Source organism: Monodon monoceros, unplaced genomic scaffold (assembly GCF_005190385.1).
Source record: "Monodon monoceros isolate NGI ecotype Baffin Bay Population unplaced genomic scaffold, NGI_Narwhal_1 Super_Scaffold_5, whole genome shotgun sequence".
NCBI classification, from domain to species: domain Eukaryota; kingdom Metazoa; phylum Chordata; class Mammalia; order Artiodactyla; family Monodontidae; genus Monodon; species Monodon monoceros.
Genome location: NW_021703782.1, coordinates 105,660,997 through 105,730,207, shown reverse-complemented (window position 1 = coordinate 105,730,207; position 69,211 = coordinate 105,660,997). Strand labels below are relative to the sequence as shown.

Sequence of the window (69,211 nt, the reverse complement as noted above, 5' to 3'; positions counted from 1 at the left end):
AAACGGGGCCTGTCGCCCACAGTTCTCGAAGGCTGCGGTTTCCAGGGACCCGCTCGCAGGTGCTCGTCCCAAACCCCCGGAGGGCGCTTGCTGCTCCGGAACCACCCTGGGGCGGGGGAATGGGAGGGCTCTGCGGTTCCTTCCCGGTCCCTATCCCGGCCCCGATTCCCCTTCTCAGGAGGGCACCCCAGAGAAAGCAAAGTCGTTTCAGCAGCCCCCCTGGGTCACCTGCTTCCTCGAAGCCGTCGTCCTCGCCTTCCGCGCCCGCCTCCACCGGCATGCCCAGGTCCCCGTTGGGGCCCGACATTGTGGGCTCGGGAGCCGCAAGGGCAGCGCGAAGATGAGACACAGCGATTGTAGCACAGAAAGCCGGCACAGGGCGGAAGGTGGAGGTGATCGTTGGAACTCGGGACCAGCTGGGCTGAATGCCACAACTGAATGCGCCCGGGCCCCGCCCCCACCCGCTCTGAGACTCCGCCCCACGTCCCGCCCCACTCAGAGCCTGGTCCCTGTCGCAGCCCAGCTCTTGCGCCTCATCCCGGGAGAGGAGCTTTGTGCCCGCCTGGCCTTCAGACTCCGCCTCGCCCCGCCCACAATCTGTCCAGCCTTCAGATCCCCATCCACTCCTCGAGCCCCACCCATCTCCCGGCCGCCGGGAAGGGCCATCCCGGGGCTGCCCGCCGAGAAGCCTAGGTAGTTGAGCCTCGGGCCCTCAGTTTGGGCCAAGGCCGACAGAGGGGTGGGAGGGCTTGGAATCCCCACTCCGCCCTATCCTGCCGCTGGGGACCTGCGGGTCGGCGACTCGGCGCCTTCGGGTGGGCGAAATAAATATGAGACACGTGGTTTCTAAGGCCCCCTGTGTGTATGGAAAATTTTATGGTTCGGGCCACAGAAGAAACGGTGCAGTGGTGCGGGAGGGCAGAAAAAGCCCGATTCGAGGATTCCCACCCATTGTGGGTCGGGCTGGGCGGCTTCTGCGACTCTCCTGGACCCGATGCCGTGACGCTTTCCCTGATAGTCTGAAGGGTTCACTCTCTTTCGATTGGGTGCGTATTACGGATGACGCTGACGGCCACATGGCGAGCTACGTGGCCGATGTCCTGCGTTCGTCTCCGGGTCACCACCGAGACCAGTTACATCTACACTTTAGAAGCCGGGGCATTTAGCAGACATCCCTAGATGTGTTTCTTCGGCTCTGACGGATGTGTGGAACTGGGCTTCGAGGACTCACGCCCAGTCCCACCAGAGCTGGCCCTCCCCCCTCGGCCTCACTGTCACTCCGGCAACCTGCAGGGCGCCGGAGACCTGCTCCTTTAAGAGGAGCCTGAGCCTGGGCCATCTTTGTTTCTCGCGCCCTCCCGCTGCGCCGGCGGAGCAAACATGGCCCACGCTGTGCGGGCGCTGTGGCCCGGCGGGCTCGCTCTGACCTGGAGGCTGGGCGGTCGTCCCGCGCTGGGACTCCCCGCGCAGAGCCGGGTCGGCTTAACCGGGGCGGCGGGAGGCCCGGGCCCCGCAGCCACCACCCGCAAGGGGGGCCCACGGCTCCTGGGGGCGGCGGCGCTGGCCCTGGGAGGAGCCCTGGGGCTGTACCACACTGCACGGTGGCACCTGCGCGCCCAGAACCTCCGTGCCGACCGCTCAGCCGCGCAGGTAAGCCCGGGTCGGACCAAGCCTTGGGTAGGGGCGTTCGGGCCAGCGCCGAACTTCGGGACTTCTGGGAACCATTGGTGTCAGGAATCGCCTCCTCCGTCCGCTCTTAACCTTGGACCAGTGACTTGGTTTTAAGCCCTCGAGCCCTCAGCGTCCTCATCTGTGAAATGGGGCGCTACTGATGCCTACTGACTAGAATTCTCGTTGTTTCAAAGTCGTTTTTCTACGTGTTTTAAAACTTTTTGATGGAAAGATTTGGAGATCACTGAAAAGGGAAAGCCTCTTGTACAGTGGATGGCTTTACAAACATTTTATCGTGTCTCTCCCACTGTCTCCAAATCCTGAGGTTGTGTATTTATTAGTACTGTTATTAGTATTTTTACGGAACTGATGACCCTTAGACTCCAGGCCCTGAGACACGGAGGAACAAGGGTATGTCCCCCAAGCCGGGTGGTGGCCCAGCTGCCCTTGCGATGCTTTGTACACAGCACCAGCACCCCCCCACACACCCCCACAGGCGCCTCTTTCCTGAACCCATGGGAACAGGAACGGTAGATGGGGAGTGGAATTCTGTGTCTCCCTGCCCACTCACCTCCATGGCCCAGCCTCAGTGTCTCATCTCTGAACAATGGGGGAGCGGTACTGCAGCTGTGGCTTTCAAACATGACTATGCTGCAAGCTCACATGAGACTCTCCTGCCCTGTGCAGGCCAGTGGCCCTGATATAGCGCTCCCCTCTTGTAGATTTGAGGTAGACCCCGCTCGGAAACGCTGGGCTCTGCCTCCACACCCCTTGAAGGGGTCGGGGTGGGCACTCCCAAGTTGAAACAGTTGCATCTGGGGGGGCACACCTGGCAGTGTCTGAAGTTCCCTTGGGACAGGAAGGAGAGGAGAGATGTCTGTCTAGCGTTGGACAGAGATGAGAAGATTCCTCCTTCACAGAACAGACTTTCTACCTGGGGAGCCCACTGGATGGGCGCTTGGCTGTCCACTGCAGGAGCCTGCTGCCCACCTCCCTTCACCTTCCTTTCTCCCTGTCACCCATCCCCCATTTCTCCTGAAGTCCTCAGGTCATCCTAGAAAACTCTCCTGGGAAACTTTTGCTTGGGGGTGGGGCCTGGACCTGGGGGCGGGGCCTGGGCACCAGGCCTCAGAAGCGCCCTCCTCTGCTCCTCATCCAGCTCTCCCTGTCCAGCCGCCTGCAGCTGACTCTGTACCAGTACAAAACGTGTCCCTTCTGCAGCAAGGTCCGCGCCTTCCTCGACTTCCACGCCCTGCCCTACCAGGTGGTGGAGGTGAACCCTGTGCGCAGGGCCGAGATCAAGTTCTCCTCCTACAGGAAGGTGCCCATCCTGTTGGCCCAGGAAGGAGACAGCTTGGTGAGCCTTGGGGAGCTCCCCCCGCCCCATTGTCCAGGCTTGTCCTGAGTTGGGCCCTGCTCTGCAGCCCTGGAAGGAGCTTGGGCTCTTCGGGCCTCGGCTGAGGACTATGAACCCGTGAGTCTAAGGGAGACAGAGGACCACAGAGCTTAACAACGTGGCTTCTGAAGTCAGGGTGGTCTGGGTTCAAGGTGGGGCTCTGTCACTCACTGGCTGTGTGACTTGGGGCCAGTCACTTAGCCCCTCTGGGTTTGCTTCATTAATCAACAGAGAACCATACTCTCCAGGGTGTAGGGCTTGGCTCCTAGTACGTAGCTTCTGAGTCTTCCCGGCCCCTCAGTGCCCAGGAGGCCAAGCGGGTGAGTGGGCAGGGCTCAGATCCTGGGTCCTCCCCACATTCTCCTCCCCATTAGCCACACTTGGGTCTCCCTTACTCGGGACAGGCTTCCCTGAGGGCGGGGAGTGGGTCCTGGGGGAAGGGAAAGCTCAGTGGGCATCGATTTTAGGGGTGAAGCTCCAGGGACAGACAAACAATGCCCAGGTTCCACCCGACCAGCTTCTGCAGAGTGCTTGGGTGTCAGGATTAAGAGCCCCTGGTGATCCTGCCAGTGGCCAGTCAGCCAGTACCCCCGCTCCCCACAGTCTTGATCTAAACCATCCTTTTCTCCAGCAACAACTGAACGACTCCTCTGTCATCATCAGTGCCCTCAAGACCTACCTGGTGTCGGGGTAAGGAGCCCCTGAGGCCCAGGCTGGCACTGCGTCTCATCCTGTCTCCTATCTCAGGGAGGCCTCCCCTAGGTTCCTGCATGGGAGTGGGGTGGAGCTGCTGCTTAGATTTCCAGGATGGGCCACGGGCATCACTCTGAGACTCCCCCTTCTTCCGTGCATCTCCCCCTGTTGGGGAAGTGCTTCTGGTATCTGCCCCAAGTCCCTCTTGCTGCAGGGCCTCCTGTGTCACCCACAGGAGGGTGGGAAAGCTTTTGTGGGTCAGTCCTGGGGCTGGATCAGGCTGGGGTAGATATTCATCCCGAGGAGGTGAGGGCTTAGTCTCCTGGAGGAAGAGGGAGTCAGGGTGAGGCTCTGGATATCTCCCAAAGGCAGCCCCTTGAAGACATCATCACCTACTACCCACCCATGAAGGCTGTGAACGACCAGGGCAAGGAGGTGACCGAATTCTGCAACAAGTACTGGCTCATGCTGGATGAAAAGGAGGCCCAGCGGATGTATGGTGGGAAGGAGGCCAGGACGTGAGTGGGGCCGGGGCCGGCCCTGGGGATGTGGGGAGGGGCTAGTCTTCCCCAGAGGGGACCAGGCTGCGCGAGATGCTGTGAGCGGGGAGCAGCATGGGAGACCACGAGGGCTGGGGCTGAGCCATGGGCGTGACTGACTCTGCTGCGGACCTCCTGCTTCCGTCCGTACACTGGGCTGTCGAGATAGTACGTCTGCTCCCCCAGCTCCCAGGCCCTGGCTCAGGGAGCCTACCTGGCCCACCTTCTGTCCCCCCTTGCCCGCAGGGAGGAGATGAAGTGGCGGCAGTGGGCAGACGACTGGCTGGTGCACCTCATCTCCCCCAATGTGTACCGCACGCCGACCGAAGCCTTGGCCTCCTTTGACTACATTGTCAAGGAGGGCAATTTCGGGACCGTGGAGGGCGCCATGGCCAAGTACATGGGCGCAGCTGCCATGTACTTCATCAGCAAGCGGCTCAAGAGCAGGTGACGGTGCACACGTGTGTGCGCTCGTGTGTGCGCGTGCGCTCATGCGCGTGTGCACCTGGGGGCCTGCCCTCCCCAAGTCCCCAGCGTTAGCCAAGCTGAGACTCAAACCCAGAACCCCTGATTGCCTCCCCCAGCCCAGGGCAAGCAGGGCTGGCCTGGGAGTCCAGAGCTGGGTCCCTGCCTTGTACCTTCCTCTGTTTCCCTCTCCATGGTTGGGTCTCTTGTCCTGCTCCACCCCCCAAAGTAGCCTTGGCCCCCGGGCCTTCTCGCTCCCCCCACCTGGGCCAGGTTTCGGAGTTCCCCTGATGGACTTCCCCCACTCCTACCCAGGCACCACCTCCAGGACGACGTGCGTGAGGATCTCTACGAGGCTGCCAACAAGTGGGTGGCAGCTGTGGGCAAAGACCGGCCCTTCATGGGGGGCCAGAGGCCGAACCTGGCTGATCTGGTGAGTGTGGGGTGTCAGAGGGTGCACAGACCAAAGGGTCTGTCCTTGGGGTGGGGGAGGCCCAGGCAGGCAATACCTACGTCTCACAGCTCCTCCATCCCAGAGGCATCTGCCTCCACCGGTTGTCAAGGGCTTAAGGAAAACCAGTACTCCAGGCTTCTGCCCAGCAAAATTCCTGGGACAGTGTCTTGTTGGCCTGACTTCAACGCCAATCCTTGAAGCAATCCTACAGCCAGGGTAGAATATATTGATTGCAAGGCTCTGGTGTTGGAGCGAGTGGTGGGGTCCGCTCTTCCCGAATCCTACAGCCAACCCACACACTTCATTCAAAGCCCTGCGTGCAAAATTGGCCCGTCAGTGGGTCACGGGGCTCCCAGAAAGGGGAGGTGATGGGCCCAGGGCACACACCGGGCAGAGGGCAGGGCAGGCATGGACACCCCCTCTGTACCCCCCCCCCCCCCAGGCAGTGTACGGTGTGCTGCGTGTGATGGAGGGTCTGGAGGCCTTCGACGACCTGATGCGTCACACTCACATCCAGCCCTGGTACCTGCGGGTGGAGAAGGCCATCGCTGAGGCCCCCCAGTGAACTGAGCATCCCTGCCGGGAGGAGGGAGGGAACAGTGGAAGACACCGGCTGTGGGGGACCAGGGCCGCTGGGCCAGCACCTGCTGATGCTGTGATACAGTGCAGCAGGGGACAGGATCATTCGACCTCTTGCCCACCCACCCTAACTGCCCCCTCGCTTCTAACACTGGACGTCTGCTGGAGCCCTGGGGCGCTGGGGGACAAAGCCCAGGCTCAGTTTCCATTCACAAATGTACCCCCGCCCCCTGGGGCATGGAAGGCTACCTCCCTCACCAGCTGGACCCCCTCCTGGGCCTCCCTGCTCTTTGGCCTTCTCTGGGGCTCTCAAGGCTGCCGTGTTTACACCCCGTGGGTGGGAATCAGGTTGGGCTCCTGCCCTGGGCAAGGGAAGTAGGGACCGTCCGGTTTGGGGAGGCCCCATCCCTGGCTCCCCCTGGTTCCTGCTCTTCCCAGGTGTCCCCAGGACTGTGTGTCATGTTCACAATAAAGAAAAGGTTTGCTGCTCCCCGCGTGGCGGCACCATAGTGGAGGTCCGCAGCCAGTAAATACTGTTTGTCCAGTGCTTACTAAGTGTCAGGCCTGGGTGAAAGGCTCAGTGGGCTTTGTGTCCCATAACCCCTGGGACACGGCCATGGGATGTGCAGCAGGGAGGTGCAGAGATGGCCCAGGGTGCAGGTCCAGTTCTGCTCCGCACTGACCGTGGGGCTCTGGGCAGGGGCACCCCTCTTGGCCCGAGTCTCCTCATCTGTCAGGTGGGCACAATGGTGGTCCCCACCTCAAGGGGAAGTTGTGAGGGCTTGATGACAGGATACAGGTCACGTGTGCAGAAGGGTGCCTGGTGCAGCAGGGGCCGGGGTTGTTCCAGTCTTGCTCTGGAGACCAGGAGACAAGGGTGCAGAGGACACAGTGCCTTCCAGGGGCCCCGCTGGCAGCACACAGCCACCCAGGGCTTCAAATCCCAGGCCTGGCACTTCACGGTGGTGGGGGGGTGGGGGGGACGCTGGGACAGGGGGCTATAGAGAGAAGCGGTTCTGGGAACGAGGCAGGGCTGTGGGGTCCCTGTTCCCCTAGTTTCAGCAGATGAGGGGCACACTGGTCTGCTGAGGTGGCCCTGCAGAGGCCCGACAGGCAGCCAGTGAGCTGAATTCTACCTCCCGGGCCCTCCCTACTGTGCAGTGACTGGGCAACCCTCTCAGGAGAGTTTAAATTTTTTCTTTGTTTATTTTTTTTAAAAAAAATTATTTTATCTATTTGTTTTTGGCTGCGTTGGGTCTTCGTTGCTGCGCGCGGGCTTTTCTCTAGTTGCGGCAAGCGGGGACCACTCTTCGTTGTGATGCACAGGCTTCTCATTGCGGTGGCTTCTCTTGTTGCAGAGCATGGACTCTAGGCCCGCGGGGTTCAGTAGTTGTGGCACGCGGGCTCAGTAGTTGTGGCTCGCGGGCTCTAGAGCGCAGGCTCAGTAGTTGTGGTGCACGGGCTTAGTTATTCCGTGGCATGTGGGATCTTCCCGGACCAGGGCTCAAACCCGTGTCCCCTGCATTGGCAGGCGGATTCTTAACCACTGTGCCACCAGGGAAGCCCTGTTAATTTTTTTAAAACATAAAAACAATTCATGGTCTTTGGGGACTTCCCTGGCAGTCCAGTGGTTAAGACTCCGTGCTCCTAATGCAGGGGGCACGGGTTCGATTCCTGGTCGGGGAACTAAGATCTCACAAGTTGCACGGCGTGGCCAAAAAAAAAAAAATTCATGGTTTTTGTATTAGCAAACATTCAAATAAGGTAGAAGCAACAAGCACTCTGGAGGCAGACAGTGTCATTTTGGGAGCAGTGGCCTCAGCTTCTGCAGGGCTGTCTGCCACCTGCTTGTTTTTGTTCCCATGGCGAGCATCTGTCCTTGTCATCGTGTCACACTGGCTGGGTCTTCATGGCTGCAGAGTGCTCCTTCCTCTGGGAGGAAGGAGAGAAGCTGAGGCCTGAGGCCACACCAGTCTGTGGGTTGAGGAGCCGTGGAAGCTGCCTCCATGGGGCCAACAGGTGTTGAGGTCTCCCGAGTCACCGCTGTGTCCAGGATGCAGTTCCCCCTTCATTGATCGGCCTTTAAGTCCCAAGGCGCCTTTGCTCCAAGGACCTGCGTTGGCCTGTGGACCCCAGAGCCTCCCTCAGCGGGGCAGGAACTAGGCCAGGAGCACCTCGGGGCTGCATCCCTGCCCCCCTCCCCACTTTGCCTGCTCTTCACAGACAGCCTGTTCCTTGTCACCCCCCAGGGTTACTTGGTGCTTTTCCAGCTGCTCAAGGAGGCCGACTCGCCTTTCTCTGTCTCAATCCCAAATTCCCCAAAGGGAGCATTTGATGTGACCTGCTTGGATGAGGCGTCCACCTTCAGTCCATGGCACCGTGGCCTGGGGAGGGTCTCACGTCCCACAGCCCCACCCTGTGCTCCCTGCCCTTTCTGCTCCCTGCTAAATCCAGTGATCATGTCTTCCTCTTGAGGCCTGGTCTGGCTAAGGAGGTGCCAGGGGCAGGCCAGACCCCAGCTACTCATCACCACCCCTCTCCTTGTTTTCACAGAGATGTTTTCTTCTGTCTTTGCATTTCTCAGAGGAGGATATGGTTAATGGCAGAGGCATGCCGGGGATAGGGGCCTCACTCCTGACTGGGGCTTTATCCCTGGGGCTGCAGCAGGCAGAGAGGAGCCTGCCCACACCCTCCTCACCCACCTCCACTAAATGGTCACCTTGATGAAAAGTCACCTTGATGAAAAGGACTGTGCTAACTAGACCCATTCCCTGTGATGGGCTGGAGAATGGCCAGTCAATGCAAGGCCACCACGGGGCACTGAGTCCTGCTTCTGTCATGGAGTATTTCCCCCAGAGGTGACAACCTTGCCTCAGTTACCTTTTCCCATAACCAGCAGAGGGCGGTAGAGGATGCAAAAGCCCTGTAGGGGATGGCCACAAGACCTGGTGCTGCCACCTTGTGGCCAACTCTGGGATCGCACCTTTGGGCCATCTTCATTTTCCAGGGACTCTATCTGCTCATCTGTAAAATGGGTTTAGCATGCAAAGTGCTGAAGATGGGTAGGTAGGAAAAGTCACACCTTTCAGGGGGAAAGGCCGCAAGCTAGGAACCCTTGCCCCATCTTGGTAATGCTTAGGTCATGGCTTGTGCCTGTGGGCATTGGTAGCAGCAGAAGGCCTGAAGTGGGAACTCTGCAATTGTTTGCTGTGACCTTGGGCAAGCCCCATCCTTTCCCATCCATGGGCAAGTTCTCGGAGGTCAGTTACCCTTCATGGGGTTGTCGAAATCAGGGATGGGAAGGTTGCACAAAGTTGATGTGCATTGTTGATGTGTGAGGGGTGTTTTTCTGCAGCCGGTGGGGTCTACTGTCTCTTCTCAGAACACACTCCCTGCTGTTTCCTGCTGGGCTCCTGGAGTTCACGGCCAAGTGCTCCAGGAAGTAAGAAGGGAAGAGAGCCGTGAGAATGGCTCCTCCTCCCTGGGAGTCAGGGAGGGCTCCCTCAGGAGAGCAAGCCACAGCAGGGGCTTTAAGGATTAGGATTCTGGTTCACTATTTTCGTTAGATTATTAAATTTAAAATTTTCATTTTGATTATGCAAGTAATTGTTCATTGTGCATAAATAGAGCTTGTGGATAAGCAAAAAGATACCAATTATTCACAGACCCATCACTGAGATTTAAAAATTTAAATATCAAAAATTTAAAAAGTTTTGAGACTTCCCTGGCTGTCCAGTGGTTAAGACTCCGTGCTCTCAGTGCAGGGGGCACAGGTTCGATCCCTGGTCGGGGAACTAAGATCCCACAAGGTGCGCGGTGTAGCCAAAAAAAAAAAAAAATTTTTTTTTTTTGGAGAATAGCTTTCTAGTTATTTTTTATGTATCTGCATATAGTGTGTATGTGTGTGTGTGTATATATATATATGTATATATACACACATAAAAAATATATATATAATTTATATTTTATGTACAATATTTATGTCTAACAGTTAAATGGGGCCTATTTTGTGGCAAGCACCATTTTAAGCACTTTACACATATTACCTCATTTAATCCTTTCAACATCCCTATGAAGTAAGTACAAATATTCCCATTTTACAGATGAGGAAGCTGAGGCATCAGAAAGGTTAAGTGAATTGCCTGGTGTCACACAGTAAATGGCACAGGCAGGATTTGAACCCAGATCTCCTGGCTCCAGAGTCGATGATCTTAATCACAATGTCACATTACTTCTCTCTCTCTCTAGATACATATTTTTTGAAATAAAAATTCAGATCACACAGTAGCTCCTGAATCACATTCCAGATCAGTAACTGTTCTCCCTCACCATTTCTAATGACTGTTCCACAGTATGCCATGCTCCACTGGATGACTCTTCCCTAATTTTTTTAACCAGTCCAATGGGAAGGATGTGGACGGGCAGAAGTGTCTAATGGGGAACAGACGTGGTAGTGGGGGGATGGTGTGGTGTGGGCTGAATAATGGTCCCCAAATATATCCAGGTCCTAATCCCTGGAACCTGGGAACGTTACCTTATGTGGTAAAGACACTCTGTAGGTGTGATTAAATTAATGATTTTGAGATTGAGAGATTTTCCTGGATTATCCAGATGAGCCCTAAATGTAATCACAGTCTCTTTATAAGAGGGAGGCTGAGGGAGGTTTGACTAAAGAAGAGGAGATGTGAGGACAGAAGTGAGAGGTTGGAATGACGCCAGGAAGAGGTCGAGAGCCAAGGAAAGCAGCCAGCCTCCAGAAGCCAGAAGAGGCAAGGAAATGAATTCTCCTTGAGAGCTTCTGAAAGGAACCAGCCCTGTGGGACACCTTGATTTCGGCTCAGGTGAGATTGATTTTGGATTTCTGGCCTCTAGAACTGTAAAGGAATAAATGTGTGTGTGTGTGTCTGTGTGTGTTTTTCGCTGTGCCACGCAGCATGCGGAATCTTAGTTCCCTGACCAGGGATCGAAACTGTTTCCCCTGCAATGGAAGCACGGAGTCTTAACCACTGGACTACCAGGGAAGTCCTGCTTTTGTGTTGTTTTAAGATGCCACGTTTGTGATGATTTGTAGCAGCAGCCGTAGGACACTAATACAAATGGTACAGACCAGTGTAGTCAGGGAAGAGAAGCGGCTACAGGGAGCCAGGTGACCTGGGGGCAAGTCCCTTGCCCTGTGTCAGTTTCCTCCTCCCTAAAATGAGGGGCAGGGGTTGGGCTCTTTGGTGCAGCAGGGGACCCCCAACCCTGGCAGGTGTGGGTGGAGCCAGCTCATGGGGCTTTCACAACTGCCGTGGGGAGATAATGTTTGGTCCTCGGCCACAGGGACCGTGCTGAGCGGAGATAGCAAATGGCCCGAAGAGACTGTTCCTTTGTGCCGCTCCCCCGCCAGCTTCTGTGTTATGGGATGCTGACAGCAGGAGAGGCCTAGGCTTGCCTGGCCCCTGGGGGCTGGGGTGGGCCTCTGGCCTTCTTGTTTCCTCCCTGCACTCCTGCATCACTCCCCTCCTGCTGGCCTTCCCACCCAGCACTGGCCAGCCTCTCCAGCCACTGTAACTGGGACTCGCTGGTCTGCTCTTGCTTCTTGGCCCTGGAGGGCAGGGACCAAGGTCCACGCCTGGGCAGAGGGGCCCGGCAGGCAGGCTGTTCCTCTTCTCACCCTTCCCCTACATTCCAACCTGCCCAGACCAGCAAGATGCGGACTGGGGACAGCCTGGCCAGATCTGAGGCTGAGAACAGGGCTTCAGAGTCAGCAAAAGTGGTTTGAATCCCGGCTCAACATGTGCCCTTTTCTGGGGGGTGGGGGGACGCTATGGCTTGTGGGATCTTAGTTCCTTGAACAGGGATCGAACCCGGGCCCTCAGCATTGAGAGTGAGAAGTCCTAACCACTGGACCGCCAGGGAATTCCCAACATTTGCCCTTTGTATGAACCGGAGGAGTCCCTCCAGCTCTGAGCTGTAAGGCAAATATTGTGCCCATCTTGCTCGTGAGGAAACTGAGGCTCAGAGAGGCATGAGATTTGCCCAGGATCACGCCGCCAGGTGCCAGGATTCAAGCACAGGCCTGCCCCACTTTTCTCCAGCTCTCTGTGGCCTCCTGGCCAGGAGAGCAGCCAGACGCCAGGTGTCACCTACCTGAGGTGAGGCAAGGAGCACCTGCCCCTCAGTGAAGGTCCCTGCAGGTGGGTCGTGGCGTGGTTCCAGGCCGCCGGGCCTGCTCTGGGGGCAGGGGCCCCAGCAGAGCCCATGGCATCTTCACCCCCCAAGCATGCAGCGGGAGTGGGGTCCTCTGACCTGCCTTCGAGGCCGCGTCACCTGCTCACGGTGGGGCCCTGGGCAAGTCCCTTCCCCTCCTGGAGTCTTAGTTTCTGCCTCTGTAAAATGGGGACATGGCGGCAGCAGCACTTGTGCCCTGTGTTTGCAGAGCCCCAGCTGGCGCGCAGCGATGGCGCTCCCATGACTGAGAGATGAGAAGGTCTGGCTTCAGAAAGGAAGCACGAAGAGGATGGGCCAGATCCCACGGTGGGAGCTGCCCCCACCCCCATCCCATGCCAGTAATCCCCGGCCTCCTCACCCCGGGAAGGAGGGAGGGGGGACTGGAATGAAAAGCATTTAGGGGAAATCACTCTGTGAGTTTGGAATCCAGGATGGGGCAGGGGAGCTGCGAGATAAAACTCTTTATTAAGGACCAGCCATTTCCGTTTCCTGTCTCATTTCAACTTTCCAGCAGCCCTCCCAGGCTCGTCTGGAGGTAGGACAGAGGTCTGAAATGCGTCTCGCTGGGCTAAAATCAGGGTTGTCAGCAGGGGAGCGTTCCTTCCGCAGGCTCTCCAGGACTTGGTCCTTGCCTCTTCCAGTTTCTAGAAGCCGCAGCATTCCTTGACTCGGGCCTCCTTCCTCCATCTTCAAAGCCAGCGACCTCGGGCTGAGTCCTCGCCCGCCTCCCCGCCTCTCTCCCTGCCTCTGTCTCCCACGTGGCAGGATCTTGTGACTCCATTGGATCCCCCTGGATAATCCAGGCTGCTCTCCCTATTTTAAGGTCAGCACCTTAATTCCATCTGTGACCTTAGTTAGCCTTTGCCATGCCACCTAATTCACAGGTGGTGGGGGTTACGACGTGGCTGTCTTTGGGAGGGGGTATAGTTGTGCTTCCCACACCATAGAACATTTGGATGGGTTTTATCCGATTAGTAACTATTCATTAAGCATGTAGTGGGTGCCGGGCACCTACTGGGAACAGCAGTGAGAAAGCCAGCCGGTACGCCCACCCTCTAGTTAGCGGGGAGAAGTGCAAGGGAGAAGAACAAACGGCGTGGAACAGGGCTTTCATAGGAAGCAGGGTGGCCAGCGACAGCCTCTGTAAGAAAGTGACATTCAATTAAAGACTGGAAGGAGGGATGAAGGAACAAAGGAGGGAGGTTGGCTTGGTGACACATCAAGTGTCACCCACCTCAGAGCACCTCCCCAAATTAACTTCTGTGCTGGAGAAGCCCCACTCCCAGCTGGAAAGAACTGAGGACCTGGGAACCTGGGACCCGGCCACCGTCCCAAGGAGAAGCCTGGATGGGGGCGGGGGCGGGCGGGGGTGGGGCAGGGACGACCAACTTGACAAGACCCAACCAATGGTTGGGAAATGGTTTATGCCCGTTACCCTGGTAACAAGCTGACGCAAGTGGCATATTTGTTTCCTATGGCTGCCATAACAAATCACCATGAACTTGGATAGCCGAAAACAATAGAAATGAATTCTCTCACAGTTCAGGAGGCCAGAAGCCAGAAATCCAGGTGCCAGCAGGGTTGGTTCCTTCTGGAGGGTCTGAGGGAGAAATCGTTCCTGCCTCTCCCCTCGCTTCAGGTGGCTGCCTGCAACCCTATTTTTTTTGGCCACACCCGAGGCTTGCGGGGTCTTAGTTCCCTGACCAGGGCTCGAACCCGCACCCCCTGCAGTGGAAGCATGGAGTCTTAACCACTGGACCACCAGGGAAGTCCCAATCCTTGGCATTTTCTGACATGTCGGTGCATCACTCCAACTTCTGCCTCTGTCCTCACGTGGCCTTCTCCCTGCGTGGCGCTCTCTTGCCTGTCCAGATTTCCCTCTTTTATAAAGACACCAGTCATTGGACTTAGGGCCCACCCTCACCCAGGATGACCCCATCTTGACTTGATTACATCTGCAAAAACCCTGCTTCCAAATCAAGCAACGTCTGAGCTTCCCAGTGGACAAGAATTTTGGGGAGACACTGTTCAACCCAGCACAAGTGGTATATGCGTTTCACGCAAGGGCACACTTCTGTGTCTCCCTACAGCCTCTGAATGCCAGAGCCCCCTGGCACGTTCCCCAGGCTGCTTCCTACAGCGCCCCACCAGCCAGTGGCACCAAGGGCTGTCAGTGGGGGGATGGGGACGGGGGTGTCGAGTTATTTAATGAACACTCCATTGAGCTCTCTGTGCACTGGGCACTGCTAGAGGTACAACTGCAGACACATTCCCTGTTCCCAGAAAGCGAATAAAGAACGTCCGGGGGGGGCCCTCCGGCATCTCTACGTCAGAAGGATGGGCAGGAACCAAATCTGAGGCTGGGGAGGGGCAGCCAGTGAAGTGAAGAGAGGCACAGTGGTGTCTGGAGGTGCTTCAAGCAGGAGACAAGGGATCAGCTCGGCTGGACATGGGCTGAATCAGGTGAGGGCTGAGGAAGGACCAGACCCACTATCTCCTGGGGCACTGGAGACGTGTCAGAGCGCCCCAAATACAATGAACATCCATTCTAAAGAGGGGCTGCCTCCAGAAGCCCAGAGCGGGTAGCTACTCTGAGGGGTAGCTTTCTCATGTTCTCTCATGAGAAAAAGGGATTTGTATTCTAACACGTAAACAGCCCCATGCCACCCAAGCCCAGGTCAGGAAGACCATGGCTCCATCATCAGCTCTGAAACAACTTTATTAGAAGGCTGTTTTAAATGACAAATTCCAATTCTTTCTTAATTTGCTTTGTCACCAATTCCAGTTATAACTCTATTTATATATAACAATAAATCTTGCATTGATCTTTGCATCCTATTTAAATTGTCCTCATCAGGCCGTTCTGGTGAATGGAAGTGTGGCTGTGCAGTTGCACGCTGACCAGCATTACTGAGCAGGGGTAGCGGGGGGCCCAGGACAGAGGGAGCCCGCTTCACAGGTACGGGTGGGGAGCCGGCCGCCCTCTCCTCTGGCCCCCACCCCAAACTCACAGTGATAGGCACCTCACTGCCTTGTCTTTCAAAAAGGGTGAATAAAGAAATCCCTCCCAGTCTAAGAAATGATTTGGACTTCCATCCTGAACAGGGTTGAGATTTCCCCCACTCTTCCTGGCCCCTGATCAAACCCTCAGATCCTAAGGCTTCCTAGGTGCTGGCCCTGCCCTGACCCGCCGAAGGACCGTCTCTCCGTGATCAGGGCCCTTCTGCCTTCTTGCCTTTCTTCTGTCGCCAGTTCCGAAAGAAATTTCTTTGGACAGACATGGTGCAGCAGTGAGAAGGGTCACTGCCACGGCCCCCTCCTTCCTCTTCCCACCCCACCTCACAGGTGTTGGGAAGGTGCAGTCAACCAGGGACATAAATATGAATAAAAAATGAACTTGAAAATGACGGGCTATTAATTAAACACATCTATAAAAATAGTTAGGACATAACTCTGTTCAAATAAATACAAAATAAATAGGCTCCAAGCAGTGTGATACGTTGCATCAGTGGAATGTGAGGCTGGTCCCACTTTGCCCCAGTTGGGATTGGACACGAATCCCCGGGGCGTCAGAAACAGACTTTAACGCGGTCGGCTGAGCCACTGGCTCTCTTTGTCTTCTCCCTGGAAGAGCAGAACTTGTACATTTGTCCGGCTTGTCTTTCTGAACAAAGCCCTTTTTCCAACAATACATAATGAAGGCCTTGAACACCTTTTCCTTCTCTCACCAGGGCGTGCAGACTCAGGGCAGAAACCACTGCCCTCATGCCGGCGGGAAGGGACAGGGAGTTAGTTCTGAGCTGGTGCCAGTCCTGCCAGGGGCCGGGGCCCGCTCGGAGCCCCACGAGCCCCCCAGCAGCAGGGAGCAGAGGCCCTCTGGGTCCCAGGACCCATGAAGCCATGCGCCAGGACGCCAGGCAGCCTTGCCCTCGTCACACACACGGGCATCCAGGTGCCCGTCTGCGGGGCAGCTCAGAAGCCAGACTCCTCCCTCTTCCCTGCCAGTGGCTGCGCTGCCGGTTGGGAAGTCGGGCTTAGGTCAGGTAGAGCCACCCTTCCCCACGGACTGGGCGGAGAGGAGCAGCGTGGCGGGGGGAGTGGGCTGCGGGCCCTCCTCCTACCATTTAAAACAGCAGCAAGGAAGGAAGCAAGGTGGGCCCGGGGAGGACGCTCAGCAGGCCCGAAGGCGCCCCGCGCCAATGGTCTGGCTGCGAGGACGCGATGGAAGAACTAAGCCAGCCTCGCAGCCCAGCTATTCGGCAGGCAGCACAGGAAGTGTCCCGTCCCCACGCACGCGAGCCTGTGTCCTGCTGAGCCCTGGACCCTGAGGAACACCCACAGGTCTTCCCTGGAATGGACCCGAGGGTCAGCCAGGGTCAGCAGGACAGACCCAGCGGGGGCCGGCTCTGCCCCCAGCCCTGCAGGTGCGTCCCAGGGTCTTCACAGCTTGGCTTCAGTCAGCTCAGTGTTGGCACATTCACAGAATGAGATGGCTCCACATCCCGGGGCTGCAGGCCCAGGATCAGCGAGTCCGCGGGCAGGCTGGCCTCCCTCCCGTCACCGCGACTGCACACCCAGGGTGATCTTCAGGTTCTCGTACACCACGTAGCTGATGCTCACGGCCGGAATCACCTTCATGAAGTTGGGGGCCAGCCCCCGGTACAGGCCAAAGGCCCCCTCGGTCCGCAGGATCTGTCTGAAGAGGCTGCTCATGGTCACCTCCGGGGCGCCCTCAATGGAGGCTGCAGGGAGCGAGGTCGCCCGTCAGGGGCCTTTCGCCGGCCCCTCCCTACGTCCCAACCTGCCCGGGGAGACGGGCCCCTGGGGACTGACTGGCCTAAGACCAGCCTTACCTTGGGCCTGCATCCGGGTCCTGACCAGGGCCAGTGGGTAGCTGGCCAGCTGGCCACAGGTGCTGGACATGGTGCCACAGGCCAGGAGCACAAACACGCCGGGGTCTGCACTGTTCACCGCATAGCGCTGCAGCCAGGCATTCTTGAGTGTCTGAAAGGGCGGGGATGAGCCAAAGGGCCTGCAGGCCCCAGGAAGAAAGGGCTTGTGAGGCAGTGAGAGACTGGGGCGCTGAAGGGACAGTTACCGGATCCACACAGGAGGCGTTGCCCCATCACATGGGATCCGCGAGGCCACTGTAACCTGATTCACTTGGCCTGGGCCGGCCTGGGGCTGGCTGGGCTCCCGGCCTGCTGGACCTTTGTTTCTGCTGTCACTGGGGATTTCTGGATAGGATGGGGATGCCGCAGGGGCAGCCCCTCCCTTCCCTCCCCCGAGAGCCGGACTCCTGTGCTCCGGAGTCTGCTGGGGGCCCAGCAAGCCCCCAGGGCATCGTGCTCTGTAGATCTGCCTGCCAAGCCCCTGGGGGTACAGAACCTGGGGGCTGCCAGGGGCAGGCAGTGTGACAGGACACCCCTGCAATGGACAGGTGAGTCTGGAAGGAGACAAAGGGGGGTGGAGGGGTGACACATGGCCAGGAGGGGGTTTCTGAATCTCTCCTGCTGCTCAAGGGGCCTGAGTCCTCTAGGGCCTCACCTCGTAGACGGCCAGGTCTATCCCAGCGTAGGGGATGATCCCTAGCATGTTGGGAACATAGCCTTTGTAGAAGGCGGCCACGCCCTCTCTGGCCAGGATCTTCCTGGCGCAGTCCAGCATGCCCGAGTACTGGCCTGTTTTGCGCAGGGCCATCCGGGTCTTCAGGACCTGCAGAGCCCAACGGAAGTGACGGAAGTGTGAGCCCAGCCCACTCCGCACCCTCACCTCCACGCACACTGCCCGCCCCAGGACCAACGTGGCCCTCACCTCCATCGGGTAGATGCTGCTCTGGGCAATGGCCCCTGCCAAGGACCCTGCCACAAGCCTCTCGTGAATCCTCAGAGTCTCCTGGTCACTCCCAACGAGACGCTTGATCTGGAACAGGGAGCAAACAGACTGATACCCCTCCCAGAGACCAGCATACCTGCTCCTGCCCTGCCCTTCCTCCTGGAGCCTGTCAGCTTTAGCCAAGACCTGCTGTCCCTCAGGTACAAGGACTGGTCCCAGGCCCCAGGGAACCAACAGGGCAGGGGCCTCATTCCAGGGGAGCTCAGGGGGCAGCTGCTGATGGGCGACTCTCCCTGGGGCGCGGGGTCCTCACCTGTTCATAGGCCATGAACTTGATGGCCGACTCGGGGGCAATTTTGAGGACGTTGATGCCATTGCCGCGCCAGAGTGATTTGGCCCCTCCTTCTCGAATCATCTGGGTGAAGCCACCCACGATGCACATGTTGTTGCTGCGGGAGGCGTGGACCTGGGGGGGGGGGAAGGACAAGCGGTCAGAAGGAGCTCAGCGGCCACAGGGCCACCGTTGCCTGACAAAGAGCCAAGATCAACGGCAGGCAGGCTCCGCCCTCGTGGCACTCTGAGGCCAGCTCGGTACCCTGAGAGTCTAACGTGGCTGCTCTAGGTCCCACTAGATTCTGCTGTGCACCTGCTGGTGCCAACCCCATGCTAAACACCTCCACAAGGACTACTTTAAAAAAAGTTGAGCTTTTTGGACTTCCCTGGTGGCCAAGGCAGGGGACATGGGTTCCAGCCCTGGTCCGGGAAGATCCCACATGCCGCGGAGCAACTAAGCCCGTGAGCCACAACTACTGAGCCTGTGTGCTACAACTACTGAAGCCCGCACGCCTAGAGCACGGGCTCCACAACAAGAGAAGCCACCGCAATGAGAAGCCCACGCACCGCAACGAAGAGTAGCCCCCGCTCACTGCAACTAGAGAAAGCCCGCGCGCAGCAACGAAGACCCAACACAGCCAAAAAATAAATTAAAAAAAAAAATTGAGCTTTTTAATTATGGAAAATTTTCAAACATATATAAAAGTATAGAGGATTACATAATGAGCTTCCATGAACCCATAATGAGCTTCAACCATCATCAAACCAGCCAACTGATGCCCCCCACCCCCTCCCCCACCCCCATTAATTTAAAGCCCCTCCCTGGCATTTTGTCATTTCACCCAAGGACAGCTTTTAATCTCTACAGCATTCCTGGGGATCTGGCTAAGAAAAACACACTGATGAGGCAATTTGTTCGAACCCCTTAGTTTCCAGAGCAGTAGAAGTCCTGGGGCTGAAGTGACTCGCCTGAGGTCACCCAGCTGGGACAGTGGGACCCCGGGTCGGGTCCCAGGCCCAGGGCTCCTCTCCCTGAACCACTCGCCTCCCTGATTCAGCACCAGAAGGGAGTTCTCATTCTTCCATCCATAGACCTCAAACCGAGGCAGGCCCAGGAGGCGCTGAGGGGGTAAGGAAAGGATGACACCTTTTCTGAGCAGGGTTCCTGGCACGAAAAGTGCCAGAACGCAAGTCAGGGGGCAAGGGGGTGACCGGCCACTGTCCAAAAGACACTGGAGTCCACTGGTGTGTCCTCAGGCAGCTCGATTTCACAACCTTGCTCCTGACTTGGGTTCAGCATGAGCTGAACCTGCCCTGTGGACGTGGAGCTGGGTGCCCAGCCAAGGGAATGGTGTCCAGGCCAGGTGAGGATCTGTTCGCACTGCCCCCCCACGTGGTGGCCTATGTAAGATGCGCCTAAGGAAACAGGTTCCTGCCACACCCCAGTTCTCACTGGGGTCATCTGCCTCCAGTATGGCCCTGTAATGTGACTCCTGGCTTAAGGGCCTCAGATAAAATTAGATCAGGCCACCTAGGCCAGGATCTAATGTGCAAAAGGCCACCTAGGCCAAGATCTAATGTCATCCTTGTCTGAGCAGTAATCCCAATCTGATTTACTGGGTTAGGAAAGTATGGGCCCAAAGCAGGGCCCCAGATAAGGGAGGGGAAACCAACCCACCAAAGAAACCCAAGGTGGAAACCAGGTGGCTTGGGGCCTGTTTTCCTGCGTACCTGCATGAGCACCTTGAGTCTGTCCAGGGGGGCCGTGCAGGTTCTCGATACGGCCCCCGCCCCACCGCCAGCCACCAGGTGTCTCCACCACATCCCCGTCTGCCTCTCCTCCACCGTGAACTCGTCGGGGACCGTCAGATTCTCACCCACATCAAAGATCTGTGAGGAAGACCAACAACGATAAATCTAGTAGGCTCCCGACGCTTGTGGCAGAGCTGCCGGCAGACAGCCAGGTCCACAGCCTTCTGCCGCCTAGAAGGGACCCCCTACCCCTTCGCTATGTGGAGGCAGCAAAGCTCTGAGCTGTCTGTGGCCTTGGAGAGGCCCAGGTTAGAACTGAGAGCACAGCTGGAAGAATGCAGGTAGAAAACCATGCGGACAGCCCTTCGGGACACTGCCAGGGGCTCCTGCAGAACAGCTGACAAAGGCACTGCGGCTGAGGATCACCAGGTTGGCTGTACTGGAAGGATCAAGTCAGGGACAAAAATTCTTCTGGAACCTGACGTGTAACCGGATCACGTTGGCAGAACGTTATGCAAGACTTCTGCAAACACGAGAGGTTGTGCTGCCTGTGCAATGCCCTCTCTCCCAGGCGGCCTCCCGGCTCGGCAGGCAGAGCCAGCTCTGCTCCAACCTTGGGGCTGCAGGCCAGACCCACGGGGCAGCGGCTCCTACCCGCAGAGCGTCCACCTAATTTCAGCCAACGAAGATGCCAGGCGTCCCCTGAGGGCACCTCGGGAGACAGAGGAGGAGGACCTGTGGCCTCCTCTTCTGGAGTTGACGGTCCAGGATGGATAAGACTGCCACCAGGGGATACTCAGCAAGGACCAGCAGAAAGGGATGCTCATGCGTGAAGGGGGCTCGCGGGTGAGGGGTCAATGGGGCCACTACCAGTGAGGGCGCAGAGCTCTGTGTGTTTCTGACCGGGGGTGAAAGAGCAGTGGGGAGGTATTCTTTTGCCATAGAGAGAAATGACACAAAAAATGGGGTGGCCGGGGGGAGAAACTGAACAGCTCTGCTACTGGATCTCTGCAGAGCAGCCCTCAGGAGGCTTTGGAAGAACAAGGAGGCTCAGGGAGCGGGTGCTTACAGCGGACCTTGAAGAACAGGCAGCATGTGGGGACAGGAGAGCATTGTTTCTAGCAGAGGGAGCCCCGTGTTTGGGGCATGGGCGGGCCGTTCAGGTTGGCCGGCATGAGGCAGATGGAGGGAGCATGTGGAAGGCTGGCAGAGAAGCAGACAGCCCCACCACTGAAGGGGAGGTGGGCTGGGAACCCCCACCACGATGGGGGCTAATGCTGGGCGAAGGGGACCCTATGAACGGACGAGGGAGAAACCCCCTTCCGGCCCCAGGAGCACGGGGCTCACCGTGGAATGCTTCCAGTACAGGATGATCTCAGGGATGTTTTCCACGGGGTGCAGGAGGTGATAGTCTCGCCACTCGTTCCAGTCGATGGTCATTGTGCCGTTCTTGTCCATGCTGCAAGACAAATATGTGGGTCGCCCAAATGTAAACAGGCCCCGTCTGTCAGCCGTACTTCCCACCTCCAGGGGAGCCGAGGGCAGGCGCGTGGCCACCAGGAAACCACAGAAGGCGCCTCTGCCCCGGAGGAGAAAAGGCCAGGTGGCTCCACATCCCACCTGGTACAAAAACGGGATTTGATGGCCCACGAGAACCCCGTTCTGATCGGGCACAGAGGTCAAGGAGGGAGGCGGTCCCGAGAGTGACACGGATACTTACTAGGTGACAGGGCCCCAGAAGTGGCCCGTTCGTATTCTGACAGACAGACAAAGGAAGATGCAGAGGAGAGAGGAGAAACAACACAAATAAGTGCTCTGAGCGGAGGTTAGTGACGCAAGCACATGCCACGGCACAGCACGAGGACGCACCCTCCACGCGGAGGGGAGCAAGGGCCAGAGGCTGCCGTCCCTGACCAGCCGGCTTCGGGCCCCTGGGACTTGGGGAGGCTCCGGAGGACAGGAAGCGGCTCTGGGGCTGTTCTGTGCGAGTTCCCAGCACAGCAGTGATGCCAGTCCCCAGGACCACCCCTGGCCTGCGGGATGCCCTTCGGGGCAGCACATCTGAGTGTTCTATTAGGAGGAAGTTCCCCACAGTGGAGGGCGGCCACGTGAGCCCTGCCCCTGGACGACCGGGCAGAGAAGGGTGTCCCTTGCTGGCCTTTCACCTACTAAAATCCCCAGCTAGTCTCCTCTCTTAGCGGGTGGCTGGCGCTCAGGCACTCTGCCAGGTGATCTGTGATTCTACCACCGGAGCTGACCAGGAACCCGGGGAGCAGCTGGTCTCTGGGAGGGGTTACTTATTCATCCCTTCCAACCACCAGAAGCCAAAGTTCGCGGAAACAGGGTCAATACAGTGAATGGCACGAGGGAGTGAGTCCAAGAAGCCTTCTTTCGTCACACTTTTGTTCAACCAGACGCAGGGGCGGCTACGCACTCACCTCTTGAGGATTTTTTCTGCCTGCTGTTCAGATATCTTGACTCCCAGGTCCCGCAGGGACTGCATGATCTCCTGCGCGTCGATCCGTCCTGGAACAACAAAGGCCGTGAGCCGGAAGCCAGCCCTGCGGAGAGGCCCAGGACCGCTGGGCCCGCCGCTGGCCCCCGGGGGCAATGCTTACCATCATTCTTCTTGTCCAAACTCTTGAATACCAGCCTCAGTTTCTTCTCATGATCTTGGAGATAATGGACAAACTCTTCAAAGTCTAGCTGCCCATCGAGGTCTTTGTCGCCAGCTTGTACAATTTTCTATAAAACAAAAGTAAGGTTTTGTCCTTCAGCTTTTCCTGTCCCTCGTGGTGTCCCGTTCCCAGGAAACAACTGCTCAGCCGTGAACAGAGGTGGCCCCATGACCCGAGACACTTCCCCCCCTCCACTCCCAGGGCCACCAGCTGGATCCCCTAGGGCCAGCCAGAACCCAGCCAAGAGCCCACCGTGTTTCCCTCATGAGAAAGAGGAAAAAGAGCCCGCAAGAGGAGCCCTTCTGACAGAGGCCGGCAGCAGTGGGCTTGGTACTTCCACCAGGCCAGCTGCCCGGCTCCCCTGCAGCTCTGTCCCTGGTGCCAGGCCTCAGCCCCACATGCTCTCTGCCCAAATGTGGGGTGGCCCTGGAGCTCCAGATTCCCTCAGAAACTCTGCAGCTTGCTCTTTTTATCCCTAAAAGTGGCACTGGCCCAAGAACAATTGGGGGCGACCAGGGTAAAGGTACAGGGCAGAGCTGGCCCCTGCCAATGGCTGCTTGGCAGAAATACTGCCAGAGAGAACTCTGGAGGATGGAGAAGTGGTAAAAGCAATGGGAACTGTTCTTGGGCCTGCTTGATGGCGCTGCCTGTCTCTGATCTCAGGGGAGCCAGGTGCTATAACCAACCTCAGCTCCCTTAACCAGGCACTGAAAAGCAGGGCAGCTCCACTTAGGAATTGTTCAGTGACCCAAGGAAGCTTTAAGGGACCTTTTCCTGGGCAGTGAGGTTCCCAAAACCTGCACCTGCCCTTAGACATGAGCTCTGTTCAGCAGCTGCAGTCCGTTTTCAATGCTCAGCAACTGGTCTGTGCCCGGGGTCCCGCTAAATGCTTTACCTCTAGTGACCCGCTGAATCCTCGCAAACAGGCCTGGGAGGTGGGTACTATCATTTCCCCCATTTTCCAGAGAAGGAAACAGAAGCTCACAGAGGTTTAGTAATTTATCCAAGGTCGCACAGTTAGGGAAGTTGGTGGGCAGGATTCAAGCCAGGCCTGATGGACCTCCAGAGCCACCTCTGTAGAGTGTCTGCTGCCATTCTAAAGGTTAATCTCAAGAAGGTGGGGAACATACATGAGTCACTCCAACCCAGCAACACCCCAAAACTAGGACCAAAAATCTCCTAAGGAAAATGGTTAGAGTCTCCCTGTGTTGCCCAATTCTCTCAGCAAGAAATACAGTCACTATCCACAAACCAGTGTGGGTTTCAAAGTCTTCTGAGCCAGTGGGTTTGGAAATTGATGGGCCATTGGCTAGCTGGTCCTCTCCAGACACTGTGTCACCTAACATGATCCAAAGAACAACTCAGGGAGGCTGTGGCTGGAATGTGAGACACAGGCTGGCACGTGTTCTATCAGCTGTCTGGAGTTATGTTAACTTCCTGCAGACATTTGTGCTCTCCACCAAAATACAGATTACATTTAGGTTAAGCACCCTAGATTTATGAGAGGAGCGGAAATAGAATCTGCATGTCATTTAGAAATGAGGCGAACACTGGGCACGAAGCTCATTGGTATCTGGGTGGCTCTGGCACCAACGCGATCCATGTGCCTTGTTGGGTGGGTGCCCGTGATACAGACAACTCAAGGACATGCTCATGCAGCTGATTTCAAAATATTCTAAGTCGTTGCTTCTACCTCAGTCCGGTCTCCTTCCTAGGATATGCAAATCACCACCCCCTGCACACCATCTGACCGTCACTGCCATCGTGAGCACTGGGGGATAGCACAGGATCTGATTAACGGAGAAGTTGGGGTGTCCCTTTAGGAGGCAGGCGACCCCCTCAGACTCTGTAGCTGTTTCCCCATATTTAAATTAGTAATGATTTCTGCTGCCTCCTGCTCCAAAGAGACGCCTAGGAAGGTCCCCTCACCCCTGCCCGTTGGTTTGTTTCACCCAGGGCACAGCCCTGTCACCTCCAGCCTCCGCAGCCACGGTTCCAACTCCTGGGTCTCCAATGAAGGGCCTCTCCCCTCCCCTCCTGCCCCCCAGCTCAGATAAAGCAGCTAGACTTGTGCCCCTGCACTTCCTGGCCCTGCACTGCTTAGAACCCCGCCCTCCGCAAGAAAATTCCTTTCTGTCTCCCACAAGTGCCTTCCCTATAATTCCAGCCTTCCTTGGAAGTCACATGAGAGCCAGTCACTCCCATGATGTAATAGCCCTTTAGCTGCCTATAGTTACGCAACAGCTGGGGGAAAAACTGGCACACTTAGAAATGGTGGGGACCTTTGAGGTATGCGGACCCTCTACCAGCTCATCCATTCACTCAGCCAACACTGATGAAACGCCCGCTGCCTTCCACGGTACAGAGGTACAGACCTGCTTCCACTGGCGGTAGGTGGAGAACTCCTGGGAGGGGATAAAGACACTGAGTTTGAAGATGGACTTCAGCTCGGCGGGAAGCCCCTTGGACTCGAAGTACTGGAACTCGGTCTGGGCCTCCCCGATGAGGGGCACGTACAGGCACAGGCAGAGCATGCTGGTGGGAGCTGTTTCAGGCGGCGTGGAGGCAGGAGAATGCTGCCCGGCCCAGCACACTTGCACAAGGTATGCTGGGGCGCAGCTGTCATTGGCTGCCTCCACCCTGTCCTTTCACTTAATTGAAAAAAGTCTGCTCACTGTACCTCCCGCCCACAGCCAATGAGCACAGAGCCCGGCAAGGAGGCGTGCGTGGCCGAGTGCAGAGGGATAAAGATCAGGACTGACGTCACCTGCTCCCCAGTTAACCCTTCGGAGACGGGCAGAGCACTCTGCCCTGCCCTGGGATCTGCCCCAGAAACCTTCACCCTCTGGCTGCCAATCCCTCCAAACAAACAGCCTTTGGCCTGTTTTTCCACAAGGTCCCCAAACGCGTCACACAATACAGTGGTTTCTCTCCTTGGTAAATCATTCCCAGCAGAAAAATAAGTGGAGGTAGAGAATGAATCAATGCTCACCTGAAACGGCCCCGTTTCGCTGTGAGGGTAGAAGTCAGTGGGGGGGGGGGGGGTAGTCCTGGAAGTAGCCCCCGGTGGGGGTGGGGAGGGGTCTTTCACTTGCAGGGGAGCTGCCCCTCAGCCGGCTGCCTGGGCCACACGGCTTTCCAGGCACAGCTCTGGCTGGCTCTAGTGACCCTGCCCAGGCCACCCTGCACATGAGCAGCCCCTCCCCTGTAGGCTTTGCCTGGGGACCCCACAAGCACCGAGAGGCTGAAATGATGGGGGCAGGAAGAGGACACTCTAGGCCACTCCTCAGCAGCGCCAATCTGGGGTCAGCCTGGGCCTCACTTAAGATCCGCGGATGTGGTCTTCACAGCCCACATTCATTCAGGACACTCTAAAGTTCAGTGCATCGGAGCTTTCTGGTCTACAACTGTGCTGCTCAATACTTTTACTTTATTTTGCCACGCCACACAGCATGTGGGATCTTAGTTCCCTGACCAGGGATCGAACCCGCGCCCCTGAACAGTGGCGTCTTAACCACTAGACTGCCAGGGAAGTCCTCAATTGTAAATAAACTAAAATTCAATGAAACTAAGAATTCATTTCCTGGGTCGCATGGCCACACATTATTTCTATCATCACAGAAAGTTCTACTGAGCAACACTGCCCTAGAATGTCCCTTTTAGGTGAGGATGAGAGGAAACTTCAGGTCTTGGAGAGTCAGGGTCTGATCTTTATTTAAGGGCCACCCTGCCACCTCCACCTCATTCCTTTCCAAGGAAGATGTCAGATGCATGCTGCAGAGGAAGAGCCCACGTCACAGAGATGAAAAAGGAATCCATCTCGCTATGTTCCATCTACAGTGCACCACTTCCTAATACAGACGAAACCTCGCGACCAGGATGGATTAAAAACAGATGGATGTCATCTGGGGATCCACCAAAGTAAAAGGAACTTCTTAAATTCACTAAAAAGCTTTTTGTTGAGAACTTGAAAAAGGTTCTGAAAATAAGATGTTGATGCTTATATACATCATTATGAAAACAGATTTTAATGACTTATATGATATTTCAGTCCTTCTAAAAGAGATCTGATGGTGAGTCTGTAAAAACAGGTCTTGGGCTGTTTCATCCACCCACTAGGGAGGATGCGATGAGGTATCAAGAGGCAACTCAGGATTATTCAGGCCAATTCCTGCTCAGCCTCCACCTAAATCCATGATACTCAGCTGTCTCTTAAGCTACCCAATCCAGAATGTTCTGCTTTACGGCTATTTTTACGTACATCTTATCTCTACTGCTGGGGTCCTAAAGGCAGGGCCTTTGTACCTCCTTGCCTGGAATGAGCCCTTGCCTTGATCACGGAGGTGCTTGACATAAGCAGTTTCTGAATGAATGAATGAATCGTGCTTGGCAGGCCTCTGAGACCCCAAAAAACAAACACGACCACTCTTGATGAAGACCTTAGGTTTGGTTTCCCGAGTGCCAGCAAATAGAGTCCTCAGGGTATTTTGTCCACCTCAACTCAAAAAGATACTGTATTATTATTTTTATTTTAAAGGAAGTTCACACTTATAAATAAAAAAACTGAATTTTAAATGCTGATCTTCCTTTTTAAAATTATTCACGATTGCTTCTGAAACGAAAATAAATCACACAGATCTGTTGAAGTGTCTCATTTCAATGACAATTGCAGTCCTTCCAATACAAAATGGCAAATATTTTGACTGAATAAATAAGTTGTTCAATTGAAGATGTTCCTTTCCTACTAAACTATGTTTTTCAAGTCATGTTGGTAAACATAATTGTACCATTGAGGGGTTTTTTTTGGTACCAATGAGTTGTATGATGTATTTACAAGACAAATCTGAGAAGAGATTTGAAAACAATACCAAATGAAAGTGAAATCAGCATTCAATATATAAGGAACAATTATTAAAGCATCATCAAACAAGGGCAACTATCTTCTAGAATCAACAGAATGCAGTGTCCTTGATTATAACAGAGCTCATTACTCTACAGACCGATGGCATCACAGGGCCGGGAAATGTTCTCTGAAAAGTTCTGCATGTGCTCGTCAAGACGTTATTTTACAACGCTTACATTAATTCTATTCCAATGTTAATCTTAAAGGGCTCCAACGTATTTCTATTTTGCAACTGTGTTTGAGTCCAACAGAATGTCTTCACTGGACAAACGTAAACTGGCGTTTGCTTATTTATTTAAACCACCCATCTTCCTGAGTTGCATAGGTCATGCAGAACTCTGTTGTCACACAGAAACCTTTACTTCTCAGTTGAGCCAATCTCCAGGCACCTGGTGTCCAAGGCAAATGCTCTCTCCTTGGAATTACAGACACTGGGCCCCACAGGGGCCCTGGGGTCATCTCTGAATCTCCGAGATGAAGAAACAGACCAGGAGAGGCCACCTGGTTTGCCCGGGCCCCAGAGCCAGCTGGCGGAGGCTCACCAGAGCCTGGCTCCTGTTACAATGGCCACTTAAAACAGCATCCAAGCCTGACACTGCCATAAAGAGATTTTAGAATTCAGCTTCCAAAGAACACTTGTCAGCCTGACCCTGAGAATTACAGTGAGCAGTACCTCACATGGGAAGGCAGCAGATGCGGGGGAGTAATTTTAGCCTTAGCTAAAAAAAAACCACACAAAAAATGTATCTGTTACAGCTCTGAACACATACGTGAGAAATACAAATAAGGAAGACGAATATGGCAGGGCTCAGGACTTCCCTGGCGGCCCAGCGGTTAGGACTCCGTGCTTCCGCTGCAGCGGGCACGGGTTCTATCCCTGGCTGGGGAACTGAGATCCCGCATGCCACATGGCGTAGCCAAAAAAGAAAAAAAAAGTTCATAAAGCAGTGCTTGTGCTCCGTTCCTGATGTTTCACACCAGCTCCCGGTGCTTCTGGAGGCCCAAGTAAAGTGCTCTCTCCCACTCCTGCCATCGACATGTCTTCTCTGCTATCTTTACCTGTTCTAATTTTGTGACCCAGATCTACTTTTGTTTCCTTTCTTGCAGTGTCCATTCCTGTAACAACCAGTACTCAGAAACAATGGCAGCCACTCCAGATGCCTTAGAATTCAGTGGCATTCGATTTCCCTTAATCTGCTAAGTAGCAGTTCCTCTCACAAGCACCTTCTCACCCTCAGATCTGCGCATGCCCCCACCCCACCAGCTTTCCTTGTTCTACCACTGTTTCATGCCAAAGATCCCCGTAAGTGCCGGAATACCATGAGCAACAACAGGGCAGGTAGAGTACCTCCGGGAGCGTGGCATTAGCTCATACAGTATTTCCACCGCACTCCCCCCCCGCCCCGCCAATGACTCAGACCAAGCCAAAAATATTAATATATTGCCAGCATCCAGCTATTCTAGCCCCACCCACCCGTAAGGCCCTCGAGCCTCATTTGCTGCTGTAGCCGTAGTGTCATTTGATGATCGGGTTGCCATGACAGCCCAGTGGAGCCGGTTTCCAATGAAACCTGCCTGCACTTGGCAATTAGACACACAATGAGCAAAATTCTCTGAGCTTCTGAGAAGACGGCCCCTCAGGATTTGAAAGCTTGAATGCCGCTCAGGGCACCTCCCACCCCAGACTAATGGCTTTCTTCTCCAACTGCAGATCGACTCTAAGACAAAGATAAGGGGGGAAACTGGAACAGTTCTGAGAATAAAAGCTGGCCGGAACCTGACTCACCAGCAGACATATTTAAGAGAGAAATGAGAGTCGAACAAAGTAGCGCCACTGGGAAACTTAGAAGGCGGAGAACCAAAGTGAACGTCTCTACGAGATTCCCATGAGGTTGTGGCAGCGTCTGCCGGAGAGAAATGGCGAGCCAGGCCCCACCGGCCCGCGATCCCAACCTCCAACCCCTACCTTCAAGAGCAGCTGTGCTGGAAAAGGACGCACGCTGCTGAAACACTCTTCCAGTTCTTAATTTGTCTGCCTTTAAAGGGTCCACACACCACCCAGAAGCGCTTTCTTGCTTGTTTCAAACCAAAACCAGCTGACGCACCTCCCTCTTGGGGCCCCCCACACCCCCAGGCAGCTGATCCATCTCCCTTCTGGGGAGAAGTGTCAGTGAGAGGTGTGGGTCTCAGGTTCAGCCCGCCTTGCTCCCGATTCTGTAGGCCAGGAAAGAAGCCGTTCAGAACAGTCCTGATGCCAGGCCAGCCCAGGGGGAGGGCTGACAAGAGCTGCCAGTCGGTGTGAGTCTGGGAAGTGGAGCAGTTAATTATTAAAGTCAAAAGTGGGTGAATTTAAAAGGAGCCAGCCAGTCCCTTAAGCCCTTGGCCATAAGGCAAGCAGGTCTGGAGATAAAAGTTCCTCATAATAGATAACGCCACGGCCATTTCCGAGCTCCTGTAAAATGATCAAAAGGTAGAAAGCGACACCTGTCACATCTCAGGCACAGTACAGATGCCGAGACCCCTGTCGCCCCGGATGAGCCCATCACAGACTAAGGAGTCTCCTCAATGCGTAACCTGAAACCACTGCCAAAGTTGTTGCATCAAAAGTTCCTCCCACTTAGCAAAGGAAGAATGAACATCCATTTCTTAAATGCAGTAGTTCAATTCAGCAGAACCTTTTTTGGACTCTACAGTGTACCACACACAGCGCAGAATCTCCTTCCTTTTTCCAGTTCATTTTTATCCTGAGAAAGGAGAAAAGATTCAAAATAACCAAGCCTCAGGAGGTGAACAAGGTTCTCCTACCGCAGGCAGGAGAAACCACAGCCAAATAGCCTTTCTGTTCTGATCCTGGGAACTCGACTGGTCCCATTAAAAACTGCTTTCTTAAGGGAAGATGAGGGCAGTACATGGCAAAGTTCCAGGTAGACTGAAATGAAATCTCACCTCTACCCCTCCTTAACTGTTTAATCCCGGGCAAATTACTTAACCTTTCTGCACCTCAGTTTCCTCATCTGTGAAATGGGGGTGCTATCACTTACCCTGGTTCTTGTGAGGATCAGATGACATAAGCCACGCTCAGGGCACGAAATGGACGGAAGGCCCCAGCGCTCAGCAGACCCGCAGACCCGTGAGGAGTGCCGGCCTCCGTGCACTGAGACTCCAGCCTCCACTCTGCCTCATCGCTCCCTTTCTCCCAGAAAGAAAGGCAAGACGGGTCCCCTGCCCACCAAGGCAGAGGGTCTGACTTTTGGGATGCAGAGCAGGCTGGTCCTCCCCAGCTCCCGGCAGCTGGGTTCACCTTGGAAGGTTTGCTCTGTTGCCCGCTGAGCTCCGTCCTCCCTGTGCTGTTTAAACAGGCTAAGACCTAAGACACGGTGTAATTGTTTGTCCCTGCCTTTCAAATGGCTTTCTGGGGCCAAAGAGACAAATCCTAAGGTAAATCTTCCATTGCAGTCAACCTTCCTTCTTCAAATGGCCGCACTGAAGTGGTCACAATTGGGTAATAAAGCTTTTGCAGTGGCCACAGAAAGATTCTGGACTGGAGCTGGGCTTCTTCATTGTCTAACACTTCTCCCCAGGCCCCCGGTACCAAACGGATTCATTCATAAGTCCTCTCTTCCTCCCCCACACTCCAGCTTTTTCCAGGAAAATGATCCTAGGCTAGCCCCTAACCTAGGAGGTCCTCTCGACATTGCCATTACCTTTGGAAACTGCTCTGCGGGTCCGACCACCAGCAAGATGGTGGGTCTCTTTTCCGTGGCCTCAGCCCTTCCGTCCTGTTTCCCCAAAAAGCTTGGCAGCTGGGCTCCCCGTGCCGGAGCCGGGGTGCCTCTGACTTCATTCCCGCTCCCCTCTCTGGAGCCTTGGCACCTGGCCCTGGGGAAGAAGCTAGACAGAAAATGCCACAGCACCTGCAACATCACGGCTTCCTCCCCACGTCGCCGACGGTGACCGTTCACTTTTGAGGAGGGATGTGACCACAATACCAAGGGTCTCTGGCTACACAGCTGCTTGGACGACTAGCCTGGGGAGTTGTAAGGCTGGCAGCTCTGCATGCAGTGGCTGTTTCCTGCCTTCTCAAATTTGCTAGCACTGCTGTCGTGCCTGGCCTGAGAAGCAGCTCACTCTGAAAGCCCCGCCGGGTCGCTGACAACGAGAGAGCAGCTGGAGCTTCTTCAATAAAAACTCACTTTTGCAGGTGGACGGTGATCAAATGCTTGGCTTTTTGAAAAAAGGAAAAAAGCGATAGCCCAACAGACCTCTCCCGGAGGCAGAAGCAACTTCGAGCTCCCAATTATTCAGCTGTCCTCGCTCAATTAATGATCATCACGCAAGTGAGGACCCGAGCATCCAGCCTGCATTCTCACTGCAGCAGGGCGCGGCCAATCACCTCTGCCGACACTACCGAGTTCATTATCCCCACCAGCAACATCCCTCCAATCACAGCCGACCGATTCCCTGCATGCAGCCGGCAGTTCTGCAGGGAGGTGCCCGCGGTAACCTCCAGAGGAGCTTCCAGTCGCACAGAATCCACCTTGAGCTGGCTGGTCCTCAAGAGTCCAACTTCCTTCTCTCCACCTGGCTGTTGCCGGGATGACATTCCCCATCAAGTTTAGCACAATCAAGAGATCCTGGCAACACTTCCTAAGACATCTAGCAACACTTTCCCTTGTTCCATTATCCCATTCTCTGCAACTGTGTGTAACACAATGCACACCATATCATAGCCACTTCTCTGTGTCTCGCTCTACAAGATGAACTTCCTGGGGACAGGGACCAAGTCGCAGATCTTTCTACCCCTAGTGCCCAGAACCAGGCATAGATGAAGCCTGTGGGCTGAAATGAGTAAATGATCATGAACAAAAGGGAATTAATCTTTGGTCATTTGTTTCTTAGTTTCCTGGCAGACAAATGCAGTGCCGGGTCATCCCTCACAAAGGTAACCCTTTGATACGGTGTTCACAGCCATTATTTTGAAAACAAACACAGCATGAAAAAAGTTTAATAGACTGTGTTGGGGAGAGTATAGAGAAATATACACCCTCATACGCTGCTATGAGAGTGTAAATCAGTATAATCTCTCTGGAGAGCAATTTAGTCACAGCTACCAACATATCAAAAGCACAAACGCTCTGACACAGCAATTCCACTTTTAGTGATTTATCCTGCAGATATATTTGCACATGTGGGAAATCACATATACAAATGTGATATATATGGGATACATACGTGTGATAAAATATAAGGATATTTTTTGCAGTCTGATTTACAATAGCACAGGTTTGGAAACAATGTAAAATTCTTTAGAAGGGGAGTAGGTTGTAAATTAATGCACAACCACAATGGAGCCCTAGGCAGCTGTCAAAAAGAGTAAGGCAGCTCTACACCTACTATTATGGAATGACTTGAAAATATCTTGTTAGATGAAAAGAGCAAGGTGCAGAAGAAAGGGGATAGTTTGCTGCCATCTATTTCTAAGCTTGTGTACGTGAAGAATCTCTCTGGAAAGACGAACTAAAATTGAAGAGACGGTTTGGGGTGGGGTGGGGGGGAACTTCGGGGTTTGAAGGAAGAAAGATAGATGGGAGGTTTATTTTCTTTGAATATCCTCTTATATCTAGTGAAACCAAATCATGAGCATGTATGACCAGGCACACATGTGTGCATACATACAACCGTTATTTAAAAAGAAAACACGACAAGGGAAAGCAAGACGGCATGCTTGTTTGAAAGTTGAGGAACGCGCATCAGTTGCCCTCTCACTGGATATACAGAACAACTTTACCTGGAAGCAGTTTTGTGTGTTGATTAAATGTCTAGTCTTTGGAGCCAGACCCCAGGTTCAATCCTGGCCATCACTTACTGGCTGTGTGATCTTGGTCAAGTTACTTTACCTCTCTGTGCTTTAATAGCCTCATGTGCAAAATGAGGATAGTAACAGAACCATATCATTACTTCACAGAGTCGGTTAAAGACTAAATGAAATAATGTACAAAGCTCTTAGAACAGTACATATTAGCTATTTTATCTAGAAAATGGTTGTGAGGGACTTCCCTGGTGATCCAGTGGTTAAAACTCCACGCTTCCACTGTAAGGGGCATGGGTTTGATGCCTGGTGGGGAAACCAAGATCCCACATGCTGTGTAGTGCAGCAAAAAAAAAAAAAGAAAGAAAAAGAAAAGAAAGTGATTGTGAGTTCAGGGTCTTCCCTGGTGGCACGTTGGTTAAGAATCCACCTGCCAATGCAGGGGACGTGGGTTCAAGCCCTGGTCCGGGAAGATCCCACATGCCACGGAGCAACCAAGCCAGTGTGCCACAACTACTGAGCCTGCACTCTAGAGCCCGTGAGCCACAACTACTGAGCCTGTGTGCCACAACTACTGAAGCCCGGGCACCTAAATCCCATGCTCCACAAGAAGAGAAGCCACTGCAATGAGAAGCCTGCACACTGCAACGAAGAGTAGCCCCTGCCTGTAGCAACTAGAGAAAGTCCACGCGCAGCAACAAAGACCCAACACAGCCACAAATAAATAAATAAATAGAAAATGATTGTGAGTTCATAGAAATAAATAGCTTTAATACTAAAGAAGAGCCAGTCCAGAGCAAAAATCCCTATATAAATAAGTAATCCTTTAGTGAAAATTAATCTTTTTTTAGGCACTGAAAATCTGGTGAGTTGGGGGAGATGGTGATGTTTTAGGCCCCCATCTACAAACATGAGATAAATCCCTTATTGAGGAGGTTACTGGCTTTTCATTTAATGGACTACTCTGTACCACGGAACTGAGTTATGAACTCAGGGGGTGAGGGGGTTCTAGCCAAGATGCAGTAACAGGAACCAATTCACCTTCCTGCCTGTAACAACTTAAATTTCTGAAAAAACAAATTAAATTTCTGAAACCCAGTGATAAAAAGTAAAATCTTAAAAGCACCTTAAGAAAAAGACCCATTACAGAAGAACAAAAACAAGAATGACAGGGGGCTTTTCATCAGAAACTGTTAATCCAGAATTTTATACTTAGAAAAATACCTTCCAAAAGGAAGGCAAAATATACGAGAATGGTTTTCAAGACACTGGACATTAGGCAACGAAGGGCAGTGATTCCTGAGATTTCTAAACACATGAGCCCCTCAACTGCCCAGGCTTCCTGCCTGGAGTTTCCAGGATATGGTGCAGAGAGTGGGTACCCAGCAGAGCCCAGTAGTCTCCCTATGTTGAAGAAAAGGAGCTGGGAGGCCAGGACAGCTAGAGTTTGCAGGACAGAGTACCAGAGAAGACAGAGCTACACAGACAGCAAGCTCTGGAGCTCTGCTGAGGGCCCCCCAAAATCAGAGCAAGTGAGTATGAGGAAACTGCCTGTGGGTGGGGAAGGAACCAGCCAAAGGCATCACAGGGCTAAGAATAGTTCCTGTTCCCACCAGCTGGAGTGGAAAAACCTCATAATATAGGAAGGTTCCGGAAGGGTACTCAGAGGGTTTCGCCTCAATAGTGGGGCAAAACTGGCCCCAGACTAAATGCTGTTCTTGCCTGACTAACAAAGCTTTAAAAAGCAGGCTCAGGGCTTCCCTGGTGGCGCAGTGGTTGAGAGTCCGCCTGCTGATGCAGGGGACGCGGGTTCGTGCCCCGGTCCGGGAGGATCCCACATGCCGCGGAGCGGCTGGGCCTGTGAGCCATGGCCGCTGAGCCTGCGCGTCCGGAGCCTGTGCTCCGCAACAGGAGAGGCCACAACGGTGAGAGGCCCGCGTACCGTAAAAAAAAAAAAAAAAAAAAAAGGCAGGCTCGGAAAGGGTCAAACTATTTCTGAATCACTGCATCCCAGAATAAAGCTCAAGAATATTTATAGGAATACAAAGATATCCACGATAAAAATCCCATAAAAAATTAACAGCCTAATGCAAAGAAGCAGGAAAAGGTGACCCATGATGAGAAATCAGTCCATTGAAACTGATCCATAAATCACGTGTATGACAGAATTAGTACACAAGGATATTGCAAGTCATAACTGTATCCTACATGCTCAAGAAAGATCAAGAACGTTAAACAGAGACATTGCAGATACTCTAGAAGAAAACTACAATGTCTGAGACGAAAAACACACTGGATGGTTTTAAAAGCAGGTTAGACAATGCAGAAGAAAAGATTAATGAACTTGAAGACACAACAATAGAAACTTTACAAAATGAAACACAGAGAGAAAAAATAAAACAATACAAAAAAATGAAAAATGCATTAGCGAGCTGTGGGAGAACTGCTAATAGACTAATATACACCTAACTGAAGTTCATGGAGGTGGGGACAGAACAAATATTTAAAGAAATAATGGCCAGATTTTTTCCAAATTTATTAAAACCTACAGATCCAAGAAGCTCAGCAAACCCCAAGCATAAAAAACATCAAAACAAAACAAAACAAAACAAAACAAAAAACTACACTCAGGCACATCACAGTTAAATTTCTGAAACCCAGTGATATAAAAACACCTTGAGAAAAAGACCCATTACTTACAGAAGAACAAAAACAAGAATGACAGGGGGCTTTCCATCAGAAACTGTTAATCCAGAATTTTATACCTAGAAAAATACCTTCCAAAAGGAAGGCAAAATAAACACTTTTCAGACATACAAAAGCTGAAAGAATTTACCACCAGCAGATCTGCATTACAAGAAATGTTAAAGGAATCCTTCAGATAGAGAAAAATGATAACCAGATGAAGAATGGAATGAAAGGAATGAAGAGCACTAGAAATGGTAATTGTGTGGGTAGATGGAAAGAACTTTTTCCTTATTATTTAAATCTCTTTCAAAGATAAGTGACAGTTTGGACTTCCCGGGTGGTTAAAAGAATCCACCTGCCAATGCAGGGGACATGAGTTCGATCCCTGATCTGGGAAGGTCCCACATGCCATGGAGCAACTAAGCCCATGAGCCACAACTACTGAGCCTGCGCTCTAGAGCCCGTGAGCCACAACTACTGAGCCCATGTGCCACAACTACTGAAGCCTGCGTGCCTAGAGACCATGCTCAAGAAGAAATCAAAAGAGAAATTAGAAAGTATTTTGAATGGTGTGAAACCACAACACAGCAAAACTTGTGGGATGCAGCCAGAGCAGGACTTAGAAGGGAATACCTACATCAGAAAAGAGAGGTATCAAATCAATGACCTCAGTTTCCACCACAAGAAACCAGAAAAGAACAAATTAAACCCAAATTTGGCAGAAGAAAAGAAATAATAACTAGGTGAGGAAGAGACCAGGCCTTATTTATCCTAAAATCTCCCTTGACCAGCACCTAAGACAGGGATCAATGAAAATCTGTTCAATTTGCATACTTTGCCAATATTTTTATTTTAAAGCACCTTTGATCTCCTTGTGGGTTAATGCAGTACATCTCTTTCCTTACACCACAGCATCGCCTAAACCACCAATATCTGGTAGAGATCATTAGTTTCTTTTGCTATTACTATAATACAATTCCACCTCACTTAACTTTCTTGGGTATGAGGGACCACCCATATCCAGAGACAGGGCTGGCAAGCATAACGCTCCAGTAACTGTAGATTTATAAACATCCACAGAACCTGGTTAAGCTGAGGGTAATCACCTGCAGAAGCAACCCACTCTTCCAAGAATCTAGAAAATAGAGACTTGGGGATAAAACTGTGTCACAAGATCTCCCGTACTTTTCAGAGAAAACAAATTCTAATGGAATGAACCCCGGCGGGAACCCATTCCAAATTATCCTGATGAATTGCCCAGGGTATAAAAGCCCCTGGGACATCACACAGAAGGACAACTGCAGATTCCTGAGGGCGTCTTATAACAGGGCAGAGAGCTCTCCCCGTGTCCCTTGTTTACAAGTTTCACTACCTACTACCCATCTATCTATCTTAGAATTACAATTAGCATTCAGAAGAGATGTTGTCAAAGGGAAGACCACTAAGACTTTTTTTAACTGAAAAATGAAGTCAGATTTTATTTGACAGAGAGTCAAATGGATTTGACTTGAAAATGAAGACTGTCTTGGCCAATAGGTTATATGGAAGGCATTTTCCATAAATTGGATGAGTCAAATCTGCAGAACTCTAAGGTTTTGATCAAAACCAAAACCGACAAACTAAAATATTTAAGGCAGATACACAGTATGCCAGAAATTATACCCTCTGCAGCTATTAAACCTATGACAAAAATGTTTAGATGTCAACTTAACGTGCAACGGGGTACACTGTTTTTTAAAATCCTTTTTGGGGACTTCCCTGATGGTCCAGTGGTTGAGAAACTGCCTTGCAACGCAGGGGAAGCGTGTCCGATCCCTGGTCAGGGAACTAAGATCCCACATGCTGTGGGGCAACGAAGCCTGCGAGCCGCAACAAAGATCCTGTGTGCCGCAACGAACACTCGATGCAGCCAAATAAATAAATATATTTTTTAAAAAAGCATGAAATAAAAAATAAAATCATTTTCGGATGGTACAGGAGCAAAAGAGTTTGAAGGATCTCTTTATACGTTGGTAGTAACGATTTGTTATTTCAAAGGCACCACTGTGGCAGGTGACTATCTTTCTCTGAAATGAATCAACCGGAGAATTTAAACACTTAGATCCTGGGTGCTGTCCTGTGCCGTCCCATGGCAGCAGTGGTTTCAGGGTGTCAGGCAGGACTATTAAACAGCCTCATGCCCTCGACTCAGCCCACAATTAGACAATGAAGAGGAGCCAGGCAACAGCCTCATTTGGCACTGAAGACGACAAAACTGCAGTAATGAAAAAGGTGAAATCCCCTAATCTATTTCCATTTTAGGAAGTAAAACCAGAAAATCTAGCTTTGGCCAAAACTCCCTGAAGGGGACTCCTGTGACTGTGGAAAAGAGAAGCGCCCCACCGAGAAAACAGTCTCTTGGACGCTTATTTATTCCTGGTGAAAAGCCAGTCTCCATTGAGGTCCCAAGTTCAAGGTCAATGCCTGCTAACAAAGATGTCTTTTTCTTTTCTCTAAAAGAAAGTTAGGGGCTTCCCTGGTGGCACAGTGGTTAAGAATCCGCCTGCCAATGCAGGGAACAGAAGTTAGAGCCTGGTCTGGGAAGATCCCACATGCCGTGGAGCAACTAAGCCCGCGGAGCAACTAAGCCCGTGCGCCACAACTACTGAGCCTGTGCTCTAGAGCCCGCGAGCCACAACTACTGAAGCCCATGCGCCTAGAGCCCATGCTCTGCAACAAGAGAAGCCATTGCAATGAGAAGCCCACACACCGCAATGAAGAGTAGCCCCCCGCTCGCCACAACTAGAGAAAGCCTGCATGCAGCAACGAAGACCAAAGGCAGCCAAAAATAATAAATTAATTAAATAAATAAATTTTAAAAAAATAAAAGAAAGTTAGGGGTGTACAAAATTAGCCTGATTTTAAGTATAGGATTTTGAGATGTAGCACATAAATTAAAGATCTGTAGAAACAAGAGACCACATAGAAACACAGCATACTTTCTCTTCTTTTTCTGCTCTTATAGGAGCCTGATTCTCCTTTCAGATTAGATAGATGCCAAGGGGGGCAGGGGGAGAATATGGTATCGAAGCTGGCATGTAAACACCCAATCACCTTAAATAATCAGAATTTCCCAACCAACCCAAAACTGACCAGTGGGAGCCAAACCACTGGTATATGTTCAGCCCATTTGTGGGAGCCACGCTTTCCTTATTCGCTCTTTCTCTGCTCCCACATGAAAAGGCAAACTAGCAGATTTATTATTAAAGCAACACTAAATGTTTGTGGTTTCTTAAAGCTGACTTCAGGATCACACTCTAAAACTGAGATCATCTGAATGAGTGAGAATGGAACTGTCACCGGCTGCTTACTCTGTCCTGGGGGAGGACCTCAGAGAGAAGACCCCAGACACAGGCATGAAGCCCACCGGATGGACAGCTGCCTTCAGCAAATATACATCAGAGCTGCTCAGGGTGTGAAGGGCAGCTGGGAGAATTCTGTGTAAAAATGACTGGTTTATATCGTCAGCACTTAGAAACAATTCAGAAAAGGCATTTTTTTAGCTGTAGAACTATTTACCAGATCCTATTTTTACTGCTTATATAGTTTAAAGAAGACACTCTAACAAAAAAAAAATACATCCAAGACATAAAGGAAAAAAGTTAACCACGTCCATAAATGCATCACTAAAGGCTTTTATAAGAATGTAATCTCTCCCTGTAGTGCTTCTGTAAGACCCTGGACAAGTCATTTAACCAGAAGCGACGGTGGGGAAAGGCCAACAGGATGGTGAAGGTGGGCACAGTAGCGAGTTGGTTTTAACCAACAGGAATCTTCACTGTTATAGACCAAAGACAAAGATTCAACACTTTGTGCTTACTCTGGGTGATCTAAACCATTCCCTGCCCTTTTCCCCCCCTTTTTTTTCATCACTGGCATTTCTTTTTTTGCGAGTTTTCTCACACAATGGAGGTGGTTTTCCCTGTGTTTGGTAAGAAGAGTCACATCAGACTCCAGCCCAGGAGGAGGGAGGGCTGGAGGAAAGGAGGCAGGAGGCCAGGGGTAGATGGAATGTGGAAAGCTTCACAAAGCAGCAGCAGGAACAGGGACAGCCACCGGCTCCAGTTTCCCCTGGACCCTGGGAAAATAAGCCATGACTCACCTCCTTTGCAAGCTTCCCAGCCAAGAGTTTAAAGCAGATAAGAAGCTCCTTCTGTCCTACCTTTGTTATTCATTTATTTTAAAGGAAGGCGCACTTTAAGACAACAAATTCTTTTTTTAGGTATTGTGTTGAGTCTTTTATAGACCAGAGCATACCTATCATTTCAGGCCCTGCTTCCTGAGCACTATGGGGGTCTTAAAACGCTCAGCTGGTGCCATGGCACAGATACTTCCTTGTCACAAACTGTGAAAATAAAGGCCTCAAAGTTTTATTATTATTTTTTATTTTTATTTTTTTTGGCTGTGTTGGGGCTTCATTGCTGTGCGCGGGCTTTTCTAGTTGCGGTGAGCAGGGACTACTCTTCGTCGAAGTGCACGGACTTCTCATTGTCGTGGCTTCTCTTGTTGTGGAGCACGGGCTCTAGGCACACGGGCTTCAGTAGTTGTGGCATCCAGGCTCAGTAGTTGTGGCTCGCGGGCTCTAGAGCACAGGCTCAGTAGTTGTGGCGCACGGGCTCAGTTGTTCCACGGCATGTGGGATCTTCCCAGGCCAGGGATCGAACCCATGTCCCCTGCATTGGCAGGCTGACTCCTAACCACTGCGCCACCAGGGAAGCCCAGGCCTCAAAGTTTTAAGGATTAGTTAAGTACCTCCAGCCACGGAAGGAAGGAGGCAGTGTATGTTGAGCTAAATTGGGCAAAGTCCAAATCCTGGGTTCTGCCACTGCCTTTGCTTTCAACCAGCCTCAGTCCCACTTCTACACACTAATGAGGTGAGTGACATAATCTCCAAAGGTTTTAATTAAGCTCTACTTGAAGCTTCCATTTTCACAACCTCAAAGTGAACTCTATATTTGAGAAAAGACCATCTATGGCTCATGAAACGGGCAACAGGCTGACAAGAGCGGTGCTCAAGGGGGCCCATTTCCATCCAGGGAAACATCTGGGCCAAAGACATCATTGGGTGTAGAGTGACAAGACCACTTCTTAGAAATCTCCTGCCACTGGGGTTTCTTTTTCTTTTCTTTTTTTTTTTCTGTTTTAATCTTCCTTAAAGCTATAGGGCCCGGGCTTTCCGCAGCCCTGTCAGCTGACAGGAGACTGTGCTCTCCCTGGGTGCTACACACCCTTTATTACTGACACACCCTTTATTACCCACATCCCACAGACCTTCTCCTTCTTTCTAGCCCACTTTTTTTTTTTTTGCGGTACGTGGGCCTCTCACCGTTGTGGCCTCTCCCGCTGCGGCGGAGCACAGGCTCCGGACGCGCAGGCCCAGCGGCCATGGCTCACAGGCCCAGCTGCTCCGCGGCATGTGGGATCCTCCCGGACCGGGGCACAAACCCGTGTCCCCTGCATCGGCAGGCGGACTCTCAACCACTGCGCCACCAGGGAAGCCCTCTAGCCCACTTTTCACCTTAGCAACCTAAGAAAAAAATGTAGAGGATACGACCAACTGTGGGCATCTTATTTTCAGACTCGATGGGGGGACAAGTCACTTTGTATTGAACCCTGTCCCAGGTTCTTTGTACTTCTAATTCAGTCCCACAAAAACCCACTGAAGTAGGTATTCCTACCACCAAGATAAGGAGGCTGGTAAGACTTGGAGAGGTTGGGTAACTTGCTCAAGGTCACACAGCTCGCAAGCAGCACAGACAATACTTGAACCCAGGTTTACATTATACCACAAAGACTGTACTGGGTTATTTAAAGAAGTCTTATTGAGATATAATTTGCATACCATACAAATCACCCATTTGAGTGTACAATTTGATGGCTTTTAGTATATTCATAGATATGTGCAACCACCACCATGGTCAATTTTAGACCATTTTCATCACCTCAAAAAGAACCCTTGGGCTTCCCTGGTGGCACAGTGGTTAAGAATCTGCCTGCCAATGCAGGGGACACGGGTTCGAGCCCTGGTCTGGGAAGATCCCACATGCTACGGAGCAACTAAGCCTGTGAGCCACAACTACTGAAGCCCGCGTGCTGCAACTACTGAAGCCCGTGGGCCTAGAGCCAGTGTTCCACAAAAGAGAAGCCACCACGATGAGAAGCCCACGCACAGCAATGAAGGGCAGCCCCCTGCTCGCCACAACTAGAGAAAGCCCACACACAGCAACAAAGACCCAACACGGCTGAAAATAAATAAATAAAATAAATAAATTAAACACCCCCCAAAAAATAACCCCCAGACCTATTATTAGTTATCCCCTTCCTAGCTCTCCGTTCCCCTCTGCTCCCAGGCCTAGGCAACCATTAATCTACTTTCTGTCTCTACAGCTTTCCCTATTCTGGACTTTCATAGAAAATGGATCATGTAATACATATGGTCTTTTGTGACTGGCTTCCTTCACTTCGTGTTATGTTTCCAGGGAAAATCTGTAGTCTAAACTCCAGGGCACACTGCCTCAAGGAAGGGACCATGGGGTGTGGACAGCATACCATGGAAGAAGCACACGGTGAAATCTACTGCTTTGAGCAGCAGCAGAGATTACAGAGGATCGCTGTTTTCAGATAAGACAGCTCTTTTCAAGGACCCTTGGACCACGTTTCTGGGCTGCTCCTGAAGGTACCCTTGGGGCAAATGGGTAGCAGATGCAAGCAGACGGACTTCAGTCTGATCTAAGAAAGAACTCACAAGGGCCCCGACTAGGTCCACAAAGGAATGGGCTGGGTGACCCTCTGTGAAGGATGCCACAGGAGGAATGCCTCCCACACTGGGTGGGAGGCTGGCCTATGATGGCCAGTGACCTGTCCGAGACTAAATTCTTCGGTTCTGTGAAATTCACACTGGTAGAAGAAATGGTTAACAAATGAAAAGTCTGCTCAGATTTAGCTTAATGAGACTAGTCCTCTCTGAGTACAGTTTTGTTCACTGAATTCATCCCGCGGCTGTGTACTCAGCTGGGCTAGAAATGAATACCAGCAAAATATTTGTTCTTCTCATTCCCCCGTGGTTTCTGTGAGGCTTCAACAATTGATGGCTCTTTGAACATCAAAGGAATTCATCCACTGAAGGTCCAGATCAGGCCCACTCTGGTAGATTCTTATTTATCACTCAGTCTTAGGATCAGGGTACTTGGCTCCACCTTTGCAGATATCAATTAATTTTTAAAAAAATATTTATTTATTAGTTATTTTGGTTGCGCCGGGTCTTAGTTGCGGCACGTGGGATCCTCGTTGCGGCATGCGGGATTCTTAGTTGTGGCATGCAGACTTCTTAGTTGCAGTATGCGGGATCTTTTAGTTGCGGCATGCATGTGGGATCTAGTTCCCTGACCAGGGATGGAACCGGGGTCCCCTGCATTGGGAGTGTGGAGTCTTACCCACTGGACCACCAGGGAAGTCCAGATATCAACTAATTTTTTAAAACATCCTCTAGTTGACTTGATAATTCCTCCAAGCCAGGAATTTTACAATACAACACAATCAGTTTAATATGTGAACTCAATCCAGTCTGCAAAGAGCATTTTTCTTTTTCTAATGTGTCATTCTATTATACCAAATTATGTCTGCCCCTTTTCTACGGAAAAGGCTCTTTTTCTGTAGACTGTCTTACCTAAGTCCAGCTACTTATGCAAATACCTGCCCCACAAATGGCCAAACACTGAAAAGGTATAGAGTTCAACAGTACTGTCTGATTAAGCAATACCAACTTGATATTAATGACCTTCCATTCGATTATTTCAGGTCAACAGAGACTGCCTCCTATATACTGCTCTGGTCAAGGAGAGAATCAGGGCAGGGCAGATTCTCATTTTTGACAGGATCATCTCTGGATAATCCTGAAACCTATTTTGGGAATAACAGATGTGGTTCTAAAAGGATTGCTCCTCAAGTTCTCCCCAAAGCCCAGTTTGTGAGGCTCAAACTAGATGGTACATATGCAACCTCAACCCCTCCATCTTCTACAATCCTCACCTGCATCAAACAGCAGCCCCTTAGGGGAGCCCCACAAGCCTTAGCTGAAGGAACAACTGATGACATGTAACACAGCTTGTGTCCTTTCCCTAATTGGCTGCCTGAGTTCTAACCTATGTTTTAAATTTGTTTTCAGACAGAGATTTTGTTTGGTCACATGAAAATGCCTTAAATAGGCAATGCTATAATTAGCTCTAGCTGAAGTCTCATCTCCTAAAGTTGCTACTGTTGTCATCATCTTTTTTCTGTCTTTAATAAACTCTTCCCTTCTTTAGTCCCAGGACAGGCTTCTTGCTCACATGCTCTTTACAAAGAAAATTTCTCTGGCTGGCTGCCATCGGTTTCTCTGCCCACTGCCATTTAAAAAAAAAAAAAATTTATTTATTTTTGGCTGCGTTGGGTCTTCATTTCTGTGCAAGGGCTTTCTCTAGTTGCAGCGAGCGGGGGCCACTCTTCATCGCGGTGCGCGGGCCTCTCACTGTCGCGGCCTCTCTTGTTGCGGAGCACGGGCTCCAGACGCGCAGGCTCAGTAGTTGTGGCTCACGGGCCCAGTTGCTCCGCGGCATGTGGGATCTTCCCAGACCAGGGCTTGAACCCGTGTCCCCTGCATTGGCAGGTGGATTCTCAACCACTGCACCACCAGGGAAGCCTGCCCACTGCCATTTTAAGTAAATTTTTCTCAACTGTCCCAATTTCTTCTGAAACAAAGGCAGATGCCAAAAATCGCTGGTTCTTTTCTAAAGAAAACTTGACCCAGTGGTGGTTAGCTAGTGGGAGGCTTTGTGTAGTCACAAGGCCTTGGTTCACCCATCACCCACTGATAAGCCCTCACAGCTGATTCCTGTGCAAACCCTAGCACCTCAGACTGGTCCTGTGGGTTATCTGAAGCAGCTACCGAAGTTTGATGTTGTGTTTTTCAATGCCTATTCCCATGGCAGATAACCCATTTTGAACTGAAGGGCCCCCAAATTCTCTTTTGCCTTTGCTACTTCTGCAAAACTGCAGCGCTACTTCTTCTGCATGTAGCTAATTCTGATACTACTGCAACAGGAAGTGGTATGGGGTTCGTGAGGCAGGGTGTCTTCCTGTTGCCCAGCTATTCACAAAAAGGCAGGTTCTCTCTCTAATACTTAAACCATTCACCACAGACTAGCCTGTGCTCCGCCACAGGTAATAAACAAATAAAATGGGTCATTCCCAATCTCTCAAGGCTGTATAATTTCACATTCATAAGCTGAGAGTAGAAGTAGTCCATACTAAAGCCATACACCGAAAGGATGAAAAAGAATTGTTTCAGATGGTAGAACTTAGTCACAGAGTTAAAGATTTTAGAGCCAATGTGACCCTGACGGGCTAGGCTCCCTTTGGCTAATCTAAAAGGTTTCCTTTCAATACTGGAAAGAAAAATGATCACCTTCTCCTTATTTGCCCTTAGAAATTTACTGCCAAAAAAATGGATTAGGATCAATATCAGATGTGCCATGAACTGAAAAAACACTGTGACTCCAGGTGAGGCACAAAGCATGGTATAAACACTGAATACACTCCCGTAGCCAAGAGCCCTCGATGCTCCTGGTGGCACATGCCAGGTGGGTAGGTTCATAAAAGCAGAAAGGCTCTCCTAGGCCCACACCTCCCTAAGCCCATAAGACACAGACCCTCTGAGTTCAGCCATCCTATCTTTCCAAGTGACTTATTCATCAGTTATGGATTGGAAAATACCCAGCTCACAACACCAGTTTGTGTAAAGCTCACTTGAAAAGACTTAAAAAAAAACTTGTCTCTAAGCCTGTTGGACTTAACCCAATGAGTCTACCTTGCACAGTGTTAACCTTGGTCTTCCTAGGCTTATCCTCACTAGGTTAAATAGCTTGGGTGTTGATCCAAGATATTCTGGACATGAGTTAAAAATTTTATGTATACCTACCCAACAAACTAATTGGTTTAACTCACTGGCGTTTTAACAAAAATTTTTTTCACACTTAGCTATGAGATTCTGTAATTGCGGTATGTACAAATGGGCCAAAGGAACTAACTTAGAAGAGAAACAATTTACTTAAAATACTCAGTAGTCTTCCTCCAGGCTATACATCAGGCTAAGCCACAATAAATAAAATACTGGAAAAGGGCAGCTACAGCTACAAAGTCAGATAGGAAAACATACCATGAGAGACAGAAGGGGAAGAACCAGCCTCTGCTCGAGGTTTTTATACAGAAAGGACAACACATCTCTGTCCCCTCTTCCCCCTTGGCCAGGTGCCCACTCTAGGACAAGCCCACAAGGGGAAAAAATCCCCTCCTAGGTGGGCCACACTTTCACTTTTACGAAGAATTTTCCCCTAGATTCTTTCATGCTTATCTGTAACCCTGTAAGAGATCACGATCCCATTTTCTGGACAGGCATGTCAAATGGGGGATGAATCCAACCCATGAGAACTGTCAGTTCTCACCACCCACATGTCACGATCTGCCTGAAACCTCAGTTCCCATTTTTTCCAACTCCCACATGCTTCTGAGAGGAACGAGATCAGGGCCCACCACTGGCATGGAAACGAGAGGGGAGGGAGGGGTGCTCCTGGAGGAGGATGGATGAAACCATTAATGATGGGTAGAGGGGAGCATCAAAGCTTAGTCCTGAGGTCAGAAGGTGACATAAGCCGGACTCTTGAGACTTGGCCTTCTACTCTGGGGAAAGCCCCAGCAAAAAGGGGCTTTTCTACATCAGAATGCCCAGAAGGTGCCCACCTGTACCCAGGGAGAGCCTTTCCCCCTGGCCCAAGCGCCCACAGAGGCCAAGAAGGAGCTCTACTCCCCACAGGGCATAAATGGGGTGTCCGTCTGTCACTCAGGAGGTCCCAGCCAGTCCGAGAGGCCGTCCACCAAGCCTGCCAAGCTCCAAGGTACTGCCAAAGAAGCCGGTCGTGCAGACCAGACCTGTCACCTGGACCTCCCGGAGGTGCGGGGGCACGAAGGGGTCCCCTCCCCGCCCATGCGGACGGTGCGTGTTGCCTACCTGGAGCTCGCCCTCTGTGCGGTGCAGTCCCAGGCGCCCAAGTCCCACGGCCAGGTCGTTGACACACAGGCCGCCGTCGCGGTTGACGTCGAGAGTCTGGAAAAGGCTCCAAAGGCGCAGCCGGTGGTCCGGGCCCCCGCAGACGGCGCCGCCGCAAGGGTCAACGGACGCCGGCGATGAGGCGGACGACGAGGCGGCGGCTGCGGCGTCCGGCGGCGGGGAAGCCACGCAGCGGCACAACACACTGCTCACCATCGGGCGCGAGGCGGGGGTGACGGGCCGGCGGGGATAGCGCGTTAGACACGCCGGTGACCTCAGTCCACTAGCGCGGGATCCAAGGTGCCGGCAAGCTGGCAGGATGGGCAGCTTCCGGGAGCCCCGCCCCGCCGCGCGCCGCCTGGATGGCCATACCCCCAGGCACGACGCCGACCAGTCACAGACCCGGAGGGCCACCTGGAGGGGCGGAACCTCCCACCGAGGACTGCCCACGCAGGCCTTGACTACCCGAATCAATGGAGAGGGCGGGGCGATCCCCGCTCAGCCTGGGGCAATTCAAACTGAGGGAGGCGGGGATTGGCTGAGCCGGGCAGGAGAGAGGAAATCACGGTGCGATAGGCATAAGTCATGTGATTGGCAGGCGGAAGGCCCCGCGTCCTATTTCCATTGAGAAACGCTGTTTAGACGGCGAAATCGTAAGGATGGGAGGGGCCGTCGTGTAAGGAGAGATCGCAGTCTCCGGTGGGAAGTAGGATTTGCGTGAGGAACAATTGTGAGCTGCGGTTGCAAGGCAGAGTTTGCGCCATTGGGTGGAACTGAAAATTAACTGGCTAACGGCTCAAGACCGAAAGCACTAGGAATCCTCAGGAAGCCGGGTTTTGGTAACCTAACTCCCTAAAATCACCAATAAAATAGCTGAATTTAACGGCGTAAAAGTCGTAATACTGATGATTGAACGACAGGACAACTTTCCAATGGAAGTGAGTAAAGGCTAGGTTGGGTGGAGCGCTCTGTAGCGACAGACACACCTTTAGACCAATGATCAGGCCAATTCCAGTAAGTAGGCATGCTCTTTAGCTGAGCGACAGATCGAAAGAACTAGTGATCGACGTGATATCTGAGCCGCGACCAACCGGGAGGGCGGGTCCCCCTGGAGAAGGGCTGCGAGGCGGGAAGAGGGGAAGTGGGCGGATCTCCGCACATCCCGGCGGAAGAGGCAGATTCAGGAAGCCATTACGCAGCTGGCTGGCGGCAGCTGGGCCGGTCGGGGCTGGGCCCTACGCACTTTGCGTAGCAAGGGGGGTTACCAAAGGCCTGGTACTTGGCCTTGGACAAGGCCGGCCTATCCCCTGTAGGGGGGGTGGGTGAGGAGAAAGGCTGAGGAAGGCGAGAAGGGGAATTGGGGCAGTTAGGGGATTATAGTTTCTTTAAAAAGCAAGGTGGGGAGAGGCCATGGCCGTCCCAGCCAAGAAAAGGAAAATGAACTTTTCTGAGCGAGAGGTGGAGATCATCGTGGAGGAGTTGGAACTGAAGAAGCACCTGCTGGTGAACCACTTCAACGCTGGGGTCCCTCTGGCTGCCAAGAGCGCGGCATGGCATGGCATCCTGAGAAGGGTCAACGCCGTGGCCACCTGCCGCAGGGAGCTGCCTGAGGTCAAGAAGAAGTGGTCTGACCTCAAGACCGAGGTCCGTCGCAAGGTTGCCCAGGTCCGGGCGGCTGTGGAGGGTGGCGAGGCCCCAGGGCCCACTGAGGAAGACGGAGCTGGTGGGCCTGGGACAGGTGGTGGCAGTGGCGCTGGTGGCCCAGCTGTAGCCCCCGTACTGCTCACCCCCATGCAACAGCGCATCTGCAACCTGCTGGGTGAGGCCACCATCATCAGCCTGCCCAGTACCACAGAGATCCACCCCGTGGCCCTTGGACCCACGGCTACTGCAGCCGCAGCCACGGTCACCCTGACACAGAGTGAGTGACCTCTCCCACCCAGTCTGGCGTGCCTAAATGGGAAGGGCCAGCAAGAGCTGGGGCAGCCCAGGGAAGGTTGGCTGCCAAGGGTCAAAGGTCAGATGGGAGTCTTGGAAGACCATGAGGCCTTCCAAGAGATCCCCAGACAGAAGTGATCCTGTTCTCTCTGGGACTTCCTCAGCACGCAGTCTGGACTTCTGACGGGCTGGCTTGCTCTCCACTGTTTTGCCACCATTCATGTCCATGACTGAACTGTGTGGTCCTTGAAGACAGAGACCATGTTTATATCTCCACAGGACTTAACACAGGGCCTAGCACCTAGTAGGCAGTCAGGACATATTTGTTGAATAAATAGGTAGGTGGGCATCGATTCTGGACAAAGACATTCCGGTTTTCAGTGTGGTGAACGTTCATCAGGCACAGCTGAGGAACCTCATGGTTCCAGGTGTTAATCTACCCTTCTGTTCACTCATCAACCATTAGGGCAATTCTGTGCCAAACCCTGGGCTCGGCACTGGGATTACCAAGGTGTCTAAGAGATAGGCCGGTTATATTCTAGTAAGACAGATAAGATGAATATATGAATAACTGCACTGTCAGTTGGGAGAACCTAAGGACTCAGAAGAGAAAGGGGGCTTCCTGGTGGGGTTGGGGGCACACAGTGGATGTTGGCATTAAAGGGTGGAGAAGACTGACCTTTCCCACATGCTTGGAGGCCCAAACAGCCCAGCTAGAATGGCTTCAAAGGTTCTCGCCTATGAATGACAACGAAACTGGTTGGTTGGACTTTTTAGTTAGATAAAGGTTTGCACCAATGACTGTTAAGTGCTCTTTGTGATAGGCTGGGAACTGTTTTCGATCCGTGATTCTCAGTGGGGCTTGGGGGAATTGGGTGTGTGTGTGTGACTGCCATAACCCCACAGCGTCATATTTCTCAAGGATATGGAGGTGGGAAAGGGGATCAAACACTGGTCTAAATCAGTTGCTATTCTGGAAGAGGGCGGACCTTTAGGTATTCCATTGACCAAGGTGGTCAAGGAGACAGGGAGGCATTTATTGGGCACTTTAGCTAGTGCCTTCCCACTCCCACCTCCTTTTCTGCTTGGCCGTAAAAGACATGGAAGTCAAGAAAGCACTGAAGAAGGCCAGACCAGTGGGGCACTTCGGGGAGCATGTGGCTCTGCCTTTATTAGCCAGAAGCAGCTCAGTGGGGTGATTATGAACACATTGGACTCTGGTATTGGGGGAGACCTGCATTTCTTCCTGGACCTGATGAATCAGCTGACCTTAGGCAAGTCATTCCATGTTTCTGGGTCTACCTCCTCTCTGAAAATGAATGTGACAGTATCTACCTCTTGGTGTCATTATGAGGATTCATGGAGCTAATGAGTGCAAAGGGTTAGCACGTAGTAGGCGCTCTACATTTTTTGCTAGTCTTACTATTAGCATCTTTGCTTTTGCTAGATCTGGGGCTGGCCCTTTGGTTATTAAGTAGATTAAGATTCTAAACCCCTTAGATTCTAGATTTATATATGAAAGGCTATAAAGCCAGGGGAGGGCTTAATGGCCTCCTCCCCACCCCACATGGCTAGCCTCACTCTTTCTAGAAGGTGACCTGCCACTGCCTTTGCTCTTTCTTCCCCACAGTCCCCGCAGAGACCACCTATCACACGCTGGAGGAGGGAGTGGTAGAGTACTGCACGGCCGAGGCCCCCCCACCCCTGCCAGCGGAGGCCCCCGTGGAGATGATGGCCCAGCATGCCGACACCCCAGTCAAGCCGCAGGCGCTCAAGAGCCGCATAGCCCTCAACTCAGCCAAGCTGATCCAGGAGCAGCGGGTCACCAACCTGCATGTGAAGGAGATTGCCCAGCACCTGGAGCAGCAGAATGACTTGCTGCAGATGATCCGTCGCTCCCAGGAGGTGCAGGCCTGTGCCCAAGAGCGCCAGGCTCAGGCCATGGAGGGCACCCAGGCGGCCCTGAGTGTCCTCATCCAGGTCCTCCGGCCCATGATCAAAGATTTCCGCCGCTACCTGCAGAGCAACATGCCCAACCCCACCACTGCCTCTGACCCTGGACAGGTGGCCCAGAATGGGCAGCCGGACAGCATCATCCAGTGAGGGCAGGGGTCGAGCCAGCCTTCCGCTGTGAATGGATGACACCACATGGTCTTGTAAGTGGGTCGTGTGGTTGGCCGCAGTCTAGGCCTGGCCATGTGGACGGCTCCCAGTTTGATAAACATTTAGGGGTCCACGGTTTCCGAGAAATGAAGCAGACTGGGAAGAAGAATTTGTTGGGTTCCTGGGACCCAAACTCTCTTCCCCCTACCCCTTGAGCTGTCCTGCTAAGAACCTGAAGATTGGATAGGTGGGGGTCAGGTGCTGGTGATGGGACCCATATTGTCATGAGCCAGGGCTTGTGACATGACCCAGACTTGGACTAGGACAACTGTCGGCCCTCACTGGGGACCATCTCACAGCTTGGGGGTCTGTGCGGAAATACCCGCCCCCCACCCAGGTGCCATCCTTTGGAGTAAGATAACATCAGTGGTGCTGGCAGTAGCACAAAAACATCTTCTTCCTCCCCTTGGGAGGCAGAGTGACAGCTGGGCCTGAGGAGGAAACTCCACCCTTTTCTCCTTCTCACTGTGCCTCAGTTCTCAGGGGACTCTAGTTAGTGCCGTGCTGTCCCCCCACCCCACTGCACCCGGGCACAGCAGGGGCCCTGTTAGTGCCCTGGGCTGCCCCTGCTGTACACCCAGGCTGCAGCCTGTCGGGCTCAGGAATTCTGTGTGTGGTGGGGACAGCTTGGTCGCCATCTGGTCTTCCACTGCGTCCCCAGGCAGCCCTCTGGTGGTTTGTCCCAACAGCTTTTGACTCAGGTCGAGTATCAGGCTTTGGGTGCTGTAAATTTTACTTATTGCCCCACTGCAGTGGGTCTGAGGTGACCTGTTGGCTCCTTCCAGAAGGCTTGCTGCAAGCCGGTTGTATTTATTCTGTTCATGAACCCCTCTGGGAAGGCTTCCGAGGGCAGCTCTGGCCACGCCCTTCCTCCTTTCCTCTCTACTGACTGTGCATTTTCAAAACTCAGTGCAGAAAACAGCCTGCTCAGCATCACACCCTGGACTCCCTTCTCACAGTATTCAGCGCCTTGTGTTCTTGTGAGACTCCCACTGACTGGTTAGGTGACTCTGAAGGCCTGATTGGCCCTGAATGTATGCAGTGGGAGAATTGAAACTGACCTAAGAAGTGGGACCTTGGACTTCTGTGCTCGGGGAAGAGCAGACCGACCTCGGAGTGCCGAAGGAGGTGGTGTTCACTGTTCTGTCTTGATACTTCCTCCCCATGTGTAAGGACTTTACCCAGATGGCATTTGTCTGTTTCATTTTCAGAATCGCCATCAATTACCGAGACCCTTGAATCTTTCCCGATCATTTCCCAAGTTTGCCATTTTGCTGCCGAGGCCTTGGCCACACGTGACCGATGGTTAAACTCAAGGCTCCAGGGCTCCCCTGGTGGTGCAGTGGTTGAGAGTCTGCCTGCGATGCAGGGGACACGGGTTCGTGCCCCGGTCCGGGAAGATCCCACATGCCGCGGAGCGGCTGGGCCCATGAGCCATGGCCGCTGAGCCTGCGCGTCCGGAGCCTGTGCTCCGCAACGGGAGAGGCCACAACAGTGAGAGGCCCGCGTACCGCAAAAAAAACAAACAAACTCAAGGCTCCAGAGCTCAGCTAAACAACAAAGGTGCTGCCCTTCTGGGCACGTTAAGAATCGCTCAGCTCCACTGTTGCAATTACGGGAAGATGCCCCCAAAGATGGTTGGGAGGTGACTGCTTTACCACCATCCTCTCTGCGGGGTACATGTGCAGTGCCAGCTACAGAGCAGTGGAGAGGAATCAGGCTGGTGAGGGAGTTGGGTGGCAGAAGGAAAGGTCTTCTCAGTGTGGCTGGAAAGCAGCAGCCCCTGGCAGCCTGGGTGCCCTCCCTCCATGGAGCCTGATGGCCCCATCAGGGTAGCTTCAGGGACTTCCTGAGGGTTTGCAGCTTGGTTTGGTTTTTCTCTGGGGTTGGCAATCTGAGCCAGTATTGTGTCTGTTCCAACTGGGTATAAAGAGGAAGCTTGAGGAAGCTTGGATCGCTTCAACTGACTGGTTCTTTCCAGATCATAATTTATATTAAATATCACCTTTTTTGATATACATGTCTGTGTCTTCATTGGTTATATATAGAAGAGGTAGGGGCTGGCAGAGCAGAGGCTCACAGGTCAAATCCGGCCCGCCCACCTGTCTTTGTAAATAAAGTTTTATTGGACCACAGCCATACCCCTTCTTCTGCTTAATGTCTGGCTGTTTTTCTGCTACAATAGCAGAGTTAAGTAGTTGTGACAGAGCATCTGGCCCACAAGCCAAAAGTATTTACTCTCTGGTCCTTTCCACAAAAGGCTGCCTATCCCTGGTTTAGGGCAGTGTCTCAAACTCTGGATGAGAATTACATGGGGTGTTTTTAATATAACCAATCCCTGGCCTCATCTAAAACCTAGAAGAGACTCCTGGAGGGAGAGCTCTAAGAATATGCATGGTAAACAAGTTCTCTGGGTGATTCTGATATTTTCTGAAGGTTAAGAACTTTGGCTCAGAGACTGGAAGACAAACTCAGATGGAATCAGGATAATGCCCCAGGGAGGGGCTGGTTCTCAGGAGTTTCTGTTCAACAGTTGAGTGGTCCTGCTAAGCAGAGATTCTCACTTGAGATTGGCCTTCATTCTGGAGGGAGCCCAGCCTTTCTGGACACAGTTATCACTCTCTCCAATATTTAGTGATGATAAAAACTGACAGTTACTGAGCCCAGGTGTTATAGGCGTTACCTTATTGACTTCTTGCAACAGCCCCATGAATTAGGTACTAAAGCTGTTCTCAGTTGACAGATAAGGTCACTGAGGATCAGAGAGGTTGAACAATTTGCCTAAAGTCGCACAGCTATCTTATACCCTGGGGTGGCCCATCTCTTTAACCGCTGTTCTTTTTTTTTAATTTATTTTTTAATTTTTATTTTTGGCTGTGTTGGGTCTTCATTGCTGCGCGTGGGCTTTCTCTAGTTGCGGTGAGCGGGGGCTACTCTTCGTTGCGGTGCGTGGGCTTCTCACTGCAGTGGCCTCTCTTGTTGCAGAGCACGGGCTCTAGGCACGCAGGCTCAGTAGTTGTGGCACACGGGCTCAGTAGTTGTGGCTCACGGGCTCTAGAGCTCAGGCTCAGTAGTTGTGGTGCACAGGCTTAGTTGCTCCGCGGCATGTGGGATCTTCCCCATGGGCTCGAACCCATGTCCCCTGCATTGGCAGGCAGATTCTCAACCATTACACCAGCAGGGAAGCCCAACAGTCAAGTTTTTAATCACTTACTGTGATGATATAAGCAAGAGGGGAAGTGCCAGCTCTCCCAGTGTTGCATTTTTCCCCATGGGACAGTGCTGGGCAGGGTCAGATGTGTTGCAGATGAGGAATCATTTCACTGTTGAGAGAAGCCCCTGCTTTACGGACTTGTGTGTGTGTTGGGGGAATGAGAGCAGGAAGGGACAGGAATGAAAAAGTACGGAGTCAGAGCAAAGTGTCTCCCCACTCCTCCTGATATGAAGGTCTTGGCCGAGGCAACTGAGACCTCAGAATGGAAGCTCCTGGGCTAGGAATGCAGCTTTGCATAAGAGCACATGAGGCCTTCCACATAAAGCCTTTGAAATGGCCTGTGATTGGGCCTGAAAGATCACACATTGGTTTGTGGCCAGGAGCTAAACTCCTCACAAGTGTGTCCCAGGTCTTTGGAGTCAGCCTGCTTCTTACTGGCTGTGTGCCCTGGCATGAGGTCATTTACTTTCTCTAAGCCTTGGCTTCCTTATCTAAAAATCCTTCTCTAACGAGGTTGATGTGAGAAGTTAACAAGTTAATGCTCACAGAATACTTAGCACAGTGCCTGGCACATAGTAGGTGCTAAATAATGGTAACTGCTTTAGTGAGCTATTGCTGTGTAACAAATCACCCTAAAACTTAGAGGCTTAAAACAATAATCATTTATTTGCCCATGATGAGCAGGGCCCAGAGAGAACAGCTTGTCACTGTCTTGTCAGTGTCGGCTGGGGCAGTTCTACTGGGCCTGGGGGCCCATCCAATTTCAAGATGGCTCCCTCACATGTCTTGTAAGCTGATGCTATATGAGGGCTGGGCACTCTGCTGAATCCGTCATCTGGGGCCAGGGGTGGGGTAGGCACCTCAGTTCTCCTTTACCTGGGCCTCTCCATGCAGCTGCTTGGGCTCCCTCACAGCATGGTGCTTGGGGTTCCAAGAACGAAGAAGTGGAAACTGCTGGTCCTCTTAAAGGTTAGGCTTAGATCTGGCACAGCATCACTTTGTAATATTCTCTTGGTCATGCAATCCTAGGCTGGCCCAGATTCGGGGGAACGAAGGAATAGACTCCATCTCTTTCTTTTTTTAAAAAAATATTTATTTGGCTGGGCCGGGTCTTAGTTGTGGCACGTGGGATCTTCGTTGCGGCATGCGGGATCTTTTTAGTTGCGGCCTGCAGGGTCTAGTTCCCTGACCAGGGATCGAACCTGGGCCCTCTGCATTGGGAGCATGGAGTCTTAGCCACTGGACCACCAAGGAAGTACCTAGACTCCACCTCTTGATGGAGGTGTGGCTACTGATACAGGGAGAGGAGGACCTGATGGTGGCCAGCGTTGGAAATAAGCTAACATGCTGCTTTTATTATAAATTGGTGTCAGGACTCCAGACCCATGAAAGATAACCTCTCCCCCTCATTGAGGACTGCTTGCAGTGCACCAATCAGGAGGCCAGGGAGCTCCCCAAGTTTTGCAAGGGAATCTATTGAAGTTATTCCATTTCCTGTAGCTTTGAGTCAAGACATTAGAAGGAGAAAGTAGGAGAAAAACGTTGGCAAGACCTGGGTCACTTTGACTCTTTTTACTCTGGAAATCTTTATACATTTGAAAGGAGTCCGGGGCTAAGGTGGGGACCATCTGTGCAGACCCACTTGGAAATCTCACTGAAAAGACTTCCTGACTCCGGGAGACATTCTAGATAATCGGTTAGGGCCTTGGAGGGTGGCAAGGTGGCTGTTGAGAGGAACAGGCGGGGACAAACTCACTCTCTTGGTTAGAGAAGATGAGCTAAACTTGGTGTGGTATTTACAAAGGGGTACGTGGTTCTCAGAATGACCTGTCCAGAGACAGAGGCCTAGAGGCTGAGCTGCAATGTACTGGTTCTCTGCTGACTCAGGACGGTCACTCTCTCTGCCCGCCTCTTCCTGGGCAGCCCTCAGGGCTCAGCCTGGATGTCACTAGCTCAAGAGACCCTTCCCCACCCCACTCCCAGCCCAGGTAGGCTCCCTGCTGCTGTGTACTCCCATAGCCCCTGCCGTCGGCTCCCTAACTCTCATCCCACGTGGACTTGCTTGTTTTCCAATTGACCCCTCACTGGGAGCCTCTTGGCTTCAGCGACCTTGTCCACTTTGTTACCAGCTATAGCCCAGCTCTGCGAATGGCACCGCCCTTCCCCTGGTGGCCCAGGTGACATCCTTGGTTCCTCCTACTGCCTCACCCCTCACATCCACTATCTGTTAAGAGTCCTCCGGACGTTCCTTAAATCTGTCCAATCTGTCTCTCTCTTCCCAAATCCAACCCTGCCTTCTCTCTCACCTGGGTTGCCCACAGCAGCCTCTTCACTGGCCTCCCTGCCTCCAGGCCTTTCTGAGGATGGTCTTTTGAAGCAAATCTAACCAGGCTTCTCCCTGTCCTATCCCTTCAATGACTTTCCTTAACTCTCGAATTGAAGTATAAGCTCTTGAACGTAACCTACAGACATGGTCTGATGCTGCTTCCTACTTTGTACTCCTTTCCAGCCACACTGAAAGTTTACTTCCTTGTCATTTATATCTCAGTAAAACTGGGGGGTATGGTCGGGGGCAGAAACAAAAGAAAATTTACTTCCTTAAAGATGCTGGGCTCCTTCTACCCTCCAAACCTTCGTCTTTGCTGTTCCTCTTGTCCAGAACAACTTTCTTGCTCATCCCTTTCCTAATTCCTATTCATCCTTCACATCCAGCTTGGGCGTCAGGGAGCATTATTCGGTCACACCCCATGTTTCCTCCCTCACACTGCGCTGTAATCGCACTTTTATTTTTTAATTTAATTTTATGTTTTTTTAAATTAATTTTTATTGGAGTATAGTGGATTTACAATGTTGTGTTAGTTTCTGCTGTACAGCAAAGTGAATCAGTTATACATATACATATATCCACTCTTTTTTAGATTCTTTTCCCGTATAGGTCATTACAGAGTATTGAGTAGAGTTCCCTGTGCTGTAGGGTCTTATTAGTTACCTATTTTATGTATAGTAGTGTGTATATGTCAATCCCAATCTCCCAATTTATCCCTCCCCCCTTTTTAAATTTAAATTTTATCGCACTTTTAAATGTTTGGGTACTGCTATAGGAGGGTTTCTCAAGCTCAACACAATTGTCATGTTGGGCTGGATCATTCCATGTTGTGGGAGGCTGTCTTATGCGCTGTAAGGTATTTAGCAGCATCCTGACCTCTGTACACTGGATACCAGTAGCATGTCCCCCCCTCCAGTCATGACAATCAGAAATGTATCCAGACATTGCCAAGTGTCCCATGGTGGGGAGAGCAAAATCACCCCCAGTTAAAAACAGCTGTCCTGGGAATTTCCTGGCAGTCCATTGGTTAGGACTTGGCACTTTCACTGCCATGGCCTGTGTTCAATCCCTGGTTGGGGAACTAAGATCCTGCAAGCTGCTCGGAACAACCAAAAAATAAAAAAGAACAACTGTCCTATGGCAATAACATCTGTCTTATAATTTCTTGTCAAGTACATGGCACAGTCCCTGGATATCTATTTAATCCACATTTTTGTAAAGTAATTTTATTTATTTATTTATTTATCTATCTATCTATCTATTTATTTATTTATGTTTTGGCTGCGTTGGGTCTTCATTGCTGCTTGCAGGCTTTCTCTCTAGTTGTGGAGAGCGGGGACTACTCTTCGTTGTGATGCATGGGCTTCTCACTGCAGTGGCTTCTCCTGTTGCGGAGCACAGGCTCTAGAGCGCAGGCTCAGTAGTTGTGGCACACGGGCTTAGTTGCTCCACACCAAGAGGGATCTTCCTGGACCAGGGTTCAAACCCATGTACCCTGCATTAGCAGGCAGATTCTTAACTACTGAGGCACCAGGGAAGTCCCTAATCCACTTTTTATAGCGGTGTTGGTTGAATTAAATGTCAACAGCATTCCCATAAGATGTTTTGCATTTCCCCATTTGATAGATGAAGAGACTAAAGCCAGGACTCACTTGGTGGCACATTGTTGGTAAAAGGCAGAGCTGAGAGTCTATCCCAGGTGTGTCTGGCTACACAGCCTCCTCCTTATGAGTCAGCCTCTCATGAGAGGCTGAGCATGAATCAGCCTTTTGGAGCTGTGGCCTGGACCCTGGACCTGTAACAGATGTGTCAGGAGCCCCACCCTGAGTGGCCCTGCCCCACCTGAGTGTTGTGACTTTGGGCAGGTCACACCTCCCCACTGGGCTGTGGGGTTTCCCCTCCTGTGCAGCCCCCTTCTGCTGAGAGCTGATGAGAGGATTAAATGAGATAAATGGAGTAGGTGAGTGATGCAGGGGCTGTCTGTACACGGGAGCTCCACACAGAGCCTGGCCTGTAAAAGGTAATGGATATGAAGAGAGGAAGAGGCAGGAAGGGACCTTCCTGAGGACCCCTGACAGCACATTCTCCAAGGATTCTGCTGGTCCTGAGGCCTACAGCCCACAGCCACTCAGATAAGAATCCCTTGGCTCAGATAACAGGTTCCTGCCTGCATCTGCAGGAGGTTAGCTAGATAGAGGCTGTACTCTAGGCTTTAGGCAATCCTGACAGGCGGGAATGTGGGCCGGACCTTCCAGGTAGTCCCTTTTTACAAAAGCAGCCAGAAATCTGGGCTTTTATGAGAAATCTCCCAGTTTAAATATTTCAACTACTAAATATTTGTAAAGCCTGTGCAAGGCAAGTGAAACACACCTGTGGGCTAAAGTCAAGCCATGGATGTCAGGTTGCAAGCTGTACGTCACCCTTTGGGGGCCGGTCTGTACCCCTCAGGAGGAGCCAGAGGAAGGCAGAGGTTGGTAGGCAGGAGGTCTGGGCACCAGATCCCTCTTTCTCTTGCGCCTCAGTCTCCCCATCCATATGATGGGTGTCGGCCATCCTAGCTGGAATGGTTCCTAGGAAGGTGGTCCCTCCTGGATACCCCTCCTTTGCCCAGGCTGGGCCTGACTCAGTGGGAGGATCTGGCCTGGGCTCTTTACTTGGCTCCGAGCTGAGTCAGTCATGACACATGTGGCAGTGATAGTCACGTGCCACCTGCCTGTCAGGAACCAAGCACAAACGGGGACTGGCCACTGCAGGGAATGCCCACCAGGGCTGAGGCTGGCAGAACCACTGTTTCCAGCCAGGCCTCCAACAGGGTCCTGTCCAGGTGCGAGTTTGGGCCAAAAGGCCTCCATGATCTCCTATGGCTGTTTTTAGTGCCTGCTCAACACCCAGGGCTCCTCCTGGCTGTGGCACTCTGGTTTTTCTTTGAGGAACCATCCCTCCTCCAGTCTCAGTCCATTCAGTTTGAGGGAGAGATCCCAATTCTGGATGCAGTGGTAAGGATGTGGTGCAGGACTGGTCCATGAGAGGAACAGCATTCTTCTGTCCACAGTGATTGGTTAAGGGTGAGCATGTGACCCAATTGGACCTATGGGAGTCTGCCCTGGGACTTTTGCTCTTTCCATTGTTGTTTCCAAGCTGGTGGGATGAAAACCCGAGGCTCTGGGAAGGTCACCTAACCTAAGCCCATCTAATAATGAAGCCAACCAAGGAAAGGCTAAGCAGCTGAAATCTAAGAAAGATTTCAGCCGGGGTTTGAGTACTTGAATCCAGCAATTTCTTTTTTCTTTTTTAATAGATCCTTATTGGAGTATAATTGCTTTGCAATACTGTGTTAGTTTCTGTTGCACAACAAAGCGAATCAGCCGTATGCATACACATGTCCCCATATCCCCTCCCTCTTGAGCCTCCCTCCCATCCTCCCTGTCCCAGCCCTCTAGGTCATCGCAAAGCACCCAGCCGATCTCCCTGTGCTATGCTGCTGCTTCCCACCAGCCAACTATTTTACATTCGGTAGTGTATATATGTCGATGCTACTCTCACTTCGCCCCAGCTTCTCCCTCCCACCCCATGACCTCAAGTCCATTTTCTATGTCTACCTCTTTATTCCTGCTCTGCAACTAGGTTCATCAGTACCTTTTTTGTCCTTTCTTTTTTTTTTTTTAGATTCCATATATATGCGTTAGCATACGGTATTTTTCTCTTTCTGACTTACTTCACTCTGTATGACAGACTCTAGGTCCATCCAGCTCACTACAAATAACTCAATTTTGTTTCTTTTTATGGCTGAGTAATATTCCATTGTACATATGTGCCACATCTTCTTTATCCATTCATCTGTCGATGGACAATTAGGCTGCTTCCATGTCCTGGCTACCGTAAATAGAGCTGCAATGAACATTTTGGTACATGACTCTTTTTGAATTATGGTTTTCTCAGGGAATATGCCCAGTAGTGGGATTGCTGGGTCGTATGGTAGTTCTATTTTTAGTTTTTTAAGGAACTTCCATACTGTTTTCCATAGTGGTTGTATCAAGAATCCAACAATTTCTGAAGCTAGATCTACCCTCCTGGATGTACCAGCTACAGCACCTGCAAATCTCCAGTCATTTTAAGCAGGTGTTTGTCATTAGCAGCTGAAAGAGTCCTAATGCTTTTGCCAACCCTAAGGGTCTATGATTCAGATACCAGGTCAAAGTATCTTCAGAGTACTGGCCTAGACTAGTTGTTTCTCATGCTATAACCTGAGAAGGTTTACCTTTAGGATCATCTGGGCTGTTAATGCACATTTCTGAGCCCCCGCTGAGACCAACTGAAACAGATACTGGCGGTGTTGGGGTGGGAGTAGGCATGTGGATTTTCAGCAAGTTCCCACTTGACTCTGACTAAACCTCAAGGTGGAGAACACTGGCGGCCTCTGTCCCTCCTTTTTCCACCCTCCTCCCTCCACGTTTGAATCACGTGATTCCACCAATCTGGCCACAGCTGATTGGATGAGGAGAGGATACCTGGTCCAAACTGGGCCAATTGGCTTTCTTTCCCCCAAATTTGGAATTGGGATCCAGAAACCTGCTCAGTTTTTGTGGCTGTTTGAACTTTCTTCCACCTCATACTCCAAGAAGTAGAAAAGGTTGCTCAGGGAATTCCCTGGCGGTCCAGTGGTTAGGGCTGTGTGCTTCCATTGTAGGGGGCATGGTTCCATCCCTGGTGGGGGAACTGAGATCCTGCATGCCTTGTGGCACGGCCAAAAAAAAAAAAAAAAAAAAAAAAAAATTGTTGCTCAGAGGAGGGAGAGGAAGGAGAGAACCCAGGAGGGGAGGCGGGGCTGAAAGAGTTCAATGTAAGTGACCACGGTACCATAAGTTTCCCCACCCTGACACCCCTGCGCAAGTCTCCCTTCCCACTGCCTGTGGGACCCCGTATTTTTATAGCCCCTTCCACTTTCTGCAGTAACTAACTCGGGGGATTTCTGCTACTTGTAACCAAGAGACCTTTACCTAAGCTGTAGTTTATTTCTCAAGATCTCAGTTTCCTTATCTGTAAAATGACTAGCGCCATGATACATGATGCCCTTCCGGGGTTTGCAGCGGGTCCTCACAGAGGAGCCTCTGCTTAAACTACTCCTTCCGTCAGGAGAGGTCTTGGTGACGTGGGGTATAGGTGGCAGAAGGACTTCACTGCAACAGTGCTTCTCAAAGCTTGATGTGCATTGAAATTGCCTGGAATCTGTTTAAAATGCAGATTCCTGGATCCTGCAGATTCTTGGTGCTCCTGTAAAATCATCCTTCCCTCCCTGCTCCCTCTCCCCAAACAATCATGGGTCTCCTTTCTGTCACTATAGATGAGTTTGCATTTTCCAGAATTTTACCTAAATGAAATCATGCAGCGTGTACTGTTCTTTTGACTGGCTTTTTTCACTAAGCCTAATTATTTTGAGAAGCACCCATGTTGATGTGTTTATCAATGTAGTAGTTCACTTTTTATTGCTAAGTAGGAGACACTGTAATTTGTCGGGTTTTTTATAATTTATTTATTGTATTTATTTTTGGCTGCGTTGGGTCTTTGTTGCTGCGTGAGGGCTTTCTCTAGTTGCGGTGAGCGGGGGCTACTCTTCGTTGCGGTGAGTAGGTTCTTGCAGTGGCTTCTCTTGTTGTGGAGCACAGGCTGTAGGCGCACAGGCTTCAGTAGTTGTGGTGCAGCACAGGCTTAGTTGCTCTGTGGCTATGTGGGATCTTCTCGGACCAGGTCTCGAACCCGTGACCCCTGCATTGGCAGGCGGATTCTTAACCACTCCGCCACCAGGGAAACCCTGTAATTTGCTTATCTATTCAATCACATATTGATGGATATTTCAGTTGTTCCAATATTTAGCTATGAGGGAACAAGCTGCTGTGAACCTTGTGTTGTCCTTGTGTACAAGTCTTTGTGGGTACCAATGCTTACGTTCCCTTGAATAAATACTAGGAGTGGGATGGCTGGATTATATGGCTGGCGTATGGTTAACATTTGAAGAAACTGCCTAACTGTTTTTCAAAGCGGCTGCTCCATCTTACATTCCCACCAACGGTGTATGAGAGCTCTGGTGGCTCCACATTCTTGCCAGCATTTGGTGGGGTTTTCATTTTAACCATTCTAGTAGGTGGGAAGTAGTACCTCATTGTGGTTTTAATTTGCATTTCCTTAAGACTAATGGTGGTGTTATCTTCCATCTGTAGATCTTCTTTGATGAGGTGACTATTCTATTTAAATTCTCCTCTTATTAATAAGTGTTGAGGGTTCTTTATCTAGATACAAGTCCTTTGTCAGCTATATTTTTGCAAATATTTTCTCCCAGTCTGTGCATGCCTTTTCATTTTTGTAACAAATGCCTCAGATTACTTTCGTACACATTGAGTCTGAGAACCTCTCTTCAATGACAAACAGTGCAAATTCAAACAGCAGTAAGAGGTGCTGGCCCATCCGACTGGCAAAAATAAAAAAGAGGGTCCTCAGGCATTGGTGATGGGGAGTCGCGGGAACACTCCTGATACTCTGTTAGCAGGAGTGGAAATTGGTGCAAAATCCTGAAAGGACTATTTGCTGATAGTCCATCAAAATCTTTAAATATGGGTTCCTATGACTCAGCGAGTTCTGTTCTAGGAATTTTTTCTGAAAAAGTAAATAAACAGTAGCAGGAAGTTGTCTGTTCCAGGATCTTTGGTCCTGGGTTTGTGCTGACAGGAGGGGGCTGCAGACATGCCTGGCTGGCCTCCCCAGGAGCTTGATACTCTGCCCTGTGTGCTCAGAGTCCTGGGTGGAAGGCTCAGAGGGACTGGGAGGTCAGTGAGGCTAAAATTTGACGGGTCCCCCCAGCAGGGTGGCCGGAGGAAAGTGCAGTATAGGTCTCACCCGACTGCATCAGGAGTCTGGGTCCACCGTGAGCCTGGCCTGGCCTCGGAGGTTCGAACCAGCCACCACCAGTACAGACTAGGAACAGGGGACACTTGGCTGACACAGCTACCTGGGACCTAAGAAAGGACAGCGCTTTGCTCCACATACCAGTGGTTTCTCTGGGACACAGGGAGGTGGGGTCTTGGTCAAGGCAGGCCAGGACTTGCTGGAGCCGGGCGGGAGAAGGGAGCTGGGAGCCTGGAGACCAGGGCTCTAGATTAGCGCCTGTCTCCTCCTCTGCCACTTGGCCCAGTCTTTTCCCCTTCTGAGCCTCCAGTCTCCGCTGCTGGATAGGGAAGAGGTGGATCAAGTACTCAGTCCCCTCTGGCCCCTCCAGCAAGGACTGAAAGCATGGGTGTCGAAACCTTCCAGACTTGAGTTCCATTTCTGTCTCCATCATTTTCTGTGACTTGGCATGTTATTTAGCCTCTTCATACCTCAGTTTCTTTTTCTCTTTTTAAAAATTTTTTGTTGAAATATAGTTGATTTACAATGTTGTGTTAGTTTCAGGTGTGCAGCACAGTGATTCAGTTATACATCTATCTATCTATCTATCATTTCTTTTTTGGATTATTTTCCACTATAGGTCATTACAAGATATTGGGTAGAGTTCCCTGTGCTATACAGTAGGTCCTTGTGGGTTATATATTTTATATATAGCAGTGTATATATTTTCATCCCAAAGTCTTCTTTTCTATGTCTGTGAGTCTATTTCTGTTTTGTAAATAAGTTCATTTGTATCTTTTTTTTTTTTTTTGCGGTACGCGGGCCTCTCCCTGCTGTGGCCTCTCCCGTCGCGGAGCACAGGCTCCAGACACGCAGGCTCAGCGGCCATGGCTCACGGGCCTAGCCGCTCCACGGCATGTGGGATCCTCCCGGACTGGGGCACGAACCCGTGTCCCCTGCATCGGCAGGCGGACTCTCAACCACCGCGCCACCAGGGAAGCCCTGTATCATTTTTTTAGAGTCACATATAAGTGCTATCATATGATGTTTGTCTTTCTTTGTCCGACTTACTTCACTGAGTGTGATCATCTCTAGGTCCATCCATGCTGCTGCAAAGGGCATTATTTCATTCACGTACCTCAGTTTCTGTCGCAAATAAAACCCTGCAATGGCTCCTCAATTTGCTTTGGAAAAAGGCCCTCATGATCTGCCCCTTCCCTCCTCTCCAGCTCCACCTGCCACTCTCCCGGTGCCCCCCACCTCATTCATCACACTCCGGTCACAGTGGAGCCCCTAAACTCCTCCCTGCCTGACCCCAGGGCCTTTACATAAGCTCTTACCTCTACCTTGCCTGTCTTCAGCCTCTCTCCCCTGCTTGGTCCTACTCATTCATCAGAGCTCAGATGCCGCTTCCTCGGGGTCAGCCTTCCCTGACCCCAGACACAGTCACTCCTGTTGCTGATCTCTGTCATCGCACAGCTGTGGTCATTAAACAACGATGTCTGTGATTATTTGTTTGATGCCTGTCTCCCTGTGGCCCTGGGAGCTCCCTGAGAGCAGGGACGATACAGTCTTGTTTGGGACCGTGTCTCCTGCCCTTTACACAGGCTAGGTAGAGAGTAGGCACCCCAGTAACTCTGTTGAACAAGTAGTGCTAATGCCCTTTATCATCCATTCTAAGATGTGTTTTCACCCAACATTTTAACATCTCTGAAATCAGGAAATATTTTATAACTGCAGTGACCAGGTAGCAACTGAGACATATTCTCCAATACCTGCACGTGTGCATCAAAACTTGCAGCTTGGAAGGACATCCCTGAGACAAGAGTGGCACACTCTGAAGAAAAGCTCCATCACCCGTGCTCTTGATGATACAGGACAATATTGCCTGGGACAACACAGACCTCTGACTCCCAACAAAAAAGTGACATAGAAAAGTCAGATTCTAAATCAACTATACTTCAACAAAAATAAATAAATAGATAAAATCTAAAAAAGAAATGCAGATTCTGTGTGTGCAAAAGTTTCAGAAATATCTTCATTAAATTATTTTGATCATAGCTTCCTTTTTATGTATACCCAATAGTGATATATGATTAAAATGTCTGTTTAAAAGAATGCATTTGGGGCTTCCCTGGTGGCGCAGTGGTTGAGAATCTGCCAATGCAGGGGACACGGGTTCGAGCCCTGGTCTGGGAGGATCCCACATGCCGCGGAGCAACTGGGTCCGTGAGCCACAACTACTGAGCCTGCGCGTCTGGAGCTTGTGCTCTGCAACAGGAGAGGCCGCGACAGTGAGAGGCCCGTGCACCACGATGAAGAGTGGCTCCGGCTCGCTGCAACTAGAGAAAGTCCTCGCACAGAAACGAAGACCCAACACAGCCAAAAATAAGTAAATAAATTTATTTTTAAAAATGCATTCAATAAGTATAAAAATAAAATTCCTAAGTGATAAGGAAGTGTGTCATATTTTACTCAGTGCTAGAGACCCCTGTAGGGCGCGGAGCTCTGGGAGGCCATAGGGGAGCGCTCTATCCACGGGCGCCTTCCCAGGCCAGAGTTTCGGGAATCGGGGCTGGAAGCCTTGTGGCATGTCGCTCTCCGTGTTTCCTGTAGGTGGCACTAGACAGCCACAGTCAGGCGCAGCCCTGGGCACAGCCTAGAGGAAGTCCCATGCTGGAGGGTGGGGACGGGTGAGGCTGGAGGGAGGCCTCAGGAGTGTCCTATCCCGGAGGGGAACAGGCTCTTCCGCCACCCCAGGGAGAAGCCATGGCCAGTTCTACCAGCCCGTCTAGCCCAGAGGCAGATCTGGGTGTGGAGAGAACTTAGGAACAGAAGTCCGCAGCCCTGCGTCGCCTGGCCAAGCTGTGTGATTCTGGCTCCCCTTCCCTTTATGGCCCCAGTCTGGCTCCTACGCAGTGACGGTGTGAGAGCCTGCCACATCTGACCCCTAACAGTAAAGGTCTGAGGTGGCTGAAAGTCCTCCACCAGCTGCCCAGAAGGCCACTGGCTTACCTGCAGAGCCCCAAGCCCTGTGACATCCCTCTCCTTGTCTGACCTTGCCACCTGCCCCTGAGGTCAAGATGTTTCCCTTACTCCCTGGATTGGGAAACAGAGGCCCAAGGAGATTAAATGACTTTCCCAAGACTACAGAACCGTGAGTGGTTGGAGCCATGTGTGAAAAGTAGAACTGTTTGCTCCTTCTACCATATCTGTCTGACCTCTTGCAATGGAAGGGAATGCAGAACAGGGTGGGAGAGAACTTCCCATCAAAGAAAATGAGCTAAGAGAAGTTCCTTGGTTAGATGGTGGATTAATTGTACATGCCTAATTTGTCTCTCTCCTAAAACTACAGTAAAGAGATTTTTTTTAAGCCATTGATTTTTTTAAAGAAAAGACATGAGAAACACAAATTATAAAAGAAAAACTCGGACTTCCCTGGTGGTCCAGTGGCTAAGACTCCGCACTCCCAATGCAGGGGGCCTGGGTTCGATCCCTGGTCAGGGAACTAGATCCTGCATGCAGCAACTAAGAGTTCGCATGCCACAACTAAAAGATCCCGCACGTGGCAACGAAGATCCCGCATGCCACAACTAAGACCCAGTGCAGCCAAATAAATAAATAAACTTGATAAATTAGACTTTTAAAATTTAAAAACTTTGCCCTTCAAAAGTTGTCATTAAGAGAATAAAGAGGGCTTCCCTGGTGGCACAGTGGTTGAGAGTCCGCCTGTCGATGCAGGGGACAGGGGTTCGTGCCCCGGTCCGGGAGGATCCCGCATGCCGCGGAGCGGCTGAGCCCGTGAGCCATGGCCGCTAAGCCTGTGCGTCCGGAGCCTGTGCTCCGCAACGGGAGAGGCCACAGCAGGGAGAGGCCCGCGTACCGCAAAAAAAAAAAAAAAAAGAGAATAAAGAGGCAAGCCATAGACTGAGAGAAAAATATTTGCAATACATACCTCTGACAAAGGACTTGTATCCAGAATATACAAAACAATGTCTACAACTCAATAATAAGACAATCAGCTCAACTGAAAAATGGGCAAAATATTTGAAAAGTTACTTCACAAAAGAAGATATATGAATAGCCAATAAACATATAAAAAGATAACTCATCACTAGTCATAAGGGAAGTACAAACTGAAACCTGTTTGCCCACTGGAATGGCTAAATTTAAAAAGGCCAATAATCCCAAGTGCCGGTGAGAGAGCGACTGGAAGTCTCATATCCTGCTGGTAGGAATGTAACATGGAAAAACCACTTTAGAAAACAATTTTGCAGTTCTTGTAAAGTTAAACCTACACTTACTACACACCCAGCAAATCCACTCTTAGGTATTTACACAAACGGAATGAAAACTTATGTCCGCCTAAAGACTTGTTCGGGAAGGTTCATAGCAGCTTTATTCACCATAGGCAAAAATGGCTCAAATGGCCATGTGGTGTGTCCATCCCACAATACTAAGCAATAAAAAGGAATGAATCGCTGACCTTCATAGCAACAACATGGGTGAATCTCAAGATAGTGATGCTGAGTGACAGAAGGCAGACAAAAAAGTATCCACACTGTGATTCCATTTTATAAAATCCCAGAAAATGCAAACTAATCTATAGTGACAGAAAGTAGATCAGTGTTTGCCTAACAGGGTGGGGCGTCAGGGAGGATGGGAAAAACAGGGTTACCAAGGGGAGTGAGGAACTCATGGGGGTAACAGATCTAGTCACTGTCTGGATTGTGGTGATGATTTCACGGCTGGTCACATAGTGAAACTTGTACCTTTTAAATGTGCAGTTTATTGTTCATCAATTATATCTCAATAAATCTGTAATAAAAAGTAATTTTAAAAATTTATTTATTTTGGCTGCACCGTGTCTTAGTTCCGGCACGTGGGATATTTTTTTAGTTGCGGCATGCGGACTCTTCGTTGCGGCATGCGAACTCTTAGTTGCGGCAACTTTAACTGTAGTTCCCCGACCTGGAATCAAACCCAGGCCCTCTGCATTGGGAGCACGGAGTCTTAACCAGTGGACCACCAGGGAAGTCCCCAAAAGTAATTATTAACTTCAGGAAAAACAGTAAGAAAGTAAAGCAGTGCTTAGCTATGGATAATATTTAGAGTAAAAAAATCATGTAAACACTGAAGAGTGATTTTTTTTCGCGGTACGTGGGCCTCTCACTGTGTGGCCTCTCCCGTTGCGGAGCACAGGCTCTGGACGCGCAGGCTCAGCGGCCATGGCTCACGGGCCCAGCTGCTCCGCAGCATGTGGGATCTTCCCGGACCGGGACACGAACCTGTGTCCCCTGCATCGGAAGGCAGACTCTCAACCACTGTGCCACCAGGGAAGCCCTGAAGAGTGATTTTTTTTTAATTGAGGTATTAAATGTATTAGGTGAGTTGCATAGAGAAGTGTATAAATCTGAAGTGTGACTAGTGATTTAACCCCAAATTGCAATGACCTTCCACAGTAGATGAGGGAGGACAGGAAATGGGGTGGTGGTGATGCAGGAGAGCTAATTCCTCCTTTATCATAACAGGTAGTGTAGGCAGTGTAGGGTAGACAGGTAAACGGG

At 51.5% G+C, this 69,211-nt stretch overlaps 3 protein-coding genes across 9 annotated transcripts; 2 read left to right on the top strand and 1 right to left on the bottom strand.

Annotated features, from left to right (window-relative positions):
- Window positions 1–1,266: 1,266 nt before the first annotated feature.
- On the top strand, window positions 1,267–6,751 carry PTGES2 (prostaglandin E synthase 2). 5 transcript variants are annotated; one of them, XM_029204010.1, is made up of 7 exons: window positions 1,267–1,650; window positions 2,831–3,028; window positions 3,731–3,757; window positions 4,133–4,278; window positions 4,546–4,746; window positions 5,080–5,197; window positions 5,661–6,751. In XM_029204010.1, exons 1-7 carry the CDS (start codon window positions 1,381–1,383, stop codon window positions 5,781–5,783), a joined length of 1,083 nt encoding a protein of 360 aa, XP_029059843.1. In that variant the 5' UTR covers window positions 1,267–1,380; the 3' UTR covers window positions 5,784–6,751. The 5 variants fall into 5 exon arrangements, with proteins under 5 accessions (XP_029059843.1, XP_029059842.1, XP_029059847.1 ...); XM_029204009.1 differs by having other exon boundaries at window positions 3,699–3,757; window positions 4,129–4,278; XM_029204014.1 differs by having other exon boundaries at window positions 1,373–1,650; window positions 3,699–3,757.
- A 7,843-nt stretch (window positions 6,752–14,594) lies between these two features.
- Window positions 14,595–47,421, bottom strand: SLC25A25 (solute carrier family 25 member 25). Of its 3 annotated transcripts, none has more exons than XM_029202744.1 (10): window positions 47,089–47,421; window positions 22,549–22,675; window positions 22,369–22,456; window positions 21,278–21,389; window positions 19,910–20,068; window positions 18,159–18,311; window positions 17,825–17,932; window positions 17,558–17,725; window positions 16,864–17,014; window positions 14,595–16,752 (listed from the first exon to the last, which is right to left on the bottom strand). In XM_029202744.1, the coding sequence occupies exons 1-10, from the start codon at window positions 47,341–47,343 to the stop codon at window positions 16,568–16,570; spliced, it is 1,506 nt and encodes a 501-aa protein (XP_029058577.1). In that variant the 5' UTR covers window positions 47,344–47,421; the 3' UTR covers window positions 14,595–16,567. The 3 variants fall into 3 exon arrangements, with proteins under 3 accessions (XP_029058577.1, XP_029058580.1, XP_029058578.1); XM_029202747.1 differs by lacking the exon at window positions 47,089–47,421 and adding an exon at window positions 31,216–32,390; XM_029202745.1 differs by lacking the exon at window positions 47,089–47,421 and adding an exon at window positions 24,984–25,271 and having other exon boundaries at window positions 14,596–16,752.
- Window positions 47,422–48,287: 866 nt separating this feature from the next.
- On the top strand, window positions 48,288–53,889 carry NAIF1 (nuclear apoptosis inducing factor 1). Its single transcript, XM_029201543.1, has 2 exons — window positions 48,288–49,048; window positions 50,696–53,889. The coding sequence occupies exons 1-2, from the start codon at window positions 48,538–48,540 to the stop codon at window positions 51,166–51,168; spliced, it is 984 nt and encodes a 327-aa protein (XP_029057376.1). The 5' UTR covers window positions 48,288–48,537; the 3' UTR covers window positions 51,169–53,889.
- Window positions 53,890–69,211: the final 15,322 nt, after the last annotated feature.

What these genes read in the sequence shown, in the direction of transcription:
- PTGES2 (XM_029204009.1), top strand. Translation starts at nt 1,381, where the DNA reads ATGGCCCACGCTGTGCGGGCGCTGTGGCCCGGCGGGCTCGCTCTGACC. An exon ending in CCCAGGAAGGAGACAGCTTG is followed by an intron (nt 3,029 to 3,698) that starts GTGAGCCTTGGG and finishes CCTTTTCTCCAG; the next exon opens with CAACAACTGAACGACTCCTC. An exon ending in GGCCGAACCTGGCTGATCTG is followed by an intron (nt 5,198 to 5,660) that starts GTGAGTGTGGGG and finishes CCCCCCCCCCAG; the next exon opens with GCAGTGTACGGTGTGCTGCG.
- SLC25A25 (XM_029202744.1), bottom strand. Translation starts at nt 47,343, where the DNA reads ATGGTGAGCAGTGTGTTGTGCCGCTGCGTGGCTTCCCCGCCGCCGGAC. An exon ending in GCACAGAGGGCGAGCTCCAG is followed by an intron (nt 22,676 to 47,088) that starts GTAGGCAACACG and finishes TTTGTTTTATAG; the next exon opens with AAAATTGTACAAGCTGGCGA. An exon ending in GACTCAAGGTGCTCATGCAG is followed by an intron (nt 18,312 to 19,909) that starts GTACGCAGGAAA and finishes CCCCCCCCCCAG; the next exon opens with GTCCACGCCTCCCGCAGCAA.
- NAIF1 (XM_029201543.1), top strand. Translation starts at nt 48,538, where the DNA reads ATGGCCGTCCCAGCCAAGAAAAGGAAAATGAACTTTTCTGAGCGAGAG. An exon ending in CACGGTCACCCTGACACAGA is followed by an intron (nt 49,049 to 50,695) that starts GTGAGTGACCTC and finishes TCTTCCCCACAG; the next exon opens with TCCCCGCAGAGACCACCTAT.